The 72089-nt window shown below is 35.6% G+C and overlaps 1 protein-coding gene across 2 annotated transcripts; it reads right to left on the bottom strand.

The window, feature by feature from the left end:
- Positions 1–18139: 18139 nt before the first annotated feature.
- LOC129276389 (uncharacterized) lies at positions 18140–64679 on the bottom strand. 2 transcript variants are annotated; one of them, XM_064109487.1, is made up of 2 exons: positions 62029–64679; positions 18140–19587 (listed from the first exon to the last, which is right to left on the bottom strand). In XM_064109487.1, the coding sequence occupies exons 1-2, from the start codon at positions 64206–64208 to the stop codon at positions 19545–19547; spliced, it is 2223 nt and encodes a 740-aa protein (XP_063965557.1). In that variant the 5' UTR covers positions 64209–64679; the 3' UTR covers positions 18140–19544. The 2 variants fall into 2 exon arrangements, with proteins under 2 accessions (XP_063965557.1, XP_054768741.2); XM_054912766.2 differs by lacking the exon at positions 18140–19587 and having other exon boundaries at positions 61997–64679.
- Positions 64680–72089: the final 7410 nt, after the last annotated feature.

Raw genomic sequence — 72089 nt, 5'->3', positions numbered from 1 at the left:
TTGTACAGGAATCCAAGCAAATGTCAAAAAGCCACAATTTTAATCTTAAAATGCAGCTTAAGTCCAAGACAGACTGCAAGATCAGCTTAAAATCCATTACTTATCTTCCCCCATTGCTTTTGCTTTTATAAAGAGCAGTTTTGTTGGAAGATTGCACAGATCTTGATCTGTTATCTGCAATATCCTTTTTAAAAAGGCAGAAAGGCAGCTGCAGGTAGAACAAAAGGAATGAAATAAACACCCATTGAGCAGATTTACTGGTTTATCCCGTTATTCACACAGCTTACAGACAATTACAGGACGGTTCTGTCTGAATTCCAACTTCACGTTTGCTCCCAGCACAGGCTCAGTCTTGACCACAAAACATTTATACTTGATGCAGGTCAACAATACCAGATGAATGGTTTTAATAACCATCAATCACCGAATCCTGTGTACAGCTAATATGTACTGGAGGGCACCAATGCTCTCAAAGAGGGTATAATCATTTGAAGGTGAATGGATCCTGGGATGGTCCTCGGTGGGCAGATGATCACAAAATTACTTCCAATTGATTTCATTCCAAGAATATTATCTCTGCATCGGAAGCATCCAAAGTAGCGTCCCATTGAGTGAGCTTAGCCGGTAATTATTCCGCATACAGTACTTCCAATCGGTAACATGCACTATTTAGACGCATGAGCTGGACTGATACAATTTAGATTTGTTCTTAATAGGCAGATGATGAAGAAATTATTTCCAATTGAATCCATATGACAGAGAACCGTATTCTGTATGTCGGAAATGACAAAACTTGTGTTCGTACAGACTGAACAATTTAGGACTGCGCATTGGTCACCCCCATGTAGTGGCTTCACGTGTCAATTTGAATCTTTCTATGTAACATTAATTCGAACCATGGAATAAGAAAACATGGATTCTAGTTACTAAAGTATGTGGTGAATACTGTAAAATTGAGACGATATGCGTAAAATTCATCCAATATTCATGAGCAATCCCTATGAATGGTCGAAGGTTGGTGATGAATGGTTTTCAAAGTCATTGCCTTTTCAGTTGTCACATCAGGTGAATGTCGTAATCAATGGGTTTGTGAGTGCATTAATCGCATGAACGTGACTGAGCAGGGAAGGAATCAATCAGGCGTTGCTTGCGACAAGTCCTGTTTGTTCGTTGCATTCCGGTTTATCTCCATTCACAAATAGTGTGTATCAAAACAATGACTAACACTATTGACATTCACAACCGTATGACCTCCAGTTGATCAGGTTGGCTGTTTGATGACTCCTCTCTACAAAAACAATTGGGTTTCTTGGAAGCAAATGATTATCATTGTAACGGTAAGAATGATCTGAAAATAATTAAGATCAATGTAGAAGAAATTTCACAGCATAGGCCAGGTTAATAATAATAAAAACGTTATTGATTCTAGAGCGGTGCCTTTTCTAAGAAGATTTAAAGCGTGTTGCAAAAAGTGGAAACTCCATAATAAAAAGCAATCCAGATGACACTGACAGTATCAGCGAGCATAGGATTGTCCAGGTGTCCAGAGTGTCTTGGAGTCATTCAGGTTCTCTCATCAACCATCAATGATGTACGTACCGGTACTCCAAATAGTAGACACACCTAACTTTAACAAATCCATTTCAGAAACTGTTCCCGTTTTAGAATCACAAAGGATAAGCAACTCTATGATGAATTCACAACACCATGATTTGCTCTTGATATGAAAAAAAAAACACCAAACTTGCAGTGTCTTCCACTTTGCTAAAGTCCTGCTACTCCACTATATCCCACACCAGAGATTCTTCTACCAGACACAAAAACACACGTTTGGGACAAAATAAAGAGGGCTTTAACAAGGACCAGAGAATGATACACACATGGCAATCGCCAAGAGGTTAGCTGTATTGTGCCGTGAGTGAGGGAGGGTTGTATGAATGAGTAGACTGAATGAAAAGCTGATCCGTGGATACCAATGGACTGGGGTAAGTGTTTTTTTTTTTTCATGAAAGGCACGGATTCTGTGAGTCAGATGCAATCCCTCTTAATTTAGTGGATTGGTCCAGTGGTTGAAGGTAGCTAGGTCACGAGCGTGACGGTGGTCTGAGCGGCTAGTCCAGTGAGGTTGTAAGTGGTGTCAACAATGGTAACTTAGCCTTTTGGAATATGAAACACGTGCAATGTGATAATTTTTATGAGCGTTTTCTTGAACAGGAGTGATGTAGTCTGAAAATGCAGCCACCTTGTAACTTGTATATAAATATAATAATTAAGAAGAATATCCAGCACTAAAAAAGTACCCCCATAAAAAATACATAAAGAAACAAGGAATAATATAAATGAAAGACCCCCTCCAACAAAATATGTAATTGTTCCTCTCTCATTAATGATTTAATAATAAATTATGGTCAAGAGAATTAATGTTTCTGTTATATTTCTCTTGTTTATGTGTACTTTCTTGCACTGATTCTGGACCTGTGCGCCATATAGGTAGCCACTGTAATAATCTAACGAGGCATTTCTTCTATATATAAGGCACATGATGGAATGCCAAGATATGGGGAAAAATTAACGAGAGGGTGAGTAGAAAGGGGGGGGGGGGCTACATGCATGCTTGAGTCTCATCATCCTAATAATAATCAAGCGTTGCTCGGTGAACCTACATCGACATCATATTTATAGTGGCAGTAATAGCTTTCCCAGTCACAAGACATATCACACGCTTGCCCAACACACACACACACACACACACATGCATCTTTCATCAAAAAATAGGCCTACATTTTCAACAGATAATACATATGCACAAATCATCTTAAGTATCCTGGTAAAATGTTGGGTTTTTTCTGGACTACTAAAAAAAATGTCATCCAGAATAATTTTGGAAATGGACATGATGTTTATGATCTTCACTTCTTTGTAACTTGATGACTATATGGTTATTGATATTTTTCTTTTCAGAGTACACCTTTGGTTAGACTCACTGGCAGATCCCCCCCCCCCCCTTTGAGAGGCACAATTAAAATTTGTAATGTAAAAATGGTGTTTTAAAAAAAGTGTGCCCCCCCCCCCCCATTGAAAGTGAAGACCTTTTTTTTTTTTTTGCTTGTCAATTTTTTCGTGGATGAAATATCCTTAGTTTAGGCTTAAAAACCCCTTTTTTTGGCATGTCAATTTTTTCCTTGGGAAAATGTGCCCCCCCCCCCTTTTCGAAAATCTGGTTAGACTATATGGTATCTTTTAGCAATGGGGGGGGGATATAATTTTTTTTTCCAAAATAGAGCTAAATCATCCTAATAATTGTACTAGACAGATGTAAGACAAAGGCTTTTATATTCCCCCTACAAAAAGAAAAGGGATAAAAATGTTTCATATAAACAATAAGTGCTTTCAACTTATTTTCAATTACAACATTTAATCATTAAACACCAATGAACTTCCCAAAAGCAATCTCACCACAATATTATTCTATGAGATAGAAAGGTGCCAACTTTATATACCAATGAAAATGAGTTCTCTCCCATTACATTATTTTTCCTTTTTTTTTTCTTTTAGCAGAAAACGATATATATATATATTCACCATCTATGGGGGAAGCTTTCAATCTTGAACACTAATTGGAATATAAATGAGAAAAGATGAATGAAAAGGACAGCTGGCCACAGAGAGAGAGGTAGAAGTCAAACACAACAAAAGCACTCATCATTTGAGTAATAGGTCATATTTCTGCACAGTTGTATAGGGCATTTAAGAAAAATATGTTTTCTATAATATCTGAATGTCATGAGTGGAGGATTGTTTTTTTAACCACATATACATATATCAACAAAATAATAATTCATACACATATATGGATTAAAGAAAGACTCTCTGAATCCTCAAGTTATAAATGATGTACATAATGATATAATGTATGTTGATTTCCAGTGTCCTTGAAATAACTCAGTACTAAATTGAGTAGGCCTACAATACAGGCCTGCTTATAAAACTAGGTAAAAATATACTAAATACTTAGTATAAGATGGATTTGTGTAATTGGCATTGACAACATACCATTCTCTTAATCTTCATGACAAATAATTGATTTGTTTTTTTCTTTTCTGGAACACCCTATAGTGCTAATGAATTAAACATACACCAGCCAAGCATGTGATATCATCCATCCACACAGCAGCAGTTTGTATCACAACCCATGTAATCATGAAATGAATTGAGTCAGAGTCCATGGAGAGAAAGTGGGAAGATCACCCAAGCGAGGGAAACCAATCCTGTTATTTTCAAATGCTCTTGTAACAATTTTCTCACCAGAGTGCTCAAAGAGCTAGTTATTTTAAATCACCATTCCACACTAAAAAGAATAAGGTAGCAGCCAGAGCTTTTTTTGCGGAGAATTTTACATTTTTCCAACCGAACAGAACAGAGCAACTAGCTAGTCTCTATTTTCAGACACATGATAAAACAATAAAATTCTATTTATTCCAGGATTCAACTGAAATCTTTATTTTTGCTGATTTGAACTTCAGAAGAATTTGATACATGTCTATCCAGAGATACTGCTGATTTAAACTATTCAGAATATAAATTAGAAAATAAAAATAGAAATAAAAATTACATTTATATGGACACAGTAGCATTTCAATGTGTGTTACAGTGGTGACAAGACATATACTCCTGCGGCATTTGCTCCAGTCTTAATATCTCAGATGGAATAGGGTTAGAGTTAAGATTATAATAGAGTTTTTGGTTCAGAATAATGTAAAGATTAGGATGAGGGTTTATTTAATTTTAGTTTTGGTGGTTAGGTTTTAAATTTGGACTAACGTGCAGATTTTCCATCAGAGAAATTGTCGCCGGAGCAAATGTCATGGAACCGTAGCATCAAATGAATACAATTTTTTTACATAAATCTGAATTCATCAAAATCTGCTCAGGAATAATATAAAATATTTCCTTTTTCAAATTTCCATAAATGACTTTTTTTCACACCAAATAAAAAGAAAACTGTTCAAGTGGCCAGATAGGTTAAACAAATCTTGAATATGTAGGGCTGGACAAATGATAGTCATATCTCTGGTCATATAAAATCTAAGAAATTAAACTTGACATTTAAGAAAATGGAAGTAGAAATCTACCTCCATGGTTTTATCTATATAGTAGCTAGACTTGAGGTGTGCAATAAGAAAAAATATATATATATTATCAGAATTTGCAATGAAATAGACAATATACCCTAAACAGTACCATGCAGTGAACAGTATTAATCATTTCTAGGGCCCCATAACACAAACTTTAGCAATTGATCATATATGTTTTATGTTCACAATAGATTATTCAATGCAATCAATCACAAAATATGTTCTATGATCATTGCTAAGCTCTGTTTTTCTTGACCCAGGTCTTTCCTAACTACACAAACATAGCCCCTCCTCAGTAACCTGTGCAATAATTCAAGCTAATCCTATCCTCCTTTTCAATTCATTTTCACACCTTTCTGCTATGTGATCCTAAGCCTAGATCATCCAATATATCACCCTACACACAAAGGTAGAACATATATTCAAAGCAGAACAAATATGTTTCCATGGTTCATGGGGTTCTACAGTATTTTTTGCCATCCCCCTCCCTTCTAAAAGAAGTAAACATAATAAAAACACCAAAAGATTGAATCAAGCTAAACTGTAACATGTCTACATCTCATTGTTGCAAGACAACAGTTAAAAAAATACTGATCAAAATCCAGATTTACTTTGAGCTGACCTTTGATGCTTTTTTTATGAAATGAGAATATCCTAGCATAAACGGCTTGAATCTAAATGATAATAACCCTCTTCACAAACGTACAAACCCATGGCAACAAAAATAACCATACTAAAAAAAAAAACAGAGACTGAATTAAACTTAACTGTAAAAGGCACACATCTTAATTTTGCAAAATTATGATTTTCAAAACCTGTTAAAAGTCACTTTTAGCTGGATTCTGATACTTTACAAAACCAGGACATTCTACCCCTCAACTTGAGGGAGAAAAAAAATAATGTGAAACAATCTTCTACACAAGCAGGCTGTAATTACAAAAAATAAAATACCATGAGAACAAAAATAATAATAACTAGAACTGCAATCGTTTCATTACGATGTGCATGCATTGACGTGTCTGATTTAGAGGTCAAGTCCACCTCAGAAAAATGTTGATTTGAATCAATAGGGAAAAATCAGACAAGCACAATGCTGAAAATTTCATCAAAATCGGATGTAAAAAAAGAAAGTTATGACATTTCAAAGTTTCGCTTATTTTTAACAAAAGAGTTATATGAACGAGCCAGTTACATCCAAATGAGAGAGATGATGATGTCACTCACTCAAAATGGTGCATGCACTGTCATGCATGAATGATTTTAGAAAATGAAATAAGAGGTACACAATAATGCATCATGGACAACATGTCTACCAAATCGGAATGAATTTGGATGAGAAGCGGAGGCAGGGGAGGACTAACAAAAATTACATGTTAATCAAAGTGGATTTTGGTACATTTTGTCCTCCATAGGAAGTTACATTCTCAAGTCAAAAGGATTTCGTCCATTGGGCCATTTTTAGACCATATGGCCGCTCAAATAAAAGAGAGAGAAGGGAGAGAAAGACACAGAGAGTAATATGAATAAGCATACACATTTCCCTGACAGTTCATTAACGTAACTCAGTGTAAAGTACATAGCAGAACGATGTGCATGCATAATACGTTATGCCATAGACATTGTGTACAATTCTGTTGTTGATAATGTGTGCACTGTGAGTAGTATACCATGTGTTCAGATTGGCTTATCTTGAAATTTTCTGTTGTAACCTATGTCGTATTTGGTATCACTGGATAGGGCATTCCAATGCGGTGACATTGATACCACTTTTATGTTTGCGCAAGCAATAGACCGGAAGTAAATGCCATATAAAGAAAGACATTAAAAATGACAGTTTTGCACAATAATTTTGAGCTGACGTCAGCTCTATGTCAGTTTCGGTCACAAAAGGTTAACGAACGGTTGAAGTATATATCAATACTCATATCTGCCAAGTTAGAAAGGATAAACTTAAATAATAAGGAAATAAGAGCAAGTTCAAGTTGTGCTGGCATTATAGTGCATTTTTGCGTATTTTGCTGATTTTCGGGAACATTTTTCAGATATTTCGTCAGCGGTAAGGTATATTTTTTTCTAAATGGCATGAAAGGGCATATCTTGAACACCCTAAATCTAAAAAAGGGTACGGGTTTGGCCATGCATGACGCAATGAGGAGCATTCAAAGATAAGCGTTTTTGAAACTTTAGAGGGCGCTATTTCAGTAACGGAAATTCAGTGATGCGTGAAAACTAATTCCTATGTATGATATGGTACCAGTATCAATTCCTGAAAAAATGAACCCGAAATGAATAAAAACAAGAAAGTTATGGCCATTTTACGATTTTTTGACTTTACATTTCAATAAATATGACGTTTTTGAAGGAAGGCTATTTCGGATTTGAATTTAGGACATGAAAATGGCATTTTTAAGGTCAGGTTATACGTCGCAGATGATAGAGCATCTCTTTGACTATCGATAGCAATTTGTTAGAAGTCTGTAGCATGCAGGATGCGGGAGTTAGGACGAGATTAGTAATGGTATGCAAATGGACTTGAAATTTACAAAATGGCGCCTAGATGGTCATGCATGAGTGATTTTGAAAAAAGGAAGACGAGGGGCACAACTACGGATGCTGGACAACATGTCTACCAAGTTTGGATGAATTTGGATGAGGGACGGAGCCAGGGCAGAGCTAACAAACACCATGTGTTAAACAAATGGGATTTTGTGGAAGAAGCAGAAGAAGAAGAAGAAGAAGACGACGGAATAGGAATACGGAACAAGAACAATGCATTGTCGCCAGTGGGCGTCAATGCAATAACACAGATTACATACAACTCAACAGTAAAATGCAAGCATCTCATAATAACAAAGCAACAATTAAAAAATGCAAACATTCACTTTAAGATAAACTCTAACACTTTTAAAAAATCAGAATATTCTACCATAATTGGCTTGAGGGGAAAATAATAGAGATAATTGATAAACTAATGTGAAATAACCCTTTTCACAACCATGACATTACCACATCCTAATCCAATCAGAGTATCCAAATATTGACTCATTTATGGTCATGATTAACTAAACAACTGATTAAAGTGCCATCAATCTAACAGTCACTCCAAGTTGCTATGGAAACCAAGGAACAGACAATAAATGTGAAAAGACTGACACTTGACATTGATATCAAATACCAATGTGGTAATGAATGAATGTGGGAGAGATAGGAAAACAGGTGGGATAAGTGATAGTGAAGGTTCCAATTGCAGACTCTGTGTGATACATCTTGTCATAAACTCCTATGTTCCTCCAAATGACTTGTATGCTTTTCACACTGCACTTTTTTCCCTTAACCCCAGGAAATTGGTGGGGCTAAGGGGGGGTCTTAGCCCTTCCAATTTCCCGGGGTTAAGCTTAGCCCACTTCGTTTTCACACTACGTTTTAGCAAAGTGGGCTAGCACGGTAAATAGTACGGTACTATCTGGCCCTGCAAAAGAGCAGGGTTAGCCAGCTTATTGTGGTGCTAGCACCACAATTGCGGTGCTAAGCGATGCAGTGTGAAAGGAAACAGGGCTAAAGCAAAAGTGGGGCTAAGCATTAGCCAATCACAGAAGTCGAAATTGCACGTTAATCGCGCTCTGTGTGGCAAAATCATCAATATTTATGAGCTGTGTGATTGCCCAGGGTTAAGGCGTTAACCCCGGCTAAGCAAATAGTACAAAGTTAAGAAAGACAGTGTGAATAAAAAAAAAGATAGTATGGGGTTAAGGATAGTCTGGGGTTAAGGATAGTATGGGGTTAAGGAAATGCAGTGTGAAAAGCATATTGCAGTACTAGGGGTCACATGATGGGGGGAGGGCACTACTTCAAGTAAACATGAAAATGACTATCAAATTTTGATTGAAGGCATATTCACAACCCCCTTACTAAAATATTCCACAAAACATGAATGAATGAACGAAGAACGAACGAATGAATGAATCCCAGTATAGCTTCCTGTATAAGCTGCCACAGGGATTACTTCAAGCATCAAGTGTTAGTGAATGAATCAAAGAAGGAATGCATGTACAAACGAACAAAATAATGAATGAGTGAATGAAGAAAGGGAAGAAATTATTAATCAATGGATGGATAAGTGAAAGAATTATCAATATTTGAAGGAAAAATCTGAAACCACTTGTTCTGCTCCAAATTGTTTTGATAATTGTATTTACATTGATCTCAACCTTCAAGGGTTATAATTAAGAGCACATCAACATGGTTTAAGAGGGGTGGACACAAAAAATATACTTGAGTTTCATCATTACCGTTTGAAATTCAAAGCAAAGGATATAAACATTGAGTGTTGAAGCTTTTAATAGGATCATAAATTTCTGACTAAATTAGAAACAAATTTAGTCACAATCTTTTGCTTTTTTATTATTTGTATTTACTGGTTTATTAAATTTCCCTTTGCATTGAATATGAGATTTTTTAAAAAACTTAGCACAAATCTTCATTTATTGACAAAATATCTAGCAGTACCCAGTGGTTTATTTGAGACAGCAGAACATTGACAAGTGGAGCGTTGTGGCCCAGTGGATTAGTCTTCGGACTTTGAAACAGAGGGTCGTGGGTTCGAATCCCAGCCATGGCGTAATTTCCTTCGGCAAGAAACTGATCCACAATGTGCTGCACTCAACCCAGGTGAGGTAAATGGGTACCGGTAGGAAGTAATTCCTTAAAAAGCTGTGTGCGCTATGAACGCCTAGCTTAGCCGGGTAATATAGGAGCGCCTTGAGCACCTAACAAGGTGGATATGTGCGCAATATAAATACCCTATATTATTATTATATTATACAATGTGGCAAAACTTCTATTGTCACAAGTGAGCAAAATTTTGTGATAGATTTTAACATAATATTAAGATAATTCATATTCCATCCATTTCCTTTCTCCTTGCCATGGAGCTTTCAGGGTACAAGGGGCACCCCCCCCCCCATCTTTACACCAATGGCTGTTCCCAAGGTCTCAAGCGCTTTAAAATATTTGATGAAGGTCATTTTTCTTTATATTCCATCTAGCTTTCAGCATTTGTTTTGCGATGATTGTCAATATTTTGGTGATTTTAAATTATCAGATATGAGCACAACCCCCCCCCCCCCACCTTTGAATCAATTCGCATGCTAGATATATACCTGTATGTTGACTGAATACGGTTTTCAACATTATAGGGGGTGGCAGAATGAAAAAAAAACACAGAAAAGAAGGTGGGCCAGTGTGTATCACAATGCTGACTTTTCAGGGCTATAAGATCAATACCTAATCCATTAATCCTTGGATAATCCCTCATGGATAATCCCTTCAATGGTCAATTAGTCTTGCATTGGTCAAGTTAAGAAGTTTATATCAGCATATAGTTGTCTCTAGTTGCACCAACACTCTTATTTTGTTTAACCACAGAACTGCAATGTAAAAAATGGCAAATAAAAGGCCTGCAATTGATGCTTTATCTTTGGCTGACTTCAAAGATGTAAATTTCTATGGCCTTAACCTATCAGCTTCTGCAACAGGATGATTTCTGTACAATAGTAATTCTGGATTACTGAATTCAGTCTGCAAATAAATATTAAAAACCTCTAAAAGGTGATAGGTGCTCTTTGCTTCTCAGGAACTCTAAAAGGCAATGTAGACAGTCAGTGTGCTTTACAGCAAAGTCTTAAACAGGTTAGGTGACGTTTTAAAAAAAGAGTTTAATGTGTATGGAATCAAACCATCGCTTGCTAATGATATAGCAATAAATATTTAGATCCTTTTTTAAGTTGAAAGGGTAAAACTTACCTTTGTCTACTTGACTGGCGTCGTGCAATTTCTTTCATGGTGGCATTGAGTCCCAATCACTAAAGTATTTTCCAAATAAATCCAACGGAAAATGAATTCCTTTACAGGCAATTGTTATCTCCAAGATTTTCAAATGGTAGAATGAAAGGTTTGTCTTTGAATAACAATGCGTTGAATTACAACCAGCTCGGGCTGACTAACAAGACCATATACTTCCTCGTTGCATCTCTAAAAATTATATTTTTATTCAAACATAAGTTATTGTGTCTTCACAATTAGCAAGCTCCACCCGACTTGGCATTGAGTCAAAAACAGAGTTCAGTCTTATTATTCTGCCTTGTAACTGTAACACAACAGAATATATACCAGGAAAGATGTTTACATTATATTTTAAATATCAACCTCCATTTTAGAAAGATTGAATATGATATATCACAACAGGAAATAGCCTTGGAAATGAAGAAACAGGCTGATTAATTTATAAGTACAAATTCATTTATATATACAAAGGAAGAATAGTTAAATACACTTCACAGTCATTTAAACAGTTATTGGAGATCAATGGGTTTGAGGCAAGTTCACGGGTTGATTAAAGAACGAACTTTCTCAAGATTACTTAGTTTTGTTCAGTGATAACCTTGTGATCCTATTAAAGGACAGCGTTCTTCTGGTTTCTGAGTAGCTGAGGTAAGTATTCAAGTCCTAATCATGGTAAATTGTCACGCTAGTATCCTGAAGAGTCTGTGAGCAGCTACCATTTCAAACACTGACATTTAGACAATCGTTGACAAGTTGAGCAAGCTTTCAATGATTCTGAATGATGCGAATGGATCGCAATCTGAACGTACCAAGGATGAGATTGTGCTGCACTCGACCCAGGTGAGGTAAATGGGTACCCGGCAGGATTAATTCCTTGAATGCTTGAGCGCCTAGGCAGCCCAGCTAAAGCCGGGGTAATAATAGCAGGGCCCGCTGGGAGAACAGTTTTCGGAACTGAAGCGGCTACCCTGGGTAAATATACCGCTATTATTATTATTATTATTATTATGAGATGTAGCTACTCCAAATGTTAAAGGGGTAAGAAAATTACCAAAAGATGTTTACACTAGTCAATTTTCTGCAAACTTTTCAACATCACAGAACATGACACTACAGGATATGATTTAATAATGGTGTTGATAGTGTTACAGCTACAGAAAGATCAAGCAGGTACAAGGCAGTCGTTATCGTAGGAAGAAAATAAATACTCCTGACATCCATTGGTAAAGGCCCATTTCATAAACACAACCCCCGACATACTAGCCACACTCACCTGTATTCAAGTGTAACAATCATAACAATGATCTACCGCCCTCTCTTGACCACTTCCCATTGTGTCGTCCATTGATTTCCAATAGAAATCAGATGATTCAGTCCACACGATAAGACTGATAGAAGCATGCTGGCGTCTACATGTGGACTTCATCCCGTGTGTGGTCGGCCGAGCAGAAACCCCCTCCCACGAAGACAATTAAAAACCTTAAACTGAGATACCCCCTCTCTTTTTCTAATCCTTTTCCTTTCTCTTTTCTAATCCTTATCCTTTCTCTTTTTCTAATCCTTTTCATTTCTATTATTGTGATATCACAGGGAATATCTAAAGGGGTTTTATAGGCTATGAATATAACTGGAGAGTATTGAATAAAAAGCATTTGTCTAGAGAGAAATCAATGACGAAGAGTCAAAGTGAGGTTTGTCCATTCAAAGACTGACATTCATTAGATATTTTAAAGATCTGTTATGAGATCAAGAAGAACTTCACAGCAGCATGAGACATTCCTGTATAAAGAATAACAACTGTATTTATCCTTCCATACATCTTCGGATTAATCTGTTCATGTACTGCAACTCTGCGACCTTTCACCTACTTCTAACCCTTTAATTCCAAACTCTGTAATTTTCTGGGGAAAATGAAATTCTGAAAAAGACATGTGGTACATTCATTAAATATAAGATTTTTGTTTTCTTCTTCCCCCTCCCTACCACAGTATTATCATATAGGATTCACTTTGATATCAATTTTCTGTCTGATGAATTATCTGAGCAAAATGAAAAGATAATCATCATCACCATCATCATCATCATCATCATCACTATCATCATCAATAAGGATAATAAATAAGTACCCAATGCTACATGTACCTTGTCCAGATCAGGAAGAGGGGGGGGGGGAATCTTCCAATATAGTTCACACTCTGTAACCCAATATAATTTCATGACATAGAGTGTCATTGTCATACATGGGTCAATTTTATGTTTGCATGAAATTATCAACATTTCAGTCTGTGTGATTCATCTTCCATCTTCCTTTTTCTTTTGTATCCTTTTCCCTTTCACCTTTTCTCTTATTTCTCCTCTCCTTAATTTCATTATCTTCTCCCCTCCGTTCCTTCTTCACCTTCTTTTCTCCTCCATCTATATGCATATTCTTTGTTATCCTTCTCTGAATTCAGATATTTGTTTTCAAACTGAACTCGTACTATACTTCTTAATTGTGTTTAAAATGTATTTCCTTTTTATGAAATTACGAATGTATGATTATGTGATATATTTTTGAACTAATATTTCAATTTATATATATATTTTTTTATTATGTTTATGTAATGCCTCTGTACCTTTGTAAACTCATCGGAATTCGACTTTGTCGCAATTATGTTTTTTTATCAATAAACCATCTATCTATCTATCATCATCATCCTGTTCATAACCGACCACAGGACAATCATCTAAAATATCATTCAGGGTTGAAACTGTTACATCAACTGATATTAATTAATACCATATTTCTATTTACAAATATTAAAACTTGCATTATAAACATTAACATCAAAGGTTTATGACACAACTTAGATTTGGGTTTCTATTCTTTATCCTTTTTTTTGGGGGGGGGGGCTAAAAAGACAGATATTAACAAGAATCTCAGAGTTACCAGACACTGGCCTCATGGGTAGGGAAGGAAAGATTACTAACATTACACAATTACATTGCTAAGCTTGGGATAATTAGTATAAGAGCCTGGAGATGATAGCTATTCTTAGTTTATATAAACAACTTACTCAGCAAAAGGATGAGTGTACCAAGACAAGCTGTTAGCCCTTTGCCAATAATTATCACTATCATTTCATTTAAAAAATGTTTAATATCAAAAGATACTTATCATCTAGAGATAAAGTGAAGAGGGCATATTCAAACTAGTAATCGTCTTTGAGCATTTCAGAGTTATCATCAACAAGATGAAGTATCAAAAAGTGCGCTTATTTCTCACCAAATTATGTAGAATTGCCGTGGAATTGTTTTCCTTAAAATTATCCTGTAAAATACTGAATCCCCTTATCCCCATATTACCTGAGCAAGATAGATTATAGTGAATGGGTTAAAGTTTAGGTTCACATCTCCTTCTAAAGCCTAAAGGAGCAGTCACACATCCAGTACTGGGTCTTATCTTACAAAGAGTTACAATTGATCCAATCAATCGTAACTCTATGGAAATCCATCAGTGCCATAATTTTTTCTTCAGGAAATTTGCAAAATGTCCTTTGTAAACAAAGGTGAACACACCTAATTGTCAAGATAACAATGAATGAATGAATATACATCGTATCTAGAAATTTTTTTTGAATTAACATATATTTCAGATGTTGATGTTGCTGGCCGTCCATTGTTGTGGTTGATCGGATCAATTGCAACTCTTTGTAAGATGGGGCCCTGGTCAAACCTGGACATTTTAGCCAGCATTTACAACATCCAAGTGTGAAGCCATTCAATGCTATTTATATTTTTAAAAAAAAACAAATTCCTGATATCAAGGATCAGAATTCCTGTCATTGAGAATCCATTTCTTAAAAATTAATATTTATAAGAAGTTGTATTATTCGCAATTTTTGATGTCAATAATCATATTCTTGACGGGATTAAATGATAAGACCATTTGCCATACTATGTCGGCATAAGCTGAATAAAAGGGCACGGTGTGACAGGTCCCCTTTTCACACGCTCAACATGTTGACATCAATTTCTAGGATGTATTCATTGATTGAACGTGCCAATTCATAAGTAGGGCAGGAGATCAACAGTAAGTGGAGAAGAAGTGGTTCAAATCAACATGCATTCATCAATTCCGCACAGAAGTTTGAAATGGTACTTTGAGAGGGAAATTGTTAATCTTCATATTTATAAGATTTAAATGTCAATCGTTTACACAGAGCAGTTTATGATATTGAAGTTGAAGCCCTTCCTCCTCTCTCTTTCTAGTTTAAAGTGTTATTTTTAAAAAGGGAAATGAGTAATTTTCATATTTATAACAATCCATGTAAAAGTCAATAATTTATAGGAGCAGTTAATAAAGTTGGGCTTTAAGCTATCCGGCCAAAATCTGTTTCTCTCTCTCTCTCTACCCTTCTCTCTTTCCCTTTTCCTTTTAAGCATCCTATTTCTATATGTTTAGTCTTGACCATTTGAAAAAAGGAGACTTTAGTTATTTCTAAAAATAAATTAAGAAAAAGATCTTATTTTTTATCAGTAATATAAACAAGTTGTATAACTAACATTTAACTCAAGTTCTCAATAACCCCATTACCCTGACTTCATAAAGAATCTGTTTTTCAATAAAGATTGAAAGGAAAAAAAAAAATCTCTTTTGATAACAATTACCTCCTACAATGATTTATTTCCACTCAGTTTTAATCTCCTCCTTCATTTCTGATTCTTTTTCTCTCCAAGTGCTGTATTGAAGTTATACTGACATTCACCAAAAGAGGGCAGCAATGCATAATTTACCAAGAGCCAAGAATACATTCACATCTTCATCTGCTAGCAATCTGCATTGTTAAAATTTGCCCCCAAACCAACCATTTTTTTTTTTTTTGGGGGGGAGGGGTAAAACACACATACAATGGAAGCTATCTCTAGTTACCTAAAGAAACAGAAAATATAGCCTTTATAGACAGGTGGCTGCTGTGGACAGGTGATTGCTATAGTCAGGTGGACACCAACACAGGTTTGACTGTATTCAAGTCATAAAATACCACCATCATTTTGAGTGAATATTAACTTATCAATGGATTCATCACATACATTTTCATGAACTGAAGACAGATTCTTGCTTCTCTGCATAAAGCTGAGGTAAGTATTACGCATCAATGACATACATGCTAATACACCATGGATGCTGACGACAACCCATGTCAGAGGAGCACCTAATAATATTTTCTATCTAAAAAGAGTTAAAAGTTTATTTATAGATAAGTATCTTATAAATTATATGAATATAATCATTTCATTTCGACAAGAATCATGGAAGTTCTTCAACAGGAATTCTATTAAGTGATCCTCTTATAGGTATCTATTCAAATTTGAATAGATTGATGATGTATAAAGATGCTTACAGTATTCCAAGGCAACTCCAAATTGATTAGACAAGAGCCAAAATAGAGTTAATTCTAAACATGGATCAAGAGGCTGCAAGCGACCGAGATCTATTATCCTAACATCCAAGGTCTGACACTCATTCCAATTCTAGATGGGAAATAGTTGGATTTGTTTTCTCCAGGGGCTAAAGCGAAGTAATTCCGGCTAAGAGGACAGTTTTATCCCATTTGACTTATATTTTGAGAATGCAATGACACTAATGATGGTGGCAAAGATAATGGTGTTGATAATGTTAGTTCAAGTGGCGATGATGCTGATGATGATGACAACGGTGATGATGAGGAGGAGGATGAGGATGATGATGATAATGGTGATGATAATGATGATGATGATAATGATGATAATGGAGATGATGATAATGATGATGATGACAATAATTATGATGATGCTGATGATGATGTAGATGGTGATGATGATAATGATAATAATGATGATCATCATGATCATCATCATCATGATGATGGTGATGATGATGATCATGATGATGATGATGACGATGATAATTATGATGATGCTGATGATGATGATGATGATAATGATGATGATAATGATGACGATGATAATTATGATGATGCTGATGATGATGATGATGATAATGATGATGATGATAAAGAGGAAGAAAAAGAGGAAGAGGATAAGGAATAAGAGGAGGAAGATTATGATGAAGATGATAATCACATTCCGTCTTAACCATCAATACAATATGCAACACATATACTGTATATCCCCTCCCCCTCTCCCCCCCTCTGTCAATATCCCTCCTCACTCCTCTCTTTTGCATCTTCTCTCCTTACACTTTCCTATCCCGACCATGCCATCATTTTAATCTCCTATTCTTCTTTCTCGCATCCTTGTATGTCATTACAAACGATAATGGCACCACCCCCGTATAAACGTCCTGCGACTGGACTGTAATTGATCGCACCCTCGTTTTGATTGACGCTGGCCGAGCCGCCGCTTTTCACGGTAGAAGACGGATGATCACCATCACGTTTTAGAACAAGCTATCTATCAGTTAGTGCTTCTAAATATCCGCTTTCACTCTAAAAATATTGCACCCCAAAGTGTTCCACTTCCCTTACTAGAGATTGGGCATTTAGAAAGATGTGTCATGTATTCGAATGGCAGTATTGTTGCATTTTTACGTTATTTTCTTCCAATTATTAATTATTAAAACTGACAGAATCTAATAGGTGTCCACGACAATTATGTATGCATGTCATCATTACAGTAATGCCAACTAGAAAATGTAACACTTTTTTCACAGTTATACTAATGCATTCCATTTAAAAGTCAAAATGAATAAGACTTTAAACTACTCTAGATTTAGCAAAGTAGGAATTAAGAGGAAAGAAAGATCAGAGGGAAAAAATTTAATAGAATGCCAGAAAAAGTTCTGATTGAAAGTGAGAAAATTAGGAATTAGTCATTATCATTAACTCCTCAGATGGAATTCTATCCAATTTTCTGCACACGATTAATAGCAATGGTGGGCGCTATGTAGACATACGTTGTGTAGGGGTGATTTCATATATGCAAAGATTCATAACATTTCACTATTTTCACTGCAAAAATTATTCATGATTTGAAATATATATATTTTTTTCAATCTCCCAAGCCTAATCTCAAATGTGGCTTTAGTCTCTCTCTTATATATTTTTCCACATTTGATATAGCCATCCGTTCATAGCACTTTTTATATTGTAAACTCATACTTTCTATCATTTCTTTTTTTTGGGGGGAGGGGTGTCATCTCAATAAATTCAACTGATGTATCAAAATAATGATTCTTCCATGTACATTCTGGATTTCTAATATTTCAAAATTAATCTAAAATGACTGCCATGTATGGTAAACGTTCAAATACAGAAATAGATATTATGATTTTAGAATCTATTACAGTAACATATAACATTCTTATTCATTTTTTTCTATTAATCTATTTTGATTTTCCCAAAAATGGAATTCAAACTAAAAAAAGTATGTAAAATACAACAATCACTAGGTAGCGGTCATTATAAGTAATATAGCCCTGAAATGGGAGGCAACATAACCTTATATCTTCCCCAAGTGATGAGCCAGACATTATTCTAATGATCATCTATCCATTTCATAAAACCATTCCCATCACTTAAGCTCCTATCATGTTCTCATTCCCTATTGAAAAGAACATGGGGGGAAAGTACGTTTTGGTAGACCTTGCTTGTTGGACTGAAGTGCATTAAATGATCGAGCTAATGTATTGAGCTTAATCGAGAATATTGTCGGTGGATATGTTCTTTTACAAAACAAAATCTAAAATTCATTTTGTCAAGGTCAAGAAAATGCATTCTGATTCATCATTTTCCATTGCCAACGTTGCAATGGTCGAGTTACAGGGATTACAAGTAAAACTGATCTAACTGTAGAACAATGGATTACTACAATGCAAAGCAGTAGATGGCAGGTTCGAATCCCACTGGTTCCAATTTTTTCTGACTTATGATTTTCATTACAGATCGAGCATACCGATCTTAAACAAATAGGAGTAATGCCGAAAATTTGTAAACAAATTATAATTTTCTCCTATTAAAAGCCTCTTCATTTACTACAATGCATTGTTTATACAGACATAATGCTTTATTAGAACTTTAATATGTCAAATATAATATTGTACAACCCCATTTCATGATATACAAATAATATTAGGAAAAAGAAAAACACAGGTATATCTCAATGCAATAAGAATACAGGAATATATTGTTCTTTTACACAATTTCAATTATCTGATGTATGTTTTTAACAGGGAAAATTTTTCTTACCAAATTTGAGTAGCATTTTGGGTTATAAGTGAGAGGCTCTCAATTAAGTTCTGTAGAGCCCTATGTTTTTGTGTAGCAGTCTTTGAAAATGTGGAGCAAATTATGATGCAATACCAGGAAAATTATTCCCTGACAATAGATCATCTGAGTGATATTACATATACTGAAAATTTATTATTATTTGAATTTACCCCAAAAAAACAAAACAAACACACAGCACAAACTAAATAATCTGTACAAGCTGATGACAAGGAGTGGATGATTTTTTTTCATGATGATGGTAATAAAAGGGGAGCAATACAGAAAATTTCAACAAGTTAAACTCCAGAGAAAGTTGGACTCACCTTGCGAGGTAAAAACGGAGGGACATTCCTTGTTCGCATCTGAAAAAGATAAACAAGAAAGGGGAAATCAATTTTCACTTCATTAAAATCTACTACTTAACAATTTACAAAAGAATAGACGTGTCCTACCAAGAACTCATTATATCTTTTATTCATTAGTGAGCAGTAGTAGAAAAGAGTGATGATTTGACTACTAATTAGTGATTCTGCTCCCACAAAGTAGCTATTTGCCAAGATTGGCCTTCTTGGAGAATGATTAGTTCTCGAGCAAGAGAAAAGATTGATTTTCTTTCAATGTGTTTCTTTATTCCTGAATTATAATGAGAATGGAAAATTATTGCAATAAAACATGCCATAAGAACCCCAGGCAAATAGTTACATCATCAGCTCCATGATATAACATGCAGGAAGGCGAACAGGTAGAATATATAATTCAAGGAAGTGAGATATTGTGTAACAAAATATCATACATAAAACACTAACTTCTGCAATATGTTTCATGAACACATCAAGTTTCTAGTACCTTCAAAGAATTCAAAACACCAACATTTCCCCTAAAATCAGCATAAAAATCCACTAAGCTTCCAGGGGTTAAAGAATAAATAAATAATAATACTTGGTGAAGAAGATAATGCATCCAATACGTATTCAAATTTTGACATTTTTGTGCAAACTCTTTATAGTTCATGAACCCTTTTATCTCAAACAGACAACTTTGCATTACAGATCTTGAGGCATGTTAGATCTCCATGCAATCTTTACCCGTTATATCCTACTGTCATCAATGTGTGTTATAATTTAACATTCCAACTGAACAGACGTTCAGATTTCTTAGAGTATTGCATCTTTCCTTGTGTTATACAATGACCAAGAGTAACCAATTTAGAGTCTTCAAAACCTTTCTGATTGAATGATTTTGCTCAAAATATGAAAGAAAGTGCATTTCTCATAGGAGTACACAGTAAAACTAATAAGATGTGAAAATCCTAAATAGCTCTGAATGGTAAAAAAAGTAAGATTATTTCCTCCAAAATGAGAATGGTTGCGAGGTCGGACTCTAATAAGTAAAGAGTAAGTCTCCTATAGGAAAATGGAAAACAACTCAAATTATATAACGCACAGTTAAATAATACCTGCACAGAAGGCATCATCATTAATCCAGAAACAAACAAATATGCTTTTCACACTGCATTTCCTTAACCCCATACTATATTTTTTTGGTTTCACACCGTCTTTCTTAACCCCATACGATTTGTTTAGCCAGGGTTAATGCCTTAAACCCGGACTATCGCACAGCTCATGAATATTGATGATTTTGCCACACAGAGCGTGATTAACGTGCAATTTCGAATTCTGTGATTGGCTAATGCTTAGCCCCACTTTTCCTTAGCCCAGTTTCGTTTCACACTGCATCTCTTAGCACCGCAATAAGCCGGCTAACCCTGCTTTTTTGCAGGGCCAGATAGTACCGTACTATTAACTGTGCTAGCCCACTTTAGAGTTAAAAGGATGTGGGCTATAAAGCTTAACCCCAGGAAATTGGTGGGGCTAAGGGGGGGGGGGGGGGGTCTTAGCCCCACCAATTTCCCAGGGTTAAGGAAAATAAGTGCAGTGTGAAAAGCATAAAAATATTTGGCTCAGATTTTGTTATCCTGATGATGTCATGCATGTTGTAAGGAGCCACAATTACTTTCTAAAGAATCCTGAATTTCAAGATATCACTATGTAGATCTCAAATCAGAGTGAAATTTTAGATTAAAAAATGTTTAGGATGAACGGTCATATGGTATACCTCAAGTATCCTGTGACAATCTTATCAGTTTTGATGTAATGTATTTCTTAAAGGTAAATTCTAGTTTTGGTAACGATATCAAAATGAGTTCGTAAAGAATCCAATGAAATGACCACCAAAGTGTCTGTTTGTATAAATAAAACGCATGTGCCAAAGGATTCTGGAAGAAATTGTGTAATTGCTGAGAAATCAGCAAATAAGCACAGGATTCGGGTAGAGCGTCGGGCCCGACGCTCAAAGCAATAATTATACACTGTCCCACGTGCGCTTATCTGTGTTGGGGAAGTTCAGTCTGAACATTTTTCAGCGTAGATTTCAAGATTTCACAAAGTTCAGTTTATGTAAATGTACCAGATCTAGATCCTCGATGATATACTGACAATTAAGCCTGGTTTTACAGACTTTCTCATGAAATCAGTGTTTACTGCAACTACTGGAATTTCTCTTTAATACTAAACCACATGTATATATCACTATAGCATCAATAAGGATTAACCTTTAAAATACACTTGGATCAATTCCCGTAAGGTACTAGACAGAATAAAACATTGAATTACTGGCATTTTCCAAATTTGATCCTGACAGGCTTTCTTTATTTTTTCCTAATGAAATCGCACAATCCGCACTCAAAGATGTCTCCACGACTGGAGTGGTTTACCCTTTTAAATATTTCATGTGATATTTACATGGCTTTCTCTCAAGCATATCATAATCAAGGCATCAGTATTGCATCTATGAATACAAGACAACTAGACTGGAAACCTATAGCAGACGTGATCATTCCTCGTTTCTGCACTTTCACTCAGTCCATTTCATATCCCTAGCAGCCCTACACTCGTACACACCAAAATATGTGGTGTTAACCAGTTTACATATATAGAGGACCACACGCACCAGTCATTTTACATGGTGTAAAATTAGCAGTGTTCGTTCGTCTTCCATGGGTGTCATTACAACACCTTTGGTTAATTTAACACTCTTTAGTGTTACATTCAATCTCTAGGGTGTAGTTTTAACACCTTGCGGTATGGTCCTCTACTGACATCAACTGGTGTTAGTTTTAACAGTGTAAATCTTCAACAATACAAATACACACTAAATCATATTGTAGAATTCCTGTTGTAACTTGAAATGTTATGAGAAGGTAATCTTTTATTGAACAACTTGCTTCATGACACTCCTATACCACACAACTATCATGAACATTAATCAGGCTTTAGTGTTGTGATGTTAATGTTGATAAGTATCTGCCCCATTGGAAATATATCAGTCATTTAAAAGTGTTTTCTGATGAGCATATATACTGTATGGCCCATATTCTGAACTCGGGTTTAAATTAAACCCTGGTTTACAGTTGTGGTGTAACTATGGAGAGCCAATTGGGGCACAAATCCCTAACAGTACACATCCAATTTATTACGTCATATGACACCCAAATTGTCTGGGAATGATAACAGAAGTATTTTGAACTATTTTTCATCATTATGAAAGAAAAGGAACAAAATAGTAAACATAAGAAATATACAATATAAACAGAATGTTAGAGTTTTTGGCTCCCCATAATTTTAGCACAGACTTAGACCATGGTCTAAGTTAAACCTGACTTCAGAATACGGGCCTATATAAAATCATTAGATGAAGAAGGGAAAAAAGTGATATGATTGTGATTTGGTATGATCTCAGATTGACCGAGTTGATTTTCAAGCCATTGTAAGGCAATTATTTCTCTATATCAACTTTATATGCAGGGCCGACCCCAAAAAACGTTTACTCAGGTCCATTTGTAAGGTTGATATGGGGGCAGAGATCATTTGATATGGCATATATTACTTATAGAAATGGTTGTGGTGGGTATTAGGGAGAAGAGTTCTGCAAAATCAATATCAGGTGCCCATAGTTTGTTTGCGTGTTTAGGGGGAACGTTTCACAAAGTTCTTTGTCAGTGATTTTCACCAACAGATGTTATAAGCTACTGGGAATCCTTGCATCTGATTGGCTGACAGTGCATTAGCCAGTGAAAATCACTGGATTTACTGTTCGTGAAATGCTGCCAAGAATCAGCTGGAAGGTGGAGAAGTGCTTAGGACGTATTGACCCCAAGCTGTTTGGTGATGAAAGTGCTTGAAATGAAATGGATCTAACCAAGAGAGGACTGGGAGGGGGTGGGGGAAGTAGGAAGGGAGGGGCGTATCAGGAGAAAGGAGGGGAGGGAGAAGAAATTAATGTCACATGGAGCGGTAAGAGTGATAGGGGGATGAGAGGGGTGGAGAGGGAGATTTATCCCTTGCCAATAAAATCAGTCAATATGTAATTAATTTTTTGTAATGGCTTAAATTTCAAGTGTGAATGTAATTTTATATAGTGATCCACACTGCACTCACTGAAAACTGTGTTCAAGTGAAATATGGATCAAAATAAGTTTGACATGAAACCTTATCACACCACACGCCACATAAGTTAGTGGTGAAGATTTCATTATGGATGATAGCTACACTCTCAGAGATTCAAGGAAGTTGTTCAGGTGAGCCGAAGAAAAGGAAAAAAAATCAAATCAAATTATAGGTCATTCCCTGAGGAAATAATCCACTAATTTTATTTTACTCAGTTAACGCAATTTCTCCAGAATATTGTGAGAGGAAAATGGTGAGTTAGGAAACAATAAAGGCTGATTTCCATTCCTTATGTCTGAAAGTGGTATTTATTCTGCCTGATGACACAGGTGCTTGCATGTTTTATAGGGGGGGGGGGTTGACAAGAGAACTGTCAATCACACTATGGTATTTTTTAAAATGGAGGAACAAAACAATAATGGAACTTTGCAAACATCATTCCGGCAATCCCCCTGGAATGAATTTTAATTTTGGTTCCTCTTTCATTGAAAGTATGAGCCTTAGTACTATGACACCTCCCCCTCCCCCCATGACATTACCCCCCCCCCCACTCATGTGCTTCACTATGACACATGTGTTAGTACTCCTGGTTTGGATAAATTTCATTAATTTAGCATTTATAAAACAATATTTGTATGTCTTTACAATGGTACAGTGCATTAGTACATATACCTGCAGATCTAAAGAAGATGTAGACATGTTTGGGTCAAAAATGCACCTCCCCTTTATATCATTATCTAAAATTATTTATCAAATTCTTCAAATTGTTGACAAGCCTTTTCTTCTTACTCTGACCTTGTTTAATGGTTATACCTTGCTACATTACATCTTCTCTCCAAATTTGCATATACCGGTAATTCTGAAACTTCCTGGTTTGGATCAATTTCATTAATTTAGCATTTATAAAGCAATATTTTTTAATGTCTTTATAATAGTTCAGTGCATATAATTTTGAAACTTCTGCAATTACTTATATTTGAAAATATTCTGTTGATTCATATTAACCCCCAAAGTATTAATGATTGTATATTTCTTCATGCTTTGTATATTTGTATAATTCTATTTTGATACTGTTATGTTTTATATTGTTTTTTATGTAAAGGTTCTGTACAATTCAGCTCTTGCTGCGAACAGTCTTGAAATAAAATACCCTTATTATTATAATTTTCTATCATCTTTTATTCTTCACCACAGCATGCATTGAATAAATATATTTTGACAGGGCATGAATTTAATCATCATTATCGTCGCCATCCCGCAGAAAGGCCGTTAATGTATTTTGGCGCCAAAAACATCAAATTTTGTTTTATTGCTGAAATGGAAAAAGCATGTCATGAACTTTCTTCTGGTACCATTTCCGAACCTAAATGTGACGTCATCATGACATAATAAGCAAAAACATTCCCATGGCTTTAGCATTTAGACGCGTCCTTTCTCTGGGAACAAGACGCTTCTCATTCAACATGCGTGCACGCACAGACCAATTTTCTTTCTGGGAAAAAGGGCGTAAGGTATTCATTCTTAAGATTAGAAAGCGTTTAGAGAAAGGAAGAAAACATCTTGCTTTGTTAGAAAGTATGAGAATTAGGACAGAAAATAATACACTTGCTGCTAAAAGTCCAAAATTAGGTAAAACATAATTTGCGTTTTCTCGAAAATGTACTTTTCACGCATGTGCGCATTAACGGCCTTTCTGCAGGAAGGCGATGATATTAACATATTCAACAATAACTCTTAGGGATCACAAAAATGTAGAAAGATATATATTTCCAGACTTGACTGAAGAACAGGTGAGTGTTGAGCATCTTTTCAGTGATATTCCACAGACTACTTTGTTTTGAGCCAATGAGGTGCAACGATTTCACAAGCTTTAAACAGTTGCGAGTGAAAATCACTAAATTTTTTTACATAAGATGCTCTTCAAGAATGCATCTTGACAAACCAGTGATGTTCGGGAGGTTAATTTCCTTGCAAACATTCTTCGCTTTCATAATCAATAGCACCTTGTAAGTATGTTGGGATGCTACAATATGTTAACAACATGAAATATTCATAGACTAAAGCTGGTTAAAAACCAAATGAGTACGAGCAAATTCTTTTTCCCTCTCTTCCCCCACCCTCCCTCTCTCTATTTACCATCTCTCTCTTTATTTATTTCCCCCCTCTCTCTCTCTCTTTCTGTCTTTCTTCCTTTCTCCTCTCTGTCTGTCCCTGTCTGTTTCTTTTTCCTTTCAATTTCTTCTTTTATCTGTCTGTCTCTCTCTTTCTTCTCTCTATGTCTCTTGTACTTTCTGCTTTAAATTGAGATATATTTCTACCACAATCAAAGTGTTACTTTAGTGGAAATATCCATTAGACAGGTAACTAGGAACAGGCATGTAGGAGATGAGTAAAAAAAAATCATAAGAAAAAAAAAATGATAGTGAAGGTTGGGAAAGAGTAGGGAGAGATTAAGAGTTTGAAGAGGAAGAAAGGAGAAGAGAAGGGGGAAGAAAAAAGTGCAAAATAAAGAATATTTAGAGAACAAAGTGGGAAATTTTTTTTTTAGGCTTTGGATGAAAGAAAACTAAATTTTAGCCATTATGAACTATTAAACAATTGACATTTTCGCAATTTATATCACATAACAGAGGGGGCAGCTGCTTGTATGTGACGTCAAAAATCAAAAACATAAAATTCTGATAATGTTATTAATCTTTGATGGATTTTCTTCATAATGTAGCGACCAAAATTTAATTAACCTTATTTTTAGTTTTGTCCTATTAAAGACCCACTAGTTTCTTTTGCCGCCGTTTTTTAGATACGTCACAGTCTTTACAAATCGTATTACTTATAATTTCCTCCGCTGACTAAGTAGTCCAGCAATAACATATTTCTTTTATTCCTTAAAAATAACGGGTATTATAAATAAGATTACATATAGCAATTGTTTTAATATACTCATTTATTACTTGCCTTTTCATTCGGAAGCCCCAATTTATTTTGATTAAAATAGTCCGAAAACTCATGTCAGGCAAGCCCTTCCGGGAAGGCATGTTTAGCGTCACTTGCAGGTAATAAGTCATCGAGAAAGGTGCACAGACTGTACGTCGTCTTAATAATCGATTTTCTGTTTGTACGTGGCAAGGCAGTTTTAATTACAGTAATCAGCCAAGCCACGTACAACAAATGCGGTTCACCACCCGGATTCCGAGCTACCTTCTGCACCTTTAGGTGTAATTCATAATTTACCGCCCCATGACCAGGGGGTTTCTTTCTCCTTCATTAAAAGTCACCAATCTAAAACTTGACTACGGCATTGTTTTCTGTCGGGTGTACATCTCAAACGAGGAACCTGCTCGGTTCCTTCAATAACTTCACCAATATCTTTTTTTATAAACTATTCTTGCATTTTTACAACAGACTCTTCTTCAGGGTGAACTTGCCCTTTAATACAAGAATTTCAGGCAACAAAGATCTGACTTCAAATTTAACCGATGACAATCAAATTGATTGGCGCCCAAGAGCGGGTTACCAAGGTTGTGTTTCATAAAGCTCTTCACAAAGTTACAAAGGACTTTATGAACAACTTCACGCACACATGGAAAATGTTCTTAGGTGTTAACTACAAAGAGATATCACTTTTAGCATTAAAAAGGGACTTACAAGCATCTTTATGAAACCGTCCGTTGTGAATAAGATCATTCTTATCTTACAAACAGTTTTTTGAAACAGTCTTCTCGATTGATCCGAGTCCTCTCCCATGTTAAGAAGCCACATATTTTATGACACCTTTCCGTGTTTACCGTAAATCAAGACATACAAAGTCATTTAATTAACAGCAAACCTTGACGGCTTCAGCATCATGCTCCGAGAGCTTTCTCACGGTATCCTATCATCATACTAATTCCATTATGACGTGTTCACACGAGAGCAGCAAAACTGCAGCTTCTGCATCAAACTTTGGAAGCATTCGTCACACAGGATTCTGGCATCATTTAAATGCTGATATATACAAACACTTCAGTGTTCACACAAGAGTACCATAAAAATATAGTGAAACGATAGAATACAAATTACAAAAACTACTACATAAAGTGAGGCACTTTTCTGCATACCCAACATATTAAGTGGAAAAGACCTTAGATAGAAAGGTGATCAGAGAGACATACATGTAAAAAAAAAATTTTTAATGAGGTGACATCAGAATTAGGAAGCATTCACAACAAGAATTTAAACTTAACTCATGAGAAAAGATCTTGACTCAACTCTCAAACCTCATTTTATATTTCATCTTTTCATTTTCATATTATAACACAGAACTATAGACTCTAAATAACATGGAGTTTAAGTAAGGCCAGATTGACTATGGTTAAAAACCAACTAAATTCACAATTTGATTTAAATTTTATCATAAAATCTAAATGGATTTAAATTCAAATCCTTCAGGATTTAAATCAAATCCAGAACTAGATTGAGTCCCTAACCACAGTTGATCTGGATTTACTTGGAATGGTTTCTACTCTGAATAAACAAAAACTTCCCAATAAAAACTTGGTGTGTAATAATTTGGGAATCAACTCAATATGAGTCAAAGTGACAAAAATTCAGTCACTTTGACTCCAATAGAGACAATTCAGAGTTAAATCTAACTCTGCAGATTGAAATAAGAATGAGATTAACACTACAAACGTTTGTCTGAAAAAGCTCTTGTTATCATAAAGCATACCAGAAGACAGGATAGGGTGTCGAGTGAGAGGAAAAAATTCACTGGACGATCTAGGACACGCGCAGAATATCATATACCACACCGGGACATGATTTTACAGATAAGAGAAAACCTTCACGGGAAATATTGCCCCCAGCTGATCGGCTGCTGATATAAAGATGAGAAAGGGATATGGGGGAGGGGGGTAGGGGTTGGAATGTTGACAATGCATGGTATAAACCAGAAGAAGGCGTCAAACCATGTGTGTTTGGGTGTAAAATCGTTTGGAATTTAGACAAGACAAGACTCAAAATCATACCAATGAGTTCCCTTGAAACGTCCTTGGTCGTACATACACAGTGTACTACGTACAGTGCATATAGGTTTATGCTGCAAGGTATTCCTCTATTAAAATGCTGATTAAAATCTCATAAAATACTGTTTACTATACTTACACGAGTGGTTTAACAGATTTAAAACAAACCATGCTTAACTTCGTTGTGGCCCAGTGGATTAGTCTTCTGACTTTGAAACAGAGGGTCGTGGGTTCGAATCCCAGCCATGGCGTAATTTCCTTCGGCAAGAAACTGATCCAAAATGTGCTGCACTCAACCCAGGTGAGGTAAATGGGTACCGGTAGGAAGTAATTCCTTAAAAAGCTGTGTGCGCTATGAACGCCTAGCTTAGCCGGGTAATATAGGAGCGCCTTGAGCACCTAACAAGGTGGATATGTGCGCAATATAAATACCCTATATTATTAACTTGGGAGGTCTTTTTCAGGACCAACAAATGCCCATGAAAGAATACTCGGTGTGCTGTGAAACCCACTACTCTCTTATTTTTCTTCACCATGGTAACCTTCAGCATCCGCAAGTGCTATGGGACCGGGCCTTAAAGGCGAATGAAACTTTTGGAAGAAGATAGCTTTTGTGAAAACAGGAAAATCAAAGAAACAGATCAACGAAAGTTTGAGAAAAATCGGACAAATAATGAGAAAGTTATGAGCATTTGAATATTGCAATCACTATATGCCATGGAGATCCGCCCGTTGGCAATGCGACAAGGATGTGTGATGTCACTTGTGAACAACTCTCCCCATTACTTTAGTATATATTTCACTTAAACTGCCTCTTTTATCACATCTATCAGTAGATCATGTGTTCTTTCTATAGGAGGGCATTTGTAATACAGATGTTTAAAGAATACATCATGGATAAAGAGTTTGTATCATCATAAGAAAAAGCAAAAAGAGACATTTTGAGGGTATTTTATAGTCCATCAAAGGGAAAGTTGTTCACATGTGACATCACACATCCGTGTCGCATTGCCAATGGGCGGATCTCCATGGCATATAGTGATTGCAATATTCAAATGCTCATAACTTTCTTATTATTTGTCCGAATTTTCTCAAACTTTCTTTGTTCTTATTCTTTGATTTTTCTGTTTCGACACAAGCACTTGTTCTAAATGTTTCATTCCCCTTTAAACAACCACTTTGAGGTTCATATTGTAAACAGCTTTGCCTAAAAAATTTTAACAGTGTTTTTACTGTGTACATGTACTTGTTCTAACCAATAGGCTTGAAGTATAAATCTAACTTGACTCATTTACTGTTCTCATGTTATGCTACATTTCAGCTGGTTTCTCTATTTTCCCTGCATTTGCATGATTAATTATATACAAATTAAATGCTAGAGTACGCTCTCTCTTTCTGGATATAAAACAATGGCTTAAGTGCTCAACATACCCTCCACTACTGTTACCAAAGCTATTTTTAAGTGTTCAAAGAACTCAATTACAGCAATTCACTGCCCCTATTACTTTCTCCAAAAAGGTAGATACATTGAATACACATATCCTCAGACAAGAGACAGGACATCAACTAAAAATACCAAGTAAAAATAACCTGGAAAACATTAACGTTTGAACCATATAAAAAAAATAAATGATGAAAAGTCTGTTATAAATAATTAAACAAAGAGAATCTTATTTTTAATTTGAAGAAATTCTTTGACTCATTTGATTTCTCAAAATGTGCCCCCCCCCCCCTCTACTTGGATGTAAAGACATCAGGGTGGTGTTTCATAAAGCTGTTCGTAAGGTTACGCACAACTTTACGAACGACTGGAACATGTCCTTATACATAAGTCAGCTACATAGAGATATATCATATAGCACAAGAAAGGATCACCAGTCATACGTAAAGTCATTCGTAACTTACGAACAGCTTTATGAAACTGCCCCTGGGTATCATAAACTTGAATTGTACTTTCCATCTGCATCTGGGATGAATAATGCTCCCTGAAAATAAACCAAGTAAATGGTGAATGTATTATTTGCATACATCTCCACATGAACTCTTAAACCACAAAGAATAAAGGAGAGTGGGGACCTAGATACCCAGTAAGAAACTTGATCTTGAGAAGCTTTCTTCTACCAGGACAGACATACTGACCATGCATTTTATAATCTCACGTATCACACCAATACTAAGAAACCTACATTGGTTACCAATACGGCATAGAATAGCATTCAAATTCTTACTTTTCGTATACAAAGCAGTTCTTGGTCAAGCTCCTGGCTACATTACAGAATTATTGAGGTATAAAACTAGTAATCATGGTCGCAATTTACAGTTCAACGTATCCTCCCCTTTTACAGATCCCATCCTTCAAAACAAAAGTAACGCTAGGTGATCAAAGATTGGCTTGTGCATCCCCCAAGCTCTGGAATAGCTTACGGTACCCCTGGAAATTAGGAAAGCACCATCCGTAAACAACTTTAAATCAAAGCTCAAAACACATCTATTTAATTAATAACAAGCATTTTAGGAGTCCTAAATAGCGCAGTAGAATATATACTTAATGGAATAGTTTCTGCGCTCTATAAATTTATATATTATTATTATTATCATTATTCAAGACTGGAGCTGAAGGGAGATGATATACCCGTCTTGCTTCATTCAGACAAGTACATGAAAATATAAGTCCACATGAATGTGTATCATCCATGGTCATCCATCATCAAACTAGAGCTCAAAACTATTGTCTAAACAACACCTCTTTTGTATGATTTAACTTTTTGAGCAAAAGTCCCACTCAATTATTTGATTAATCACAAGCATGAGATTGCAAATACATGTTAGTTTTACTGATTATTATTCCATTCAGCTTTGTACATGTACATTCATGACATGGGAAGAATTTGTAAAATTTCAGAATAGGAAATTGATTGTACAGAATACATAATGCATGTCTACACTCTAAATTCCTTAAATAAGAATTGATCTCATGATACTGTAATAACGGACAAATCCAAATTAATATAAACATAAAGACAGGTATTTATTTATTCTTACATTGGTTTTTTATTTCTCATTTGGTTTTGGATTCAATGTGATGTTTCATAAAGCTGTTGAGAGTTATGAATGACATTTCATTAAACCTATTCAAACCTATTCATGATTGGTGCAATGTGCTAAGTTATCTTGTTTGTTTAAACATAGCTGGAGTGAACATATCCTCAATAAAATTTTGACAATTTAGAAATGCTCCATTTTCATCGTTGTCATAGTCACAAATCTACAAATATCTCAAAATACACTCTAAAATATTTAGTGACCACTCTAAAATTCCAAGGATTTAAAATAAATCCAGATCGGCTGTGAATATTGGCCGAATGTTAGATTTAAACCTTGTTGATTTAAATATAAATCTAAAAGATTTGAATTTAAATCTTTTGAGATTTTAAGGTTAATCCTTAGGATTTGAAATTAATTCGAAATTCGGCTGGTCACTATTCATAGCAGATCTCGATTTATTTTAAATCCTTGGAATTTATAGTGAATAGTGACCAGCCAAACAATGGATTAAAACTTAAACCTTGTGGATTGGGATAAAATACCAACAGACTTGAATGCAAATCTAATAGATCTGAATTCAAAAATTTTCAGATTTAGAAGCTAATCCTTGGGATTGAAAATAAATCAAATTTTTGACTGGTAACTATTCACATCTGATTAGGATTTATCTTAAATCCTTGAAATTTAGGGAGTACACTCTAAAAACAAATCAGTCAAAAATGACTAGTTAATTAGGTCAGCTGGGTGCAACTGTGATTCTAGTCATATTTTACTAGAACAGAGTTATTTCTGACTAGAATATATGTCAGAAATGTGAATATCAGTGATCGCCATATCAGTTACTCCCAGCTGACTACTGGTCTAGTCAATTTGACTGATTTGTTTTAAGAGTGTAGGATTTCACCTTTAGCTGATGAGAATCTGATTTGCCAAACAAGTATATAGGTCACCAGTTGTGTATTACATTATGAACAGCTTTATGAAATGAATGGTTCATTGTCCCCTTCATAGGTTTTGAAAAAACCAATTATCAACCTTGAAACACTGATCATCCAACATACTCCTGAGAGGCTACGGCGGTGCGGTCTGATAACCTGAACGATTTCTGATCACCATTGAAAACAAATAAAACAAAGATTTGATTTTCAAGCACCACTTGTCCTACAAATGTTACTTCTTAAGATTTGGGACAAGTATCAGTTTCAACCAAAAGAGACAAAGATTAACAACAGTCAGAAGTTGAATGACATCTAGATGTAGCTTGATCATTATCTACAAAAGAAATAGGATTTGATCACTGATCTTTATTCTTGGGGAAGCCTTTCATGTTATGTTACTATCAATTACATCTAAAACACTCCTCATCAGTAATTCTAAAACAATGTTGGTCTAAGATTGGCAATCTAAACTTATGGACAATAGCTAATCTATTTGAGATTTTGTTGTTCAAAATATTTGAGAATACTTTTTGATAATAAAAAGTAAAATTAAAATACACTAAATGCTTAGCATGATGCTAGCTAAGTACCAAGCAATTGAACCAAAATACTCACGCATCAAGAGAAGCCACTTGAAATTATCTTTATTATATCATAAACATGACCATAAAACCAAGTTAGCTTTCTACTGAAGAGGCTCTCTTTGTGTAACTGAATGAACGATCAGTAACCTTTCGTATTAGCCTGGGCTTTGTTGCATAAATGTTATTTGAATTTCAACATTGCTAAACAAAGGTAACTACCATTGTAAAAGTGCTCAAGAGTTAATAAAAACTCAAGGATTTCATGGCCATTTTCTACAGCAATCCACAAGGTTGGTTTGAATGGTATATTGGATAGTATATACCGTAACTCTCAAAATGATTTGTACACAAATTTCACATTTTTCCATTATCTCTTTTAAAAGATGCCACCTGTCTTTTTGAGAACTCAATATGTTGCATTAAATGTTTTTTTTTTTTTTTACTTTCATAAATCTCTCATCTTAATAGCCAATTTTGATCATTTTTTTTCGAATGGCCTCTTTATCCAGGTTCTGACTCTAGTCTTTCAAACTGACGGTTGTGGGTTTGAATTCTAGCCGTGGTGTGATTTCCTTCAGCAAGAAATTTACTCACATTGTCCTGCACTTGATCCAGGTGAGGTGAATGGTTACCAGGACCCTGTTGCATAAAAGATACCATTATGGTAACTTTTGGTGATTCCTTGATTTTGATTGGCTGATGAGCACTATTACCATGGCAGCTACCATTGGATGGTGAAGTTACCATTATAGTAACTTTTATGCAAGATATATGGGTACCAGGCAGAATTAATTCCTTGAATGCGCTGAACGCTGCTGATAAAGCAGTAACTCCTGCTAAAGCCAGGGTAATAATAATAATAGGCTTTGTATTCTTTGGAAAAAAGCAATATATTAATCTAACTATTATCATTAATGTTGTTGTTGTTGTCATTGTTGTTGTTACACTCTAAATTCCAAGGATTTAAAATGAATCCAGATCGGCTGTAAATAGTGACCAGCCGAATATTAGATTTAGATTTAAACCCTGTTAATTTAAATATAAATCTAAAAGATTTGAATATAAATCTTTTGAGATTTAAAAGTTAATCCTTAAGATTTAAAATAAATTCAAAATTTGGCGGGTCACTATTCACAGCCGATCTGGATTAAGTTTAAATCCTTGGAATTTAGAGTGTATTATTTTTTATTATCATTGTGATTATTTATTATCATTTTCTCATTCTTAAAAAAATCCTAAATCAATCAAGTCTACATTCATCATGAAATTGTGCAGGTTTTCAATATCATTATAAATCATTACATCAATACAGATTTGCATTATAATTTCAATAGCTTATTTGAATCAAATACAAATGATTAAATGCAAAGTTATAAGAAAGAAACTAGAGTCACAAGAAACGAGTCATATTTCCAATAGGGTGAGAAAATCATCAACTATTCTCTATAACTCTAATTGCTTTTTGACATAAAATCTCCTCATTTCTCATAAAATATCCACTCCATTCATCACTACTCGCAATATACATCTCATAATATCTTTAAAAAGGGGGTAAAGCCGGACTTTCAGAACTCGGCTACCTGGAAATCCACACCAATTATCTTGTCAAAAATGACAGCAGTGAAAAAAATAGGCAGATATAAATATGATGAGCAGATAGAGATGAGGTATAGAAAAGGGATAAAAAAAGGGAAGTAAAATTGAAGGAGCTTTCTGTAACGACTCCCAATGGTTGCAACTTGTCAATTGCATTTTCGCGAACCCCGCTGGGAATGTGAGGCAAATTGGCAGCTTTTACTGAAACCAACCTCTGAAAATTATCAGTCATTTAGTGTCAGTCGAGGAAATTTACAGGCTTTAATGGAATCGATATGAACCAGGAAACAACTGGGTTGTTTCACATTCGTGATTTAAACCAGAGTAATCTCTGCAGCTGTTGGTGAAATAGTTTTTTAAAACGTGCAATGCATGAGTATTATCTTTGGGATTCATTTTGTGTGTAATGATAATCCTTATAATATTAGCTGGATTTAGTGTTTTTTGACCAGATGAAAGTTCATGATACAAAATGTAACTATTATTACCCCGGCTTTCATCTCCAGCTACCACTTCATTAGCAGCACACAAAGCGTTCAATGAATAATGTTTTCAGGTACCGATTTACCATGTTAACCGAGACAGAGTGCAGCACAATATGGATCAATTACTTGCTGAAGGAAATTATGCTATTGCTGGGATTTGAACCCACGACCCTCTGTTTCAAAGTCCAGAGACTAATCCACGGGGCCACAACATGGATATTGATACCTATAGTTAAGAAAATTTGTCTTCAAATGATCATGCAATTATAATATGAGTATTCGGAATTCAAAGTTTAGTTAACAAACTGAAATTATGTTTGCTTGCAATGAAAATTGTGTAAACATACCATACCCATACTTCTCACAACTGATTTCTTTAAAGGTCAAGTCCACCCCAGGAAAATGCTGACTTGAATAAATAGAGAAAAATCAAACTAGCATAGTGCTGAAAATTTCATCAAAAATTGAATGTAAAATAAGAAAGTTATGACATTTTAAAGTTTCGCTTATTTTTCACAAAACAGTGATATGCACAACTAGGTAAGTCAGCCGATGATGTCCATCACTCACTATTTCTTTTGTTTTTTATTGTTTGAATTATACAATATTTCATTTTTTATAGATTTGACAATAAGGACCAACTTGACTGAACCATATAGTATTAAACAATGTTAATTCCACATGTTCAGGGAGGAATTAATCGTTGTATCACTTGACAATGAGGAGAAAATTAGAATACTTCATATTTCTTATAATAAAATACAAAAGAAATAGTGAGTGGATGACATCATCAGTCTCCTCATTTGCATACATACCAGGATGGGCATATAACTGTTTAGTGAAATTAAGCGAAATTTTAAAATGTCATAATTTTCTTATTTTACATCCGTTTTTGATGAAATTTTCAGTGTTATGCTTGTTTGATTTTTCTCTCTTTATTCAAATCAACTTTTGTTGGGGTGGACTTGTCCTTTAGAGAGGAATGTGGATTGGTCAAAATAATCCCACACCATCACTATAGTTTATGATTATCATAAGAACAACATCAAGATATGTTGATATTTTCAGATGAAGTATTAACAAATAAAAAAACTCTTTTAATCTCGGGGTACCCCCAAAACTAATGAGACATATCAGATCAACTGCAGGCCCAAATTATTGCCATGGTAACATGCTTATACTGTTTTGTAAGTCTTTTTTATCATGTTGTATCTTAAAGACATATAAAATGGAAAGAATATAACAGTTTAATAAACAGAACATGTTTCAAGGTTCTCACCTCATTATCAGCCTAAAATCATAAACAGAGTCATTGGTATTTATACAGTTTGAATATCAGGAAAATTTCAAGAATGAATTACAAGAATACAAAGGTATGTGAAACAAGGTAAACTTAAATTAAAAAGGAGTGACAGTAAAACTATGGCGATGATAGGTCAGTAGGGATGGGGTTGATTTGATAGAGAGCATTATTTGGTAATTATACACCTGTTGGTTGAGTTGGGGCTTTCTCCATTTGAAGAAGAGCCCCTCCTGATTTTTAGTTGAAAGTCTATTTGGGCAGCATCGAGAATTTGAAACAATGAGTGTTGGATTCTGATAGGCATTGGGGTGACGATTGTTATTGTTACCAGGCATGGGAGTTTTTATTCTTCCCCAGGTGCTCCTGTACGTGTGTCATATAGTGACGCTTGGTTGAAACTATTGAATCTTGATAGAAAAAGGCATCATATTTTGGGTTGTCCGGTATTTATTAGATGAATAAACTTCAACCATAGGCCAAGTATTCATACAGGAGTGACGATGATAAGAATTTCTTCTTAATGATATAAAAAGAGACAATGATCTACTCCTATTCATAATGGAATTCCATTTCAACAAGATTGAATATCTGCAAACGTTACATTTTGGGTGTCTTCCATCTACTCTTACCAACCGATATCTAGGCCTTGTTCAATACTTGCCATGACATCATTTAGTACAGGGGACCTCTGTGGATAGATGTCTTTGAAGAGTTCCCATTAGAGAAGCTCAAATCTGATCTCCTTTTGTCAAGAGGCCCATGGTTGGCTAAGGTCAATCCTATCACTGTGTTTGGAGTAGCCAAGAAATGACTTTTCTTGACATTAAACCGATGATGAAAGGGATACAGGACAATAAAGAAGGAAAGGATATTGCACATATGGCAGAGGTTGCTTTGAGTAGGAGTGCTCAGTTTTGGAAATACAGAAAAATAAAAAAAAGTTGTGGCATGAGTGTCATGTTGGGTGACACCAGTGGTTTAAAATTTACACAATGTTGATGACTGTAGCCATTACTGCATATGGAGAAACTACCGTAGTCAAAGTTTGTGCTATAGCAGAAATTTTAAATAGCCCTTACAACTTCCAAAAGAGTATGTAATACAAAATGGAAACATAATTCATAAATAGTCATCTTTTACATAAAAATAAAACCTAATTCCTTACCCTGATACACAAAACCCCAAATCTTATTTTTTCCTGTAATAGAACAGTAATAGCTTTCATATTGTGTCACTGATCTATGTGTTGTACAACTACAAAAAAAACATTACATTATATCTGATGGAATAAAAGCCTGGAGAAAATTTGCATCACCACCTGGTGAATGTTTCATGAAAAGTCTTGTTAGTAGTTGCCAACATCAAATTTGCTCTCAGCCAATCAGATGCAAGGATTTCAGTAGCTTATAACAGTTTTTCATAGAACAATCACTGACGAGGTGCTTTATGAAAGGCAGAGATCAGCTACAGAAGAGAGTCTATGAAGAGAGTTTGAACAATCAATCATGCTTAGATGTGAACCCAGTGTGTCTGTTATAGTGTTTAGTCTACTACCCATGATGCATCACCGTATCAAGATCCCCCTTTCACACCAGCCAGAATACGTTTATAAATACGTTTGAAACATTACAATTTGAGATACGATGCAAAAAATAAATGTATATCTTTTCAAAATGTTGCAATTGATTTTCAAAACCTTCAAAGGGAAACTTAAGTTGTGCAGGATTTATTTTGGAGAAAAGTGAAATTGCAATGATTTGGTAAAATGCTAGCTTTCACCAGGCAACTTAGAAAAGGAAGAAGGCTTGTGACTTTGCATTATAAAGATTGTAAACCAAACCGATCTCATAGTATCTTACAAAATTCACCCTTAATTTTTTCTTAATGTTTTAAATGTAAAAAAAAACAGTAGTTGCAGCAAACAATTATTTCATGAGAAAGTCTTTTAAATCAAGGTTTATTGTCAAAATTGTATCATACATCTAGATCTGGTACATTAATGTAAAATTATCTTTGTGAAATCATGAAATCTTAGCTCAAAACCGATAATTCTGATGATCACTAATACAAAAAAGCATATGTGGGACAGTGTATCAATATTGCTCGGAAAAATACCCGACATTTGATGGAATTCCGTGCTTATGTTGCTAATTTCTCAGCAATTACGCATTTTCTTCCAGAGTCACTTGGCACATTTTTTATTCATACATACAAACACTTGGGTGGTCATTTTATTGGATTCTGTTAAAACACATTTTGAGATCATTATCACAACTGGTATTAATCTTAAACAAGTACAGTAGTGGGTTCTGTAAGTGTATCATGTTTGATATGTTTCTATAACGACCTTCTGGTTATAGCAGGCAACAGTAGGTTCTCTGAAATCAGATGCTCCGCCTTTCCTTTCTCTACTTGTCTTTTTCCTTGCTTCATCTTCTCTTCCTTTTTCTTCCTATATATGTTTCTCTTTTAAGAGGAAAGTATATTCTAAATATTGTTTTACTATTTTAATTCTCTGATATTTTGTGTTTATTTTCCTTTCTATACTTGTCTTTTCTTTTATCCTCCCTTCCTTTCTCAATGATTTATTTGATCTCTCTTAATCCAACTCCCTTTACATTCCCCTCCCTCCCTTTCTTACACTAATCTTTTGTATCTTAGAAGCCATGGAAACGGACACATATTTCTCCTTTGTCCTACCTTTTGAGAACTCACTCCCAAACGGCCATAAACCTGTAACCTACGCTTGAACCCCCCTGAGGTTATAATCGCTTCCAGAAATCGGTTTTGATTAAAAGAAATGTATCAGATATCTCCCAAGATATATGAATCTAAAAAACTATCCTATATTCCGCTCCCTAGAATGCTGCATTGATGCAGATTTTCATTAGAGCTTTGGTAGTATGCTTGTATCTATTACAACAACAAAAGCCTGGAAAATCCTTGAAGGTGTCTCTAATAGCTTACAATGTTTAAAGGACAAGTCCACCCCAACAAAAACTTGATTTGAATAAAAAGAGAAAAATTCAACAAGCATAACACTGAAAATTTCATCAAAATCGGATGTAAAATAAAAAAGTTATGACATTTTCAAGTTTCGCTTAATTTCACAAAACAGTTATATGCACATCCTTGCTGGTATGCAAATGAGGAGACTATGACGTCATCCACTCACTATTTCTTTTGTATTTTATTATATAATTTTCTCCTCATTGTCAAGTGATACAACGATTAATTCCTCCCTGAACATATGGAATGAGCATTGTTTACTACTATATGGTTCAGTCAAGTTGATCCTTATTGTCAAATCTATAAAAAATGAAATATTGTATAATTCAAACAATAAAAAACAAAAGAAATAGTGAGTGATGGACATCATCGACTGAGTCACCTAGTTGTGCATATCACTGTTTTGTGAAAAATAAGCGAAACTTAAAAATGTCATCACTTTCTTATTTTACATCCGATTTTGATGAAATTTTCAACACTATGCTATTTTGATTTTTCTCTATTTATTCAAGTCAGCATTTTCCTGGGGTGGACTTGACCTTTAAATTCAAATTAATGTAATTCTTGTGGATGGCTATACAATTAAAAGAATAAAGCGAAGTGTCTTTTTAACAACTCTCATTAATCAGCCTGGTATAAAAAAAAAATTTATGTTCTGACATAAAGTGCTAAATTAATCAAAACTGTTATCATTATTTTGATGATTATGGTAATTATTGATATTATTATTTTTGTCATCATCATCAATATTTTTTAAGCCTCCAAACCAGTAAGCACAAATTCCAGAAACTACTTGTTTGACCAAATTACAGAAAACAAACAAACTGGAACTTGAACAAAACTAAGAATTTCCTGAAAATTCACACATCAAGAGCAATTTAGAAACCATAAATATGTCAAGTTTATATGAACAATACATTATCAACCCAAATCTAAAAATCCCCTGAGCAGTATACCAATTTACAAGTTTACAAATTCAAGAATGTATTTTTCGTATTTGGTATTTTTGTCAGCAATCAAACGCGATATGTTATTGCTACTAAAAATTTACCAACTGCAAATGCAAAGTTCAACTACAAATAGATATTGTATGAAGTGATTTAGTTTACTTTTTTTCAAAGAGAAGCAATTTACATTGAAATAATTCTTAGAAGAGCTGTATATTGTTTATAAGAAGGGCAATATATCTTCTTTAACCAATCCTCCAAAGGTGTACTTGGCATGAATGTAAATATTCCAAAGAATAAATATAAAAGCAAAATATCTAAATCACATATCGGCACAAGATGTGTAAAAAGAAAGCAGTGTAAAAAGAAAGTAATGGAACAACCTTAAACATAACTCAAATTAATATGAACTTTCTACTAAAGATATGAAAGTACTTCAGACGAATACTTTTCAACAATCGAAATTCCACCCCAAAATGCATCTGATTTCAGAAATTCTCAAAATATCTTCTTTTTTTTCAAACCAAAAATGTTTTATAGTTGATCTCTTAAAGTAATGACATTGATCATCACTACCATTGTCATCATCATCATCATCACCATCATCATTATCAATATCACAACCATCATCATCATCATCATTATCCTTGTCGCTGTAATTTTCATTGTCATCAACATAATCTCCCTCGTCTTCACCAACATCCTTATCAGCATTCTCATCATCGTCGGCATCATCGCTGTCTTCTTGTTGTCTTCATAGTCATTGACATATTTATCATCATCATTGCTACTGATTGTTGCTGATGTCGTCATCACTGTCATCTTCATTGCCAACATCAGTCCTCACCATCTTCATCATCATCATCATCATCATCGTCCTCGTCACAACCATCATTAATATCATTATCAGTATCATCAAGATCATTGTCAAACATGGATAACTTTAAAAAATGGCTTATTGACTCTACAAAAAAAAGTGAGGCAGCCACACATAATATGTAAATACAATACATGTCGTTTTAAATTGGGCGGATACCTCGGGAGTTAAAATCAAGCTTTAATCAGACTTACAAGGATTAATACCGTCAGTGGCCTTTGATTAATTTTACATAGTGACACCCTGGTTTAGCCTGAAGGCAGTCACATGACCCGACGACAACCACTCGCTCTGCTTCTTCTCATTTTGATCTAAAACCTGCTGACATTCGGGGGAGCATTTCATGAGACAAACTGTCATCAACAATGGTTATAAGCTACTGAAATCCTTGCATCTGATAGGCTCAGAGCAACTTTGTCAGTGGAAATCATTGACAAGATGCCTCATGTCATGAAATTCTTGATAGATTCACAAGAGTTCTACATTTCCCTGCATTTTGCATATATATGGTAAAGATGTCTGACACTCAACAGGATTTCAAATATATTTATATACTGAATAAGCAGATGTTTTTACATGTGACACTTCACACTCGAATTCACTATTTAACAATAAGAATCTTGAAGCAAATGTAATTTTTCTTACAGTAATAACACTCAGAGATTTCAGTTGTGACCTCATATATTTCCAGTGCAGGAATCATCAAACGTCCACATGAATTGTAATGTTAAATGAAAATATAAAAATGTATAATATAAATACAAGAAAACATATTCATATTTGTTTGTTGGCATGAAGTGGATGAGAGTAAACCAACATAGTAACTGAAACTTCAGCCTTCTTGAATTCCCTCACCAGATACCGTTGACCAGATAATAAGGAACTGACCGTAAACCACCCCTGGACATTACAAAGTAATTGGTCAGTGCCCTTTCAGGAGTGTATAATTCACTCTTTACACTCCATCGTTTTTAAACTCTTAATCTTATTATATACTTTATTTTCCTGCAATCACTTTCTTCTCTCTCTATTCCTCTCTCTGACTCTCCATTCCTCTCTATCTCCCTCTTTTCCCATCTTCCATTCTTGACTATGTCTTGCTCTCAATATTATTTATTTACTATTTATTTATTGTTTTCTTTATTTTATATATGGCAGGGTAGGCCTGTTCAGTTATGCAAAACGGCTTTCCTTGCAGTTTAACAAATAACTCAACATCATAGCAATTCAGTGTATGTAACATATAATTAAGTAAAACAAAATACATTATACATAAAGAGTGTATCAACAAGTACTAGTATCATAGAATCATTACATTAAGCTATTCATGGTAATTACATGCATGACAGTCAGAATTTTAATGGATTTAATTAGTGTTTTTTGAAAGCATGGAGGGAGCACTGAGATATTATCCAATTTCTTTATATAACAAAAGATAGCATCTTGGGCAATGAATATTCAATCACAGAATTACTTGTTATGATTACTTGTGACCCACTTTTCCTTCCCTTTTCATTCTAATTCTCCATCCATTTATTAATTTCCTGCCCCTCTTTCCATTTCCACATTCAAATCTTTAATATTTGCTCTCAATACCGCCAAGCATATCACACACCTCTTAATTTCAGAGTATATTTGACTTTCCTTTCAAACCTCCATTATTCTACCATGGGTTTGACCCATTCTCAAGAAGTCTTTCTTTTTTCTTTTATTTACTTTTTTATTTTACTTCTCCTATATTCCTCATTACAAATCTCTGTCCATCTCTCTTTCTCCCACTCTCTATCTCTCTCTCTCATTCTCTCTCCCTCTCTCTTCAGTAATACAATAATCCACCATTCCCTGTTGATCTACCAATCACTGTCCTCCTTTCTTCTCACTTTCACCCTCTTATCAACTCCACACCTTTCCCCTCTTCCCCACTCTCTCCCACCCCCTTTCTCTCCCTCTCTTACTCCTGTTTATCTCTCCATTTTCTCTATTCATTTCCTTGACCTCTTACCATTTCGCTTCATCTCTTATCCGTTTTCTCCGTGTCCTTTTTGTCTTTATCTCTATTTTCTTTATTTCTCTCTTCATTCTCCTGACCTCTTTCCTCTATTTCTCCTCATCTCTCATCCATTCTCTCCATCTTCCCATCCTTTCCTTCATCATCATCCCCTGTAGAGTCAGCAACATCTGAGTTGAGTGATAAGACCTGATAGTTTTGCTTCAAGGCTCATGGCATTGTCAGGTTGTGCTCCCTCTAATGTGAATCAATACCAGGTCTAATTCAATTTATGCTTCAAAAGCCTAGGGTCACATCCTAAATGTATTCAACTGCCCATCACACAAATGGCAATTTTCTCATCGGTAACACACACTTGTCATGCAGCTCATAAATGGTATCCAAATGGTGTTTCATACAGCTTTTCGTAAAGTTACACACAACTTTAAAGCACCTTTTAGCGCAAGAAAGGGTCACCAGTCCTTCCTAAAGTCATGTGTACCATATGAACAGCTTTATAAAATGGCCCCCTGGGGAGCGTTTCATAAATACTTTCGTCCGACAAGTTGTCAGATCTGACAACTTTCCCTGAATCTGATTGGCTGTAGTAAATGGTAAAAAAAAAGAAGTAAATGTCTGATAAAACAGGACTTGTGGGATAAAACGTCTGACAAGTCCTTTCATGAAACCCTCCCCCCTACCCAGGATTTTCTCCGTGAGCATTAATTTCTCTGATGCAATTATGGGCAATGCTCTCATAATAGACTTCTTCTTCTGTATGAAAACACCCTTAACCCATTGACTGCTGGAACTGAGTGGTCCCTGTATAAATTCCAAGGGAATTAGATAATTCAGTAGTCAACAGGTTAATTACGGAAATTGGATCACTAATAATGAGACCACGTGAAGGCACCTTAGAATGTCATTGCTTACAGATATCAACCCATTTTTCTACAGTCTCATCTTCAGGGTATTCCATCCTTTTCTACAAGACCCTGTTTATTAACATGTTTTTCATTAGATTTGAAGCTGAAATTTAGCCTAACAGATACTTCATATCTGTATTTCAAGAGAATCTGGGCCAATCTCTATTTAGCTGGAAGACATCTAATCATAATTCTATGATATCAATGTGCAAATTCTGTTATTATTGAGATTGCTATTCTGATCCTACCCTAATAGCAGGTGACATGTATGTGAATACACAATAACAAAGGTGGGAAAGGTAGAGAGAAAAGGATTTTTATTGGAAAGAGTATTAAGAAGATGGCAAGTTAAATGGAGAGGAGAAAAGGGGGAAGGATAAAGGAAAGGAAATGGAAGAAAAAAGAAAAGGCAAAGAAGACAGAGAAGAACAAAGAAGAAAAGTAAGTAACATAGGAATGGAAGAAAAGGAGGAAGAAATAGAAAAATATATAGAAGATGAGAAGAAGAAAAGCTCCTCGGATAGGTAAACAAAATTAATTAAAATAAAAAAAGTAAAGAAGAATTAAATGTTTGAACAACACAACATTATTCAGCCTTTCTGTGATCAAACATCCACTCAACACGGTTTGAAGCATGTTTCCCTACATAGCCATTCATATCAACACCACTCTACTATAAAAACTAACATTGTTTCTCTAAGAGTGAAGTGATTTACTTACAGCGAGAAGCTCCTCTCAAACTTTCTCATCTTGGCAACGGCAGAAGCAGCTTACACGATGAGGAACGACACCTCTCTTGACAACGAGATGGAGGGAAGAAAGAACGATGCTTTCAGACTTCAGCACAAATATCTGATGCCGCAATGCAATCTCCCCTACCCACGCTCAATGGGTATCGATGGGGAAACGGTGGGAGGACAGAGAAATCTGAGATATTGGATGTTGCACTGCGGTTGCTATGGTAGGGAAAGATGCGATCCGACCGAGCAGTGGAGAAGGAAGGGAGACGAATAAGGAGAGGGTGCAGTGCACTTAATTTGGAACACTGCAAGGGTGATGATGATGATGGAGATCACAAGAATGAAAGGGACAGGGAAGCAAAAGAAAACCGTAAAAGAATGATGATTTTTCAGAAAATATTTGCCAAGTTTAAGATAGTTGATATCCAGTATGCTGAATATTGTGAATACTATACAGATTTTTACAAAAACATGTTACCATGGTGACAGATACCTATGATACATCAAATCACTTGTACAACAATAGCATACTTATGTACTCAAGGACAGTAACAATAACAAGAAGATCTTTGGAGCAAAATACTCTTTTCAACATGATCACAAATAGAAAATCTTCAACGAGAAAGAAAGCTTGACTTGCCACATCACAAATCACTGCTTCTTAAACTCCATCTCACAGCATGCATGGTTGAAAAAGAGTTAGGTATCCATGGAAACGAGATGACGAAATTGATGATGCTGACTTTATAGGAAGAGCAAGTCAAAGACTGAGAAATAAAATAAATATACTGAGAAGATCTGTACAGAGAATCATTTTTAAATGTTCCTCTCTTTTTTTGTTGGGTGAAAAATTCATAACTAAGGAACAATGAGGGTCACTTAAACCTCAAAGATGATACAATCAAAACAGACAAATGATTCTGCTTTAAAAAGATATACAATGACAGTAAGAATGACAGCCTTAACAATTAAAAACAAGCAAGAAAATATGAAGATAATGAAATTGATTTAAGAGTTATTAAAATCATCTTAACAAAGTTAATATTGATAGAAGACAGCTGAAAATACTCTCTTTTAAAACTCCTTTGAACTTAAGAGGTGATTGCTTGGAGAATATGGTGAAGAAATTTCCAAAGGCAAAAGTTCCATTGCAGCATTTTGGGAAAAAAGACAAGATTATGAAATTTCTAAAGATGATGCTAACAATGACAATGATGAAGATGTTGATGATGGTGATGATGAAGATGAAAATGATGATTGATGGTGAACATGGTGATGATGACGGCGACGACGATGAGTAAAATGATTTTAATGTGGATGACAATGGTGATAAGATGACAATGATGAAGATGATAGTGATGGTGATAATGATGTCGATGTACAATAATTCTTAATTTACAACTACAGAAGCGGTCCCATTCAGACACAGTAACAAGCATCCAACATCAAGATGCATTCCCACCAGAGAAAAACAACACAAACACTTAACATAATCCACTTGAGAGGTCCTAAAACACAAAACAAAGCGTAGAAGTCATTAAGAACCATGCACAAGCACTACCAAGACACCTCCACTGCTCTAAACGGACGGATACACCAAGTAGAGGGAGGACGGAGAGAGAGCGCTAGAGATGAGACGGGAAGAAGGATAGAGACCCAAGAGGCAAACTAACGGCTGGTTGCCCGTTCACTCACTGTCTGATCAATAAACGATGCGAGTCTGATGGCCCGTTCAAGATACGTGTGTGTGTGCACTGTCAATGAGATGCAATCTAGCCTCCTAGGAACGTAGGCTCTGTTCTTACTTTGCCACATTATGAAGAAAGAGTTCAGTGTGAACACTCGATGGTAGAGCAAGCACATTTTGCACTGATTGAAGGGGGTTGGTTCATATATGGCAGATGTTTAATGAAATGGCAAGTACTCTTTTTTATACAAACAAGTTTATTTAACACAGTTATCAAAGAAAACTAGTCAAAGGTGATGATTTCATTCTCAAAAGTGTATACATCTGTATATCATGTCAATATCCGATTCACATTTTGTAAATTTAAACATTGACACACTATCCTGGCTGAGCTTGCACACTATGCACTGCCACTCTCCACTCAGGTGAGGTAAATACCCGGTAGGAAGGAATTCCTTGAATGCTTAAGCGTCCGATCAGGATAGCCGTGCTAAAGCAGGGGTAATAGTTAGAGCGCTTAGAAACATTTGTATAAAGCGCTATATAAATATTGCATATTATTATTATGATCATTTAAGAGGGCAGTTCACATCTGACTAAAAACCATTAAATCTGACATCCACACAAACCCACTCTGATGGCTCAGCTAGATCTATTCAAAACCAGACAATGTGGTGAAAAGTCAGGAGATTTATCCACTGAGAATCAACACATCTACACAATAAATATGAATACAGTATTTGAATTATGTGTACTTTAGATGGCGTAAAAACTCAGAAAGCAGAGAATTGTGTTGTTATTGCCTTGCCCCTCTCCTTGGTCTTTGAGATTTCTTGTATTTTTTGTACTGTAATATAGAAATGTGGCTGATGGAAAGGTGGACTGAAATATCTGCTTTGGGGGTATTTTTTTTTTTTTTTTTTTTTTTTTGGGGGGGGGGTATTTTTAATTCTCCTACACAGGCCAAAAATACTGAAGCTCAGCATGGGGGAGAAAATATTCTGAAGCATTCCCTAATTGTACAAAATGTGAATGCAGTCTTTAGTATTTTACACTAAAAAAGTACTTATAAAGGACTTCTACTAAAGAAATCACAATGTATCTTTCATAATGTTCTTTCTGTTGTTATGTGTCTTTATTCTCATGACAGACCCCAAAAGTCATGAACTTTACCAGAATCACATCACAGAAAAAAAACAGAAGTATTATACACAAGCAAACTCAAGAGAACAAATATTAGCTGCTAAATCCTTTCAATTACATCTGACATGAGCTTCAATTATTATTACTCGGTTCTTTTCACTCTTGCAAATATAATACCCCTTCCCTTGGCAGAATTGGAAAGTGTTAAGAAGAAGAGAAATGAAAACAAACCCCCAAGGATTAGCCTAACGTAAATCCCAGGAAGACATATCATGTCAACATATAACATTGTAAATACAGAGGATAAACCAACTTCTTAGCACAAGATCATCTTATAAATATAAATTGAATTCTGAACCTGGAGCCGGGATAATCACGTTTTCTAATATAACGCTTCTGCGAGGGAGATGGAAAATCTGAGGGCAAACAGAGGCGAGGTAGGCTTCAAGACACGAACGGTCAAAGGCGTAGCTGCCCCAGGCGATATTGGATTCAGAGGAAAAGTCAGAAGGGTCATTTTAAAGGTGCAATATATTGCTACAAAGGTAGCTTAAGTCATCTTGACAGACGCAAGTAATGTGGCCTACAAGAGCCCCCCCCCCCTTCTCTCCTTTTCTCTCTCTCACTTTCACCCTCTCTGTCTCTCTCTGCTTCTTTTTTTTCTCTTCCTCTACATGTTATTGATTTTTTTTCTCAGAAATTTGTTCAACCAACCTATAAGTTGATTCAAATATGAACCAACCAAATTTTGGTTAAAGCAAAAACTATTAAAAATGAGGTGGGATTTTCTTTTAACCAACACATGGTCAGATTATATCTTAACCAACTTCTACTGTGTGAGCTTTTAAATACTGGAATGATTTGCCTCTTATAAAAAGATAGTCTCCACCAATATCAATTTTCAGAAAGGCATTAAAGCACCATCTCTTTTGTAGTTTTATAGTTTTAGCATTATATAATTTCTTTAAATTATCGGCACTTTGGGCCTTATGGGAAAAGTGCCATATAAGTAATATGTATCATTATCATTATTATCATTTAGGTTGGTACAATTTCATAGTGCATCTCTTTGTATATGCCTCTCTCTCTATTTCTGCATTTGTTCGTCTTACTTTTGATCCATCCCTCATGATCTCTCCCAAATTCCCCCCTCTCTCTCTCACTCTCCCAAATCTGTCTCCTTTTCTCCCTTTCTTTCCAATCACAAATCTCAATAGTTTCACATCTTCTTCAGATGATTTTCTAAATTTTTAAAAGTGGAGAAACAAAGTCTTCTACCAACTTCCCCCATTTTTCTTTCATGATACAATAATTAAGTTACCTACATGTATTACATCAAGACAACTCTATTTTCTGTTAAGTGTCCAAACCGCTTCCTTTAATACTTTGAAAATGTTATAGTAACAGGATCAGATGTGTTAAAGAGATGGAGCAAGGGAAAACCCCCGAAGTTATATGCAACAATGAAGCTGTTCAAAGTCAGTAATTGTAACATCTATCTCTGCCCGATACATCAATGTTCTCTGATTTAGCAGAATGACTGAAGGCGATATATTCTGATATGGTTATAGGTTTACGATCTTATCCAGATTGATAAATGATGGTATCCTCCATGATGTGATTATCATTATAATCCACCATGTAAGCAATTGCCTGTAAATCTCACTCTCTCTTGATTCCCTCAACTCCCTTCTATCCTTCATCTTTCCCTACCACCACCTCTATCACTCTCTCTTCCTCTCTTCCCTTCTCCCTCTCTGCCACCCCCCCCCCCCACCCACTTGGTTCTCCAGAACATCAATATTCTCTTTGCTTATTGTAATAATACACAAGATTTAGATTTCCATATATCAATTCGAAGCTCAGGGAACGTCAGAGCAAATTAATAACACTAAATAGACGACAGGTTCAAAACTTGAACAGTGGAATAAATAATAAATGGATATCTCCCAGAAAACTCTTCTACAGGTATGTGTTCACGTTGTGCCTGAAAGTGGTTGCTGACGAGTTTTGGCAAGCTCTGTGGAAGCAAATTCCACAGGGTCAGCCCTTATTAAAGGAGGCCTATTCCCCCAAGGATTTTTCTTTTCAAACAAGGGGGGTGTTTCCCAAAGATTTAAGTATGACTTAAATTGCACTTAAATGCCGACACATATCTGAAATGCAACGCGCAATCTCATCGATCAATACGCAGTAGTGCGCGTCCTCTTTGAATAATCTGACCAATGCGGTAATGCCTTTTACACCGCACTTAACTAGGCATTTAAGTGCGACTTAAATCTTTGTGAAACACCCCCAGAACTTATAAAAGATTAGAAAAATTGCATAACAACAAGACCCAGCTAATTATAGAGCACTATAATTTTTTCCAAGACCATAACCCTAATCACCATCGCTCAGAGGCATTACTGTACCTAATCAGTAGTCGATCATTGGGTGGACATTACATCTCTGCGATGTAACAATCCTAATTGGACCGGACATTGTGAATACCCTCCTAGACGTCACGATGTCTTCCAATCGTCATGGCAACCAATCATCAGATGGCTAGTGGTTGATGGACACAAGGAACCTGGATCTTAATGATCGGACCAAGGATGTACTCTTTTCATCAGGTTATTGGTAGATCTTATTCGTGAACCATCACAATAAAGTTCATTTGTTTGATCTGTATACATATTTGTAGAGTTGCATGTAATAACTCAAAATCAATGGAAGATAACGATAATTTGACTTGCCATATAACTATCATGGCATTCCACTTTCATCATCTAAGACCAAAATGTAAAATTAAATTTGAATCATCAGAAATCTTGATTTGTTTCTTTTAAACTCTTAATCATGCAAATTTTCAAATTGATGCCACTTCATCCAAAGTGCATAATTACCATTGATGGAGCAAACAATCACATCCCCATGGCGATATTTATCAAACTTGTTTTTCCAAAAGTGAGGCCGAGTAAAGACAGCGTCAACATTCACATTCATACTTTGTCACTCCCACTGTAACCCAAACGTGATTAGCTGCTTTATCTTCCACAACGCAAATTATTCATTTGTAGGAATTACTATCAAAATGGTACTATATTGGACTTCAGTCTCCAACCATTTTAGCCCGGATTCCTTCTTTGAATTTTTAGCTCTCTGTGATTTTGAATTTCATTGTGCCTGAATGGCAGGGTTGGGCTCAATTACAAGGTAATTGATCAATTATGTAATTAATTACATTTTTTGAGTAATTGTAATTCTATTTGAACTTGAAGTTTTGAAAGGGTAAGTAAATGTAATTGTAATTGAAAAATATGTAATTGACCTCAATTACTTTTAATTACATTACTTTACAATAAACTTACTTAATTTATGATTTAATTTCATGACCTTTTCATGTCAACTGCTTCAGCAAAATCCATGCTTTTTAATCTAAACCTTCATCTTGTCAGTTTGTCTGTAACTTTGTTGAATTATGTTGAAATAGGTGGTACTACGTACAGAATAAAAATTGGTTACATTTATGACTTTTCTAGAAAGTAATTGAAATTGTAATTGTAATTGACAAAACTAATTGGTAATTGTAATTGAAAAAAGTGTATTTTAATTGAAAAGTGATTGTAATAGAACATTTCCTCAATTACATAATAGTAATTGTAATTGAAGAAAGTAATTGAGCCCAAAACCTGCTGAATGGCTCAATGCCAATTCTACCAATGAGCAGCCATCATTCACCATCACACCAGATGCTAAACACGGGAAATCAAGGATGCACGAGAAGTGTTGGATCTTAAGGATAGATTTCAAATCACTGCTTAATAAGAACGATATACACTGGATCAGTTGATACTCAGGCAGGTCCCACAACGGGTGCTCCTGTACCGCACTTCGCATGAAACTCACTCGCACCGCTATCTTAACTGTGTTATGATTTAATCAACAGAGACAGTGTGCAAGAGAGTTACTTTATATTTTCGTCGTTGTTGCTTTTTTTCAGATCACACCTGCAGAGAAATGTCTTAAAGGGGAAGTTCACCCTGAAGAAAAGTTTGTTGTAAAAATAGCAGAAAAATAATAAAAATATTTGCAAAGGTTTGAGGAAAATCTGTTAAAGATTACGAAAGTTATTAGAATTTAAAGTTTAGGACTTGTGACATCATCAACGAGCAGCTGCCCCATATGTTATGTAATACAAAATGCATGAATTTAAATTTTTGGATGGTTCCTGATGACTTATTTTTGTCTTCTTTTCATGATCAGGTATGAAATTATTTGTCTATTGATATACAAAGGAACAGTAAAAACCATTTTAAATTTTCTGAGAAAATGACACTTCATTGATTTTTTACCATTCGGTATGTAGGAATGCTGCTCGCATATGACATCACAAATCAAAATAAAAATTCTAATAACTTTATAATTCTTCGATGGATTTTTCTCAAAGCTTTGGCAATATTTTTTATTAGTTTTTCTGGTATTTTAGAAATAAACTTTGTGTCAGGGTGAACACCCCCATTAACTTTCCTTTGCTAATACTTCTTTCATACATTCTTTACTCAGGCCCTACATCATCATGTGATCACCATTTGTGGTAATAATATCAAAATGGGTTCTTAACATTATCCAATAAATGATATCGACCAAGTGTTTGAATGTACAAATGAAAAATATATGTGCCATATCACTCTGGTTAAAATGTGTAATTACTGAGAAATAACCAAACTAAGTATGGCAATAGCCAGATGCAGGGTCTTTTTTTCAAGCAATAACAGTACACTGTCCCACATGAGGTTATCTGTGTTGGCAATCTGAAATGTGTTTTGTATGGGGTGTTTTAAGCTTGATTGATTGATTTTATTTGGCAAGTCACCATAACATATATACAGTAGCATTAAAACAACAGGCTTGCACAGGATGACCCATGAAAGCTCGAAAGCTTATTTCCAGTGGGGCCCTCGACATACAGAATTAAGATAATAAAATGGTAAAATTATACTATTTACATATTTAAAAAATGAAGATAAAAATTAAAATTTACTATTACCAATACAAGAATATAACGAAGAAGAAGAAAAGAAGGAGAAGAAGGAGGAGGATTAGAAGAAGAAAGGGGAGGAGGAGAAGGAGACAGAAGAAAAGGATGAGGAAGAAAAATAATAAGGAGAAGAACAACAGCAAAAACGGCGACAACAATAACAACAAGAGATAAAAGAAATAGAAAGAATACAAGAAAGGACATATCGAAGCTTCAATCGAACTATGTAAAATAAATATTAATACCTGGTAGAGAAGAGAAAAGAACGTGGTCAGTATTCAGGCTAAATCAACCGTATAACATATCATTTGCATCTTCTCTTTGACTCTCAAGTGAAAGATATTCTTTCAATTTCCTCTTAAAATGCAAAAAGTTTCCTATTTCGTTTATATCACTGGGGAGGGAATTCCAATGTTTTATAGCATTGTAATAAAAGGAGTTACCAATACTATCTACCCTTTCTGGTAAGCAAAAGTTGAAATGGTAACTAGATTAAAGTTTGATCCAATGTAATGATTCGATCTATTGTGATAGATTTTATGAACGTGGTGCAAAATAAGCTGTTTTGATCTTTTGTTGACTTAAAGAAAACCTGCTCCAGAGTTCGGTGTAGCCAACATGAGTATCATAGAAGAAAAATCTAAGCAATGAGGATTATGACACGCTTTCCAAAAGATACAAGAAATTAAGAAATATGGTTCAAAGAGAGGTGAAAAAGGCCAACTTAGAATACCTACAGAATAAAATAGAAGAAAATAAAAATGATTAGATATCATGATTTCACAAACTAAGGCTTATGTAAATATATTAACATGGTGATGATTGACTTTATTTGTGTGCTGCAACTACATATAAGTGAGATTTTAAGGAGCTATGTGCTCTATTAGACATGATCAACAATGTCTCATTACTTCCTTCACAAGTCATCATCATTACATAAACAGCCTCACTTCAACCTCCACTTTCTCTGATCAAACGATAGGGATTTCTCTTCAATATATCCCCAAATCACGCATTCATTGGTTGAATCCGAATATGATGAAAAAAATCTAATAAAAACCAGTTATTGCATCACCATATCCTTCAAAAAGTGTTTGCTTTCTTGAAAAACATCTTCCCAATTGCGTGGGTAGTTTAGCACCCGAGTTGTAATATCTTCGTGAATGGATTGACATTCAAAATACCACAACTAATTGACAAGCATGAAGCGTTACAAAGGTTTAAATGTCTACTTTGTGCAATACTAATATCAGCAATGTAAAAAGCGAGGTTTATCGTTGAAAAGTGTAACCTTTTCATCATGAAGGTGACCTTCATGTCTTTATGAAGTTCATCATATATGCATTGACTAAATGAATTTCAAATACTTCAGCTTAAATAAAAGAGGAGTTAGTGAAACAAGAAATTTATTGCTTTTTGAAGTGAAAACCCCCACAATAAATCAGAAAAGTCAGGCTCGGTTTGAAGACAAAGTCCTGAATAATGCAAGCTTGGAAAATTTTACATAGGCCTACTTAATAATAATGATAATAATAATAATAGCTGGATTTATATAGCGCCTTTGCCTGAGGATACAAAGTGCTCGCTATTATTCCCCTGGTTTAGCTCGAGCTACCATTAACTGGCGCTCAGTGAATGCAAGGAATTAACCTTATAAACTAAATACGATAGGATGTCACAAATAGGTTAAGCATTGAAACACTTAAATTGTACTTGTACAATTGTACAAGTGACTGATGTGTAGGTTGATTTTCATGTGCTTTTCTTTATATCTCTGTATATAAAATATGTACATGTATTAAAAAGTTATAAACACAATTATGTGAGCAATATTACTCAATGTGTAAATAAATACCAGTCTGGCTCATTGTCTGTATGTATATCTCTACAAATTCAACAATTTTACAATTAAAGATTAAGAAGGAATAGTAAGTTACACATCTTTTTAAACATGTGGCTGAAATAACAATAAAACGATAATAATCATAATATTTTGCTTTTATATACACTCTCTGAAATGTTTTAACCAACCTTTCCAGGTGGTTAACATATGAACCCAGCAACTCTTGGTAAAGAAAATTCTCCACTTGTTTTTGCACCCTTTTCTTTTAACCAACATTCGGTAAGCCTACTTGTGTTAACTAACCTAATATTTTTTATATGAGTGTGTATAACTTATAAACACAAGAGGCATAAAGACTTTTTTCCACTTTTGGATTCACATAATTTTAGTCTTTAACTTATACCATGCATAGTTTAAGTTACACAGTAAAAAAATATCAAAACGTTTAAGCCTGTCACTTAAACTATTACACAATTGTTTAAACTTTTTTGATATTATTTAAACATTTTCAACATCTTGTTTTAAACAACTTGTTTCAAACTTTTAAAAAATTGATGTTAGAGTGACGGGCTTAAACAACCTGCTTGAAATTTTAAACAGCGTTTTTACAGTGTAAACAAGAGTTCAGAATAAAGGAATGTTGTCATGATGAACATTCTCTCCAAATCTTTATTTCTGATAAAAGTCCTATATCTAACAATCTTCCTTACTACACCAGCAGATCGTATCATCACTCGGCCCCCTCCTCACACACCCCCCCCCTCGAATCCTACGCAACTGGGTTAATTCATCGCCCCCCAACTAATTATCTATGGAGGTAACGCTAATTACCCCTCGCCCTATTCCATCCAGCTTGTTTGTCCTTGCATCAGACATACACACGCAGCAGGAGAACAAGACGCCTGGAAGCCCAACCATTTGATTTAGAAGACATTAGGTGGTTTCAGACCGCCTCGAAGTTCGTCAGTTCCAGGTATTCTCTGATCGGGAAATTTACCCCGATCAGAAAATACCAGGTATTTTGGTAATGTGAAAGCAAACTACGCGTAATTTCCCCGAAAGAAAATACCCGCTAAATAGTAGGTACTTGGCGAAATTACAAGAACTTTCGCGGGGATTTTTCCAAGGTCGCAGGTATTTTGGCGATGTGAAAGCAAATTACGGGAACTTTTAGCCCAGCGTGTCGTTGGGTGCGGCGCCGTGGGTGGCTGCTGGGCTAGTAGTTTTGAATCTCGTGCCTTGCCTGCTTATTAGACCATACTGCGCATGCTCCTAACTTCAGGAATTCATCCCGAAGTGTATGTTTCGGGGCGGTCTGAATGCAGGAATAATTAATGGATATTTTTTAGCCTAAAAATGTTCTCGTAATTTAACGGGGATTCTTGTGATCGAGGCGGTTTAAAAACCACCTATTCTTATTAAATTAGATATATGCACACATCAATTGTTTCCGAGATGTCTCTGATTGGGTGATAGCCCGGAGCAGTCGACACCTTTAATTACCATAACCTATAACCAAGGACTGTAGGATATTATCAGCTATATTGATCGGTGTTTAAGTGATGAGGTCGGCTCAATTTAAGATGTAAAGGTTAGAGTACTGTTTGGTCCTGATTTTTGGCTGAGTAAGATTTACTTGAAGTGATTGGATATCATTTTAAGATTTTCCTACAAAAAAGGGATACCTGTATTGTATAAGGTTATAAATATAAGTTGGAGTAAAAAATACCAATCTGGATGTCATATACTTTAATATCCATGAAATATCCATGAAATGCATTCATATAAAGTGAAAAAAATGTTTGATAATTATTTATACTATCCTACTATAACTTCCAAGTTCCGATTCTGGTAATTTCAGTTTCATTTGCTTTTTATATTTGAAAAAAGGGAATTTTTCAAACAAAATGAAGATAAGTGCTTGAATTTTAGTTGAAAAGACAAATCTTTAAACGTCTCAAAAAATTTCTTAAACTGTAAGCTAGACTATATAGAATATTCAAGCAATGAATTGCACTGATAATTCCCCTTACTCAATTGGAAACAAATGATCATAAAATTTACATCCCAATCATTCAAATAATATATCTCTGAAATGAATCCTCCTCCCGTCCTCCAATTCTGTTTTACCATAATGCATCTTTCATTTTCAAATGCTATCAATGACAGAAATCTTTATTGCCCTTAATAATATCTTCATGAATGAGATAACAACCGTCTCATCCTACCCAGCACGGTATCTATTCAATACCTTCGACACATGTAATCTAATTGGGTTCTACTCGGTTCATGTGCACTTCTGTGCTTGGCGCAAGAAGGGCGCTGCGGGCCCCATATCTCATTGATACAACCCAGAGCTTTGACAAGTGCTCGGTATATATTGACAAGGAGATTTCAGAGTCGGCATGCTTGCCGGGTCGGGTCGCCTGCACTAGCAGCGAGAGTCTGGATGTAAACTGCGGATTTGAAAACCACTGTAATTGCATCTGTGCCTGTGTAGGCTGTGTAGGAATCGGTTACATTAGAATCCTGTCCATGTTAATGTATCTAAATGTTGAGAAACTTGGAAGACTAGATGCCTGGGAAAGGAGATGGGGGATAAGATGAAGGAGAATATATCGAGGGGTGAGAAACAGGAGGTTTTAACTGACAAAAATGTAAATTTGAGCAGTGGTGCTTGTTATAAATCAATCTCAGAAATTTATTGTGATGTGAAGAAGTGTTACTTTTGATATTGGGCAACAGGAATTTAAACGAGTTTAACGCAATTTGGTTATAACATTCTACTGGTGTTGATCACTTTGGTTCCACAAATTCCAAAATGGCCAATGAAGATTTAAACCTTTCTGTTTGTCAACCAGTATACCTTAGAGCAGTAAGGAAAGATGAGGATTATCAAGATTGGTGTACAACAATAAGCATAAAGGAATTAATGAATGGACCATTTTTTTGTCAAATGTGTTTTTGTTTTCAAAAGAATATTGCATAATTCCTGTAAAGGAAATCATCTGTACAGAGCAGACCTGTGTCATCAAACGAGCCAATAAATACAAGCTCTGAAGTCATTTACAACCAAACCTGGATGATGTAGTAGGAAACATAGGCCTATCTTAACAAAATTCAAGTCTTTAATTAGTCGAACTTGTCCAAGGTTTCTCATTTAAGATCACCCCATGCTCTGGTCAATACTACACAAACCACCTTCTCTGACAATAGGTCTCCTAAATTGTCTTCTATAGACTAATCAATAGATCATACACATAGGTCAGTTGCACTGACTTGTGTGTAGATCTACTGCATTGATCGGTGTGCACACAACCCTTAGTTAAGCTTGGAGGGTATAGGCACACAATCAGAAGTTGTTTTCCAACAAGTTTCTTATATGCCTCACAATATTTTGGTATTGACCTGTGTTTTGCCCATGGCTACATAACAAGGGGTGGGATGAAATAGATGATGGGATATGGGAGAAGGGAGAAAAACTTTTAAAACCTTACAAAGATGAAAAACAGAAAGCAAAGAAGATAAGAGAGCAGTGAAACAGATGCAGCGGGGAGGAGAAATGATTAAGGAGACAGGGAAGGTTTGAGATATGTCAAATAGGAAAAAGGGAAAGGATAAAAATGAGAGAGATAAGAGAGAGAGAGAGAGAGGAGCAAGGAAGGGAGAGAAAAAAAAACGAATGAAAGATAAAAAGAGCGAGAGAGAAAGGTATGTAGGAAGATGGTGTAGTCCATTCCTTAGAAACCCAAGACCTGATCAATAGGTGGTTTCAAACCGCCTCGATCACAAGAATCCCCGTTATATTACGAGAACTTGTTTAGGCTGGAAAATACCCATTAATTATTCCTGCATTCACACCGCCCTGAAACATACCCTTCGGGATAAGTTCCTGAAGTTACGAGCATGCGCAGTATGGTCTGATAAGCAGCAAGGCGCGAAATTCAAAATCACTCGCCCAGCAGCAACCCATGCACGGCGCCGCACCCAACGACACGCTGGGCTAAAAGTTCCCGTAATTTGCTTTCAGACCGCCAAAATACCCACGACCTTGGAAAAATCCCCGCGAAAGTTCTCGTAATTTCGCCAAGTACCTACTATTTATCGGGTATTTTCTTTCGGGGATATTACGCGTAGTTTGCTTTCAGACCGCCTAAATACCTGGTATTTTCTGATCGGGGTAAATTTCCCGATCAGAGAATACCTGGAACTGGCGAACTTCGAGGCGGTCTGAAACCACCTAATAACAATGCAATCTTGTTGACCATTAATTTAGGCCTACCTTGGGTAACCTACATTTTGGTCAAAGGCATTAACTCAGTAAAGAAAGGCAATAGCCCTGTCTCTAAAATGTATAGGTCTACCGTCCCTAATTTAATAATCTAGGCAGAAAATGAGCAAAGTGGGTCAAGAAAGACTCGAACAGCTTTCAGAGAAAAACATCAAAAGCATTAAGAACAAGAGGTAATAGTAAACATACCAGCACAGTCCTCCTATTTGCTATGACTAATCATAATGATTTTCATTGTTTTAATCATGGTGAATTAGTAGAAACAATGATTTCCATTTTCGTTTCAAATCTAAAATGGAAATCCAATTTTGATTGAAAATGTACACAGCAAATTACAAATTCCCTTATGCAAAGATTATTTCAATTAATTTTCACATGAAGAGTAAAGAACTAAACAGATTTTCCAGTTTGACATTTCAGTAAACATAAAATCACTGTCCCTGAATTAGATCTCTTAAAAATATTTGATGGTACACTTTAAGAATGTTTTTTTTTTTTATATCAACCTTAGAGTAAACATTAATGATTGTAGAAACATGATCACAATAACTGTCGTGTAGCTATCAGGCTGTGTTGGAAATATTTAATGATTTGTCATAACTGTATGTATATTCATGTATATTGGAAACCCTTTTCATATATACAATTCCTTTTTTTTTTTGCTACTGTGTAAATCTGTTATCTTGTTTTGTTTGTCTTTTTGATGGTGAAATATTTATTTTGAATTAAAATTGAATTAATTTGAATCTTGAAATCAGCTTTGGAATCAACACTAGTTCAGAAATTAGTCAAACTGTACTCATTCTAAACTATCACAACATAAGCTTCATGTCCATTCTAACTCTACTGGGAGTGCTTTGATGTGTACATGGGATGAATAGTGCAGTACTTTGCTCAGAACCTTAATCAATATCTTCACAAAACGGGGTACAAGCTTTCACTGCGGACAGGCGTAACCGGACAATAGAAAGTGTGAAGTTACATGTGTAATCCTTTAATGGTATGGTTCTAAGGCTCCCTTTACTCCTCTCTATAAATATTTAAGAGAAGGAAAGAAAGCAAGGATGACCATCAATCAATAAGTGATATTGGGAGAGCTTCGATTGCTTGGACTGGCCATTCTTCAGATTCCTTCCACTGCTGTGTCTGACCAACAGATGGCAGCATTCATGTTTTTCTACTAAATTTATCAAGTTTATTGAGAAAATTAATCAGTGCTCACCGTGCAATGATTAATATAATAAGAAATTTCAATTTATCTTTGTATTTTACTTGATCGAATATCATGTTTGAAGCATTAAAAATATCATGTTTAAAGCATAAAAATTAGATGAGAAGACATTGTGGATATCACTTAAATCTGATAAAACTAAACTGTTACTGATTTCAATGAATATGTATTTTATCATGAAGATGTAATTAACAAGGAGATTAATTATATCCAGTATCTATATCCCATAACAAGTCACCTGTATCTAATTAAAGCCACTTAAGAAAAAAAAAATCCTGAATGAAATGTTTCGGAAAATGCAGTTCGGTAAAGTAGTACTGATGGTGTAGAAGCGAACCTAAAACTCAAAAATCTTGAATCATCGAATTTAATAGCGATCAGGAGAAATTAATGAAAATTATTACAATTTTCTTTTAAGAAAATAGATAAATGTTAATGACCCCTTACCCAAGTGAATGACATTAAGACCAGGGGCCCGTAACATAAAGGTTAGCGATTAATCGTTAATTGAAAGAACAATTCTGAGTGTATTAAGCAAAATGCGCATGCAACAGTTTAATCGCTAACCTTTGTGTTAAGGAGCACTGAATCATATATGTTCATTATGAAGTCATGATATGTTATATGCTGTCTACATCCTATCCCTTGTACGAAACATTTGTTACTTCACAGAAAGTGGTTAATATCAAAATAAAATCCTTTATGAAACTCATTCCCTCGTGAACAAATGTTTGTATGGAAGCGGCAAACAATCAAATCATGACGTTTGACGTCCTCTCCCAACCAAAAGTTTCTGTTTATGGAACATTGCAGGATACATGGTCACATCAGATTCCAACACTTTCATTTCCCATTCTACAGAATCCGTTCTGATAAAGCAGACAGATGATTCACAAATAACCAACACTGAACAAGAGAGGGAGCTACAGAAGTTTCTCTGAAACTCCAAATAGATTGATAATTGTAACATTCCTGTCACGACAAAAACATATTCATAATGGATTTGTGATTGAGAAGGAATTGAGTAGAGATTGAGTAATTGAAAAGTTGGTAACATGCAGTATGCGATATGTAGCATGAGCATGAGACCCCGGGTGAAAATAACGAGACACTCATTTACTATATTAATTTGAAGTGAAAGCTGTGGCAACTCACAAAAGTTTAAAATTTTACTAGCATAAGTCAAAGTTAACTGAACTTCACTACTGGAGAGCAAAAATAACCACTGTCTAGTTGGTTTATAGTTTATGTAGTATTAGCTTTAAAAAAATTTAAAAGGACAAACTTATGAAAAGTAATTTTGAAGAAAAATGGCTGAATACATTTTGCACTAAGAACTTTTTAAAGTTTTGATTTTAATGTACTGAATATGACTTAGAACAGAGCAAAAACAAGTCTGATTTTAACTGTCTTATAGGAAAACAAATATACAAATATTGAATTCTTTTCATCTTTTTTCTTTTTCTTTATGATGTCAAGAACATTGGTTTAAAAGGAGGACAATGCATATGATTTGAATGTCAGAAAATAAAGTTTCATGTGGATATTAACCCATTTCCTACTGGAACCAGGTGGCCTCTGTATAAAAACCTATGGGAATTACAGAATTCAGAAGTCAACAGGTTAAAGAAGAGACTTACTTGGCACATTTGAAGCATCTCTTGTGAATGATGTCTTCTGTTGGCATGGCAACCTCCTCACCTCTCTCCACCTTTGAATCACACACCTTACAGTTACCCATAGGAAGCAGCATACATGACTCACTCTTGCTTCTTCTACGCAACACTTTCCCTTGCTTGTTCTGTATCGACTCCCGTGACAGCATCCGACGCAATCCCGAAAACGGTTTCTTACTGGTTGGCGCTGTGAGGGCGCAAATATCATCCTCCTCCGCAATAACAGATGAGCGTTTCTCCCTTTTGTCGCAGCTGTACGGGTTAATTTCTGAATGAGAACGTTGCTTTGGTATTTTCACTTTGCCGTGGTCCTTCTTGCGAGGCTTGGGGTATTTTTCATTTTTGCGGATGAAAAAATCCGGCTGCAAGATGCTACATTTGTTTTGAGGTAATGCACGGTAAGAGGCAGGTAGTGTACTAGATTTTGGTTTCCCACCGTTGAATGTCGTTTGAGGAACATCAATATCAGTATCATCCTTGAATAGACTAGATCCAATATTCCGAGGCAACGTGCCTGATTTTGGTCGCGACTCTTCCGGCTCTTCAAAAACATCATCCAAGGAACATGCGTCGACTCGTCCCTCGCTGCGAGTCCGCGTAGGACGGCGAAGTCGCTTGAACCAAGGGGACGACTTCCCAACGGAGTCCGGGGATTGACCCGGACGGCCATTGACGATGTCGTCATCGAAGAAGGTGAGGGAAAGATCAAAACTGACTTGTTTTCGGAGTAAAGGAGCACTCCTGCACTCGGCATTGGTCCCACGCATGGTGTACGGAGCTCTTTCTATGCTCATCACATCATTTCTGCTATCCACTGAAGAGCTATCGCATGTCTCACTATCAGTTGTATGCTCCATGGCATCATATACCCCAATCTCACCCCCCTCCTCTTCATCATGGTACATTCCATTCATTCCACTCTCTGTAGTACAAATCAAATTATCCCTAGATGATACCATTCTCCCTCCTGGGGGTGCATTATCCAGTTGGTCTTCCTGCGAGAGGGCACCCTGCTGTGCCACCTGTACTTTCCCCCTCTCCAAATTGCACTTGGTTTTCAGCGAATTAGAATCTAGTACTTTGCTTGGAATAGCGCCGTTTGGGGGAACAAAATCCTCGCGCCTGGTCCAGATATCTTCTATTTCAGGATTGTTCGTTGATGAGTGGATGGTGTGCCCCTTCCTGACCTTCAAGTCTGTTCCTGCAATTAACTGAGAGCAGTTCTCATTAAGGGCCATACCATCTGGTGTTGTGATATTCATTTCAGTCAGGTTGGAATTATCACCCTGCATCGCTCTTCGTGTTGAACCCGACTCTTCCGATTCCAGCGGTATATCAACGACGATCAAGCGGGGTGGGTCTCCCAGCTTTGGTTCTGATTGCGAATGGTTTAGACTGTTCGTGCCGTGAATGTTATCGTTTATAGAGTTTACTTGCTCACTGTATGACATACAACGTGATGAGGCAAGTCTTCTATTTGGGTGAGGGCTTGAATGCCTTTGACGATTAATAGCATTACAACTTCCACCAACTGTAGCGTTCTGGACGTCAGTGGTAAATCCGGTATTATTGCTACGACTGCGATTGAGATTCTGAGTACCATTATCGTCTACAAAACATGAAAGCATCGCTGGCTCGCTAATCTGACGGAATATTCTCTTTTCTTGCACAAACTCCTGAGAGTTGCTTGAGCGTTCTAATGTAGGAGTAAGTGTCAGCATCCTCCGTCCGGACCCGAGGTTTGGTGCGCTAGGGCGCCCTCGATGTTGAAGATGAGCATTACTGAATCGCGAAGAATTGCTGGTGTAACTGAAGGAGCGTCCATACTGCTGAGGTGTCTGATGGCCTCTGTTTATAATTGCTTGGTGCTTGTTGCGATGTGTCAAATCTGCCAGGCAGCGTGCCATGGTTTCCCCGGCAACCGCCTCCTCAAAGCTCATCAAGCGAGGGCGTTGCTTAGGTTCCAAGACAGCTTTACTCAATGAGAGCGACTCTCCAACCTTACCCTCACAATGATTACCAAACTTATTCTCATTCATTTTATCTTTAGTTTCTTTGCTTCCTCCTCCATCTCCTTCATTAATATGTCTCCCATTTGGAATCATCAGTTTCTCTTTGCTATCTTCTCTCTCAAGTTCCTCCATGGATACCAAGCGTTGCTATGTCCCTGGTAACAATCCCTTGCGATGATTAAGATCCAAGCCTCTTGTAATTACTCATCAACTAATTTGAAGTTGAGGAGGAGTGGAAGACAAACACAAGCAGATCATCTCTGAAGATTTCAAACCGGAGAATAAACAAGCCTGCTCTTGAAATCAGAATCTTCAGTACATCTCGGCTTGGTTTTCCCCCCTTTCTCGGTTGAACCTTGATAAGGACAGCATAAAACTCTTCACGCTCATCACAGATGTTTTAATCATGACTGAAGGAAGGACAATACAGCCTCAATCGTGTCTATTCATGCACAATATGGTCCTTATGGCTGAGCAATCTGTAGTAAGGGATAGAGAAGTTGGGAAAGTAGGGAAGGGGAGGGGGGGGGGTGGGAATTTGAGAATAAGAGAAACAGAGAGAGGGAGGAAGAAAAAGACAGAGGAAGATGAAAATAGAGGAAAGATTCTAGTGAAGAAAGATGGGAGGGAAATAGAAAGACAGATAAAGAAAGAGAAGGAATGTGGACAAGATGAAAATGGAAAGAAAAATTGAGTAAAAAAGAGAGGTAGAGAAATAGAGAGTGGAAGAATAGGGGAGAGATATAAAGGGGAAAAAAGAAAAGCAGGGGGAGATTGAGAGGGGGCAAAGAAACGGGAGTAGGGAGAAGGGGGAAGGGGAGGAGAACCCGAGGGGTAAGAGAAAAGGGAGAGATGGAAGAGAAGATTCACCCAAAGAAAGACAGGAGGGCAATACATGTAGGAAGACGGGGAGGAAGCAGAGATATAAGGAAGAAATGAGGAAAAGGAGAGAGAGAAAAAAAGATATAAATATTACATGACTATTACCTTAAGTATTTGTCACACAAGAAGGTGAGGAAATGATATATCAACCGCTGAGAGCAAGGAGGTAGTATCTCTCTCTTGAATTGACTAGAATTAATGACCTTCTTGCTCTCAGCGAATGATACATGATGCTCATCCCCATTGTCTTAAAACTGTCAATGGTAAAACACTCACGATGACCGGATCACATTGCAAAGATTAATTCACAATGCCAGAGGGATTAATAGAATGAGTAAGGGCACCATTTGTTCAAATGGGAAGAATTTAAAGAGCCATTACAACCTCATACAAAGGAATATCATTCTGCTATAAAGCAAGGGGCAGATCAAGGGAGAGGGGGGGACAAACTGCCTTGGCCCGACCCCCTTTTTATAAGCTTGTAAGCAAATTTAGAATAGTAAAATGCTCAATAGAATTCAATGTAATTCAATGTTTGACAAGACATTCTTCATTTTGACAAAATATATTAATTTTTCATATTATTCTATTGACTCTCTGATCAGTATTCAAATTTGAGTAGATTATTCTGAGAGTGCACAGATGTGACATGGTGGAATTTGATTGGAAAAGAGCAAATTTGCCAAATTTAAATATCTATTATTCATCACAGGGTTTCTAATAGATGGAATAATCTCTTTAAAAAGAGCAAGGATGCAGCAACCCTTGAAATGTACATGGCATCTGCCAGGCCTAATAGGAACAGCTTCATTGCTGTATCAAATTGCATGCCAATTAACGTTCATTGATAGAACACGCGTCTCATTGTCAATGTCTTTAATGTAAAATGCTTAATCAAATCCAATGGTCATTTGATATAGCACATTTTTCTTTCGGTTACAAAGCACTTTACTCATGCTACTACTTATTTGGGCCACTAAAAGGCAACATGACTTCTTAGTATGACTATTTATTTTAAGCAATACTTTCACTGATACATTTAAAGTGTCTCATGTAACACCTTTAATATGATTAATGCCACATGAATTCATAGAAATTTGTGACAATATATGAGCAATCTATATAATTATCTCTTTATTTTTCCCCTAATCCTAGTTGAAATTCATGTCTTATTCAATGCATCTAAATAGTGAAAATTATGTAATAAAGGATGGATTCATAGAATCATATATTTTACGATTCTATGAATCCATATATTAAATATTGAATTCAAATCTTTATGCTTAAGCTATTAATTTAAAATGAATGTTCAACTTTTCACTATTCACAGCCACTCTGGATTCAATTGAATCCTTGAAATTAAAGAGTGTAGGCTGAGGCTTGAAAGTTATATCGCTAATTTTTGACTAGGAATGAAAGAAATTATTCAACTTTTATTCACTACGAGAGTAGAATTCAACAAAGTAGCGTTCAAAAAACGGAAGTTGTCTCCAAGATCAAGAGTGGATGACCTTTCATAAACCAACAGTGACAGTACTCGTTCGACTTGACGACATTTACTCTTTAATTCCTCAGGGCCAAAGAATGGATCCTATGACCAAGCAATCTTTCGTATCGCTCACATCGCCCCTTAATCATATTTTAAAGACCGCCCCTGACCGATGAAACGGGCAGCTTTCCTTGAACTACAAAACCACTCCACACACACACAGTAAACAAAATAATCAAATTATCACATTACAACCATTTCAAAAGGAATCCCCACACTTCTGAATCCCAAATCAAATTCCCGAAGGAAAATGTTCTAGCAGGTGCCTCGCTGAGCTGGGCCAGGAAATCAGATGGTTTACAGGTTACCATGGCAACCATCACCAGGGAGAGTAGGGAGTTACAGGCCCGAGCTAGCTACACCCATTCTCTAATTTGATTGCTGGTGCCGACAGATGGTAGTTAAATAGATTAGTAGAGTCTTACACAGTATAGAGAAGGGATGTCTGAGCCATTGGGGGAATAGGATTCAAGTGCGTTTGTAAAACGAGGTTCTAATCTTCTACGTTTCCAATGAGAACACCCCTTTGGCTGAAAAGGTTACAGCTGTTAATCCTCTATGAAGATCTCGGATAAAGGTTTGGAAATGTGATGTACAAATATCACAAAAATGACATATTTGTATCTATCTACTGGTCCAAGGCATCTGAATATAGATTTACATATTTTTACTTTTCAAGAGAGCTGAAAAACCTGCCACTGGTTTAATTACCGACAGCAACAAAATCAACAAGTTCATGGTGACATGAATAATGAAGTTTGCCACAAAATTTATTTTTCAAAATTTCCATTTAAAATGAGTCCCTACATTTAATTTTTTAAACATCTGCAATAATATTTTAAAGTACTATTTTCAGCTAAATTGGTGTTGGTTTCAGCTAAATCATTTGTTGCCTTCTTAAAGTCAATTTGATGTTAGGCTTCTTACCTTTTGATTAATTTAGAATGATTGTACCAATGTTGCATTGCATTGAGTTTTTCTTATAAACGTATGTTTTCTTGTACAAACTTAGTTCCTGAAGATGATCTCGATTAAAGTTTGAAATTTTGGACCCAACAACATAACCCTACTCAGAATTTTCTTTCTCTCATTTTTCTAATACTTCATGGTATTGTATTAATGGATATTGTCTTGCCAATCTATCAATAAAATGAGAAGTAAAATAATACTTCCGGTTTCAACCCAAAACATCACCAGTTGAAATTTCTCTGAATCCTGTAACATCAGCCTCTCGTATAGGTAATTTATCACTTCTCGCCTGATAATTTCATGAATCATGACATAATGTGAGTCACTCAGGGAGGATCGAAACCAAAGTAAAATGTTCCTTTTATTATCCTCTGAAGTTCATGTTGCCTTTCTATTTCAGCAAGAAAGGAAATGTTTAGTTGAAACCTTGAAGTTCAATGAACCAACTTTTGGCATAGAATCGTGTCAAGGTATAAGGGTCCATGTATTTTGCATTTTGAAAGATATTCATGATTTCATTTATGTTTGTCATCTTATCCCTTCTTTTATTACTCACAGGGTGGGGGCATGGGGACACAAAATGACTCATTTTCATTTCTCTTCTCTCTCCCTTAATTTGGGGGGATGTGTATATTTTCTACTCTGGATAGCCTAACTGTCCCACACAGATTCACTCATAATGCCCTTTCACACCAATTTTCCCTAAATCATCCAACAAACCACTGAGAAATGTGATAAAATACTAACTTCAAAAAAAGCATATTTATTGAAAAGTACTATGAAAGTGGTCTTAGTTTTAATCAAGGGGCTGAATTGACTTGTGTAATGATTCTAGTTGAAACTTGTACTAGTCTTCATTCAAGACCCACTCATTGATTGCAGGGTCAATCAAGGTCTGAGTTTGCAGACCAATCACATTTGTGTAATGATTCTATTTGAAACTTGTACTGGTCTTCTTTCAAGACCCACTCATTGATTGCAGGGTCAATCAAGGTCTGAGTTTGCAGACTAAACATATTTAGGTGCTTCACCTGCCTGTTGAAAACCAACTATAATAAATTGGTTTCTATTCTATTATCTACATCATACAAAGACAGGATATTGATGGGGTGGATTGCTTCAAGTATAAAACAAATTACAGTGTCTCCTAACAATTATGCAAACACATGGCCCGGTTACATGAAAGTTACTTTGAAATTAACTCTGGTATCCAATGGTATCTACCTTGGTAACAATGTTTAACAACCAATCAGAATCAAAGATTTAATGGAAGATACCATAGGATGGATTTCCATAACTTTTTACGACTAAACAACTTCACAAAATTTTAATATTTATTTTCTCATCAGCCTTGTTTAATTAAAACAAGGCAAACGCCAAGCGTTGTCTCGCCTGCATATTGCAGTCATGAAGAGACGGCATGTCAAATCTGAAGGGTAACATTTAAGAAACTTTGACAGCTTTTCTATTGTACCATTGGCAAATGTGTGTGAATATTATAAATGGTGCCAAGAACTATAGCTCATTAAATAAATAACAACAGTTTTTAAAGAATAAACAAGTAAAATACAAAATCTGGTTCAGGTATAGAGAGTACTGAGTTCTGAAGTAAAATGTTAGTGTTAAAAAGTATAAAATTATAAGTTCATGTCACTAGAGGAACAAAGTAGTGTGAAAGTTCATTGACCTTTGACCTTAATCAAATTCAACTCACATTCGAACCTGACCTGCACCTTTAAGAGATGGACCTCTGTTACGAGTTTGGCGATCCCACCTCGAAGCTATAGAAATGTATTGTGTGTACAAAATAGCACAGTGCCAGTCATGGAAAATTCATTGACCTTTGACCTTAATCAAATTCAACTCACATTTAAACTTGACCTGCACCTTCAAGAGATGGACCTCTTGTATGAATTTGGCAATCCTACCTCAAAGATATAAAAAGTTATTATGTGTACAACACAGCACAGTGCCAGTCATGGAAAGTTCATTGACCTTTGACCTTAATCAAATTCAACTCACATTCAAACTTGACCTGCACCTTCAAAAGATGGACCTCTTGTATGAATTTGGCAATCCTACCTCGAAGATATAGAAAGTTATTGTGTGTACAGCGCAGCACAGTGCCAGTCATGGAAAGTTCATTGACCTTTGACCTTAATCAAATTCGGCTCACATTTGAACTTGACCTGCACCTTCAAGAGATGGACCTCTGTTATGAATTTGGCGATCTCACTTCGAAGCTATAGAAAGTTATTGTGTGTACAACACAGCACAGTGCCAGTCATGGAAAGTTCATTGACCTTTGACCTTATTCACATTCGACTAATATTCGGAGTTGACCTGTGCCTTCAGGAGATGGACCTCTGGTATGAATTTGGCGATCCCAACTCGAAGCTATAGAAAGTTATTGTGTGTACAACACAGCACAGTGCCAGTCATGGAAAGTTCATTGACCTTTGACCTTATTCACATTTCGACTCATATTCGAACTTGACCTGTGCCTTCAGGAGATGGACCTCTGGTATGAATTTGGTGATCCCACCTCGAAGATATAGAAAGTTATTGTGTGTACAACACCGCACAGTGCCAGTCATGGAAAGTTCATTGACCTTTGACCTTATTCAAATTCGGCTCACATTTGAACTTGACCTGCACCTTCAAGAGATGGACCTCTGTTATGAATTTGGTGATCCCACCTCGAAGATATAGAAAGTTATTATGTGTACAACATAGCACAGTGCCAGTCATGGAAAGTTCATTGACCTTTGACCTTTGACCTTATTCAAATTCGACTCATATTCGAACTTGACCTGTGCCTTCAGGAGATGGACCTCTGGTATGAATTTGGTGATCCCACCTCAAAGCTATAGAAAGTTATTGGGTGTACAACACAATTGTTGACGACGACAACGATGACGACGACGCCGGAAAAAGTGATACCTATGTCTCGCTCCGCTACGCAGACGAGACAAAAAAAATTGTCAAAAGTAAATTAGTATCCATTACTTTCAGAAAATAAAAGACTAAATGAGAATAAATTTGATTCCAATTAATTGAATGGCCCAATTTCACTAGCTTCTAATAGTGGCCTGCAAAAAAAAAATACATGACAGAAAATAAAATACATTATTTTCTCCCCAAAAGTCAACCTTTTCACACTGATATAAGGGTGTACACTTTCTACTTCCCTTAAATGGTGATATAAGAATGTCAAAGATAAGTACACGACTATATATTTTGTTGGAAAATAAAATTTAATTCTTTTTCTAACAAAATGAACAATTTACAAGCACATCTCACCAAAGTGATTGATGAATTCAATTATCATATTTTGGATAGCTGATTGAAAGAAGTTCATCCTGATGAAAGGTTTATTGTAAAAATAGCAGGAAAATAATCAATAATATTGGTGACGGTTTGAGGAACATCAATAAAAGATTGAGAAAAAGATTTAAAAAGCTTGTGATATCATATGCGAGCAGCTTCTGATATAGTGTAGTAAAATAAATCAATGGAATATCACTTTCTAAAAAATTTGAAGGTTTTTTTTTATTGTGTCTTCAATATATCAACAGATAATTATTCACACCCACTATCTATGCATTTTATATTAGATAACGTTTAGGGTAACTGCTCGTTTATGACATTACAAATCAAAAGCTTACAATTCAAATAACTTCCTTCATCTTCGATGGCTTTACCTGAAACCTTCACCAATATATCTAATTAGTTTTTCTGGTATTTTTACAACTTATCAACTCAATTATTATCAACGTTGTTTAACAAATTTAACACTTAATGGATGTCACTTCATTATTTATCAATACAGCCTTTTTGATGATTTTTTTAAATTGCAACAGGACAATGTAAATGACCTCAATCACAGATCAAGCTTGTCTGTCTGTCTGCCACTCTCTTTACCAACTATTCAACTCTTCAAAACAAAAGTAATTTATTCCCGAGGCCCGTCCCGATTCTCGGCAGACCTTGCGGCTCACACCTATCTTTCCTCCTCCGTGTTATCTTATCCTGTAACATAACACCAACGCATTAATGTTCTGTGGTTTAACCACCCAATGGATTTATAGAATTATATTTGGAAACAAAAACTTGGCTTCCAGTCTAGACGACATGACATATAATCCTTTTCTAAAGATACATTCCCACTCGATAAACAATCTTGGTAATTATTTTAGTGATACAATGCATCAGAAAGAATGGGAATGTGGTCTGAACCTGTTGTAAAAAAAAAGGTAAAGACACAACAAAGTGACATTTATCTTCAAAAGGGGGCATGATATCTACAAATGCTAAATATATTTGATAAAAATTGATTAAAAATGATAATTTTCTTGACTTTGATCCATAAAGTTTAGAATTTACATCTGCACCGGGATCAGCAATGCACTCATGACCATTGGCAATAAATATATCTACATTTGCCACTCCCCACCCAAGTGTGGAAAATGGGTACCTGGTATCAAGGAATTCTTGAATATTCGTGCTCCTGATCAGGGTATCCACGCTAAAGCCAGGTTAATAGTATGCACGCACTTAAAAGAGACATTGTCTTTTAAAAGTATGTTGCTTATCATTATCATTGTATAGAT

The sequence above is a fragment of the Lytechinus pictus genome, chromosome 14 (genome assembly GCF_037042905.1).
Source record: "Lytechinus pictus isolate F3 Inbred chromosome 14, Lp3.0, whole genome shotgun sequence".
Taxonomy (NCBI): Eukaryota; Metazoa; Echinodermata; class Echinoidea; order Temnopleuroida; family Toxopneustidae; genus Lytechinus; species Lytechinus pictus.
Note: the sequence above shows the minus strand (reverse complement) of the source record. Positions and strands in the feature narration are given on the sequence as shown.

Bases quoted from the DNA above. Each gene is read 5' to 3' on its own strand.
- LOC129276389 (XM_064109487.1), bottom strand. From the start codon at position 64,208: ATGGAGGAACTTGAGAGAGAAGATAGCAAAGAGAAACTGATGATTCCA. The intron at 19,588-62,028 runs GTAAGTCTCTTC...TATCTTTTTCAG, and splicing joins AGATGCTTCAAATGTGCCAA to ATGCGAACAAGGAATGTCCC.